The sequence below is a fragment of the Ranitomeya variabilis genome, chromosome 2, assembly GCF_051348905.1.
Source record: "Ranitomeya variabilis isolate aRanVar5 chromosome 2, aRanVar5.hap1, whole genome shotgun sequence".
NCBI classification, from domain to species: domain Eukaryota; kingdom Metazoa; phylum Chordata; class Amphibia; order Anura; family Dendrobatidae; genus Ranitomeya; species Ranitomeya variabilis.
The window spans coordinates 838,605,999-838,666,946 of NC_135233.1; the positions used below are offsets into that span (position 1 = coordinate 838,605,999).

General features: G+C 44.0%; 1 protein-coding gene across 1 annotated transcript; it reads left to right on the forward strand.

Moving 5' to 3' along the window:
• Positions 1–8,226: 8,226 nt before the first annotated feature.
• CHRD (chordin) lies at positions 8,227–55,000 on the forward strand. Its single transcript, XM_077290098.1, has 23 exons — positions 8,227–8,597; positions 10,323–10,426; positions 11,030–11,165; positions 11,343–11,483; positions 14,592–14,709; positions 15,100–15,196; positions 15,709–15,850; positions 15,990–16,127; positions 16,462–16,538; positions 36,582–36,729; positions 37,895–38,001; positions 38,133–38,249; positions 40,535–40,691; positions 40,983–41,224; positions 41,553–41,666; positions 44,282–44,488; positions 47,629–47,722; positions 48,752–48,802; positions 52,484–52,581; positions 52,662–52,764; positions 53,012–53,166; positions 53,300–53,393; positions 53,895–55,000. Exons 1-23 carry the CDS (start codon positions 8,468–8,470, stop codon positions 53,957–53,959), a joined length of 2,835 nt encoding a protein of 944 aa, XP_077146213.1. The 5' UTR covers positions 8,227–8,467; the 3' UTR covers positions 53,960–55,000.
• The last annotated feature ends 5,948 nt before the right edge of the window (positions 55,001–60,948 follow it).

Sequence of the window (60,948 nt, forward strand, 5' to 3'; positions counted from 1 at the left end):
AGGTGTACATCATTGACTGTGTGATTAGAAAAGTTTCTTCTATTAGATGAGTGAATGATGGGGTGTCTATTGGTCAATGTGTTTTGGTCCAGTCTTCAAATGTACGAGAAAGTAATTGTCACTGTCCTAAGTCGCAGCAATTTGTGGTAACACTTGCATTATTGTGTTGTAATCAAAGTGATAATCAGCAATCAATTAGCAATCAACAAATGTCCCTAATGGCTGCTTAAGGTCTTATTTGTTTCTTTGAGAACTTTAGGTCCCAACAATCTACTTAGAAAAATGATGTAGAACATTGAGAAATTGATCACATGCCCTGTGACTTTAAAGTTCCGAACACATATTTGGCATATATATTTGTCAGTTTCGTATATTGCTGATTTTAACTGTTAAGTTATTATGGTTTGTTCTGATGAAGAAGTTTTGAATGCTTCGAAGCGCGTTGACAAATAAAACCCTCAGTTATAATATATTTTATTGTTTTCTCATCACCTGGTGGATAATTGGTAGCGCGGTATCACAGCCATTTTTCCAACTAGTTTGCATTTTAACTATTAAGTGGCACTTGCAGTCCAGCCAGTTGCATACAACTCAAAATATTGCTTTGGACTGCAACTGTAACTAAATAGTTAAAATCAATCAGTAGTGCTACAAGAAGTCACAGTGTAGGTCAGGCCTAAATGCCTTTGTGAAATGTGATAACTGCTACCCATTTTGTTGTTTGCACTCCAGATGTATAGCTACTGTATTAATACTAATAGTCCATCACAAAATAAATTGCCCAAAAGGACACTCAACATAGGATTAATCAAAAATATCCATATGGGTGCAATTACCCAGGATAATGAGTGATATAGGCCAAAACAATTATATTAAAATTTTATCTTTATTAGAAGAATTATGTATAACAAATATATTTGTTAAACAGGGCTAAAAAGACCTCCTTAGAGAGGGAAATGGATGCAGACACAAATAGTACATATGCAAAAAATATATTGTATAGTATAAATGCACTAATTAATGGTGGCAAGGCTATAATGTTAACGAATGATGTACATAAGAATACTGCTGTGATAATACCATTTATATCAAGACAAGAATATCGTCTGCAATATGTATAGGGGTCCAGCAGGATACTAATATATGTACAAATATATGCACAAATTATGCACAAATATATTGGCAACAGTAGATGACACACCAAATGTGCGGATAATAATTAATAAATACAAACGGTACCGCACAATAAGGCAATCCTAAAAAAGGGGAAGCTGAACCTATTCAAGGGGACCAAAAACGCTATATATATATATACACACATATACATATATATATAGCTACTGTATGTAGTATAGGCCGATTCATTAAGATTTGTGATATAACCGGGTTGTCCAGTGCATGCGCTGGAGGGATTCATAAGTCTGGAGTCACACAGACCCAAATGGAAAATTGGAATAAAACTGTTGCAAATATGATAAGATTTTAGCATGACACATACAGTACAGACCAAAAGTTTGGACACAGCTACTCATTTAAAGATTTTTCTATATTTTCATGACTATGAAAATTATAAATTCACACTAAAGGCATCAAAACTATGAATTAACACATGTGGAATTATATACTTAACATGCAAGTGTGAAACAACTGAAAATATGTCTTATATTCTAGGTTCTTCAAAGTAGCCACCTTTTGCTTTGATGACTGCTTTGCACACTCTTGGCATTCTCTTGATGAGCTTCAAGAGGTAGTCACCAGGAATGGTCTTCCAACAATTTTGAAGGAGTTCCCAGAGATGCTTAGCACTTGTTGGCCCTTTTGCCTTCACTCTGCGGTCCAGCTCACCCCAAACCATCTCGATTGGGTTCAGGTCTGGTGACTGTGGAGGCCAGGTCATCTGGCGTAGCACCCCATCACTCTCCTTCTGGGTCAAATAGCCCTTACACAGCCTGGAGGTGTGTTTGGGGTCATTGTCCTGTTCAAAAATAAAAGATGGTCCAACTAAATGCAAACCGGATGGAATAGCATGCCACTGCAAGATGCTGTGGCAGGCATGCTGGTTCAGTATGCCTTCAATTTTGAATAAATCCCCAACAGTGTCACCAGCAAAGCACCCCCACACCATCACACCTCCTCCTCCACGGTTCACGGTGGGAACCAGGCATGTAGAGTCCATCCGTTCACCTTTTCTGCATCGCAGACACGGTGGTTGGAACCAAAGATCTCAAATTTGGACTCATCAGACCAAAGCACAGATTTCCACTGGTCTACTGTCCATTCCTTGTGTTCTTTAGCCCAAACAAGTCTCTTCTGCTTGTTGCCTGTCCTTAGCAGTGGTTTCCTAGCAGCTATTTTACCATGAAGGCCTGCTGTACAAAGTCTCCTCTTAGCCTCACCCACCCCTTGTAGATTGTGAGCCCTCGCGGGCAGGGTCCTCTCTGCTCCTGTACCAGTTGTGACTTGTATTGTTCAAGGTTATTGTACCTGTTTTTATTATGTATACCCCTCCTCACATGTAAAGCGCCATGGAATAAATGGCGCTATAATAATAAATAATAATAATAACAGTTGTTGTAGAGATGTGTCTGCTGCTAGAACTCTGTGTGGCATTGACCTGGTCTCTAATCTGAGCTGCTGTTAACCTGCTATTTTTGAGGCTGGTGACTCAGATGAACTTATCCTCAGAAGCAGAGGTGACTCTTGGTCTTCCTTTCCTGGGGCTGTCCTCATGTGAGCCAGTTTCTTTGTAGTGCTTGATGGTTTTTGCAACTGCACTTGGGGACACTTTCAAAGTTTTCCCAATTTTTTGGACTGACTGACCTTCATTTCTTAAAGTAATGATGGCCACTCATTTTTCTTTACTTAGCTGCTTTATTATTGCCATAATACAAATTCTAACAGTCTATTCAGTAGGACTATCAGCTGTGTATCCACCAGACTTCTTCAAAACACAACTGATGTTCCCAACCCCATTTATAAGGCAAGAAATCCCACTTGTTAAACCTGACAGGGCACACCTGTGAAATGAAAACCATTTCCGGTGACTACCTCTTGAAGCTCATCAAAAGAATGCCAAGCATGTGCAAAGCAGTCATCAAAGCAAAAGGTGGCTACTTTGAAGAACTTAGAATATAAGACATATTTTCAGTTGTTTCACACTTTTTTGTTAAGTATATAATTCCACATGTGTTAATTCATAGTTTTGATGCCTTCAGTGTGAATGTACAATTTTCATAGTTATGAAAACACAGAAAAATCTTTAAATGAGAAGGTGTGTCCAAACTTTTGGTCTGTACTGTAGTTGGACAAAAATGTACAACTTTTGGTATTTTTATGGTACCTCCACCAACTTTTTGAAAATTGGCATAAATCATGGCAGAAATGTACTCCAGTTCACAACTGGAGTACATTTCTTTCTCTGGCACACAAAAGCTGAAAGGTTCACTAAGTTCATTAGGAAGCACACATCTCTTAATGGATTTGGGACATCTTGTTCTAGCAGGCTTTGCATGAAGCCTGGCATACAAAATGCCTATCTTGATGAATCGGCCTGTATTTCTTAATTACGCTAAAATGTCTTTAATTGGGTTGTCCAACACCTAGAATTCCCTTTTTCAATATCAATCTATAAGTGCTAACCACTTTTATAATTTCTCAAATTAAACATCAGAGGAGCCTGGCTCTGCAGTCTTTTTCTGCAGCCTGGGCTTCTATTACAGCCCGCATCCTCAGTCACCGCCACCACATTTACTCACAGGGTGAGTAACAGCAGCTTTGCCACTGATGATTAGTTGCTGTTGTCACTCACCCTGCTTCTACCACTGCCTCCTGATGACGTCTCATTTCACGGAAAGAGATGGTGGTGACTGAAGCATGGACTGTGTGGCCACTGAAAATGTGGGCAGTGGGCAAAGACGCAGTGTGGCAGCAGCTACTGTAGCTGCGATCACTTCTCTATCACCACTTATCCCCCAAAACAGCACATCATCAGGGAACAAAGCTGTGGTAGGTGACAACAGTGACATCCCCTAATGATGTCCTGTTACCAGGGGGGTGATAGAAACTGTGGGGAAGTGACCAAAGTCTACCCTCCTGTGACGTCCCATTTGGGACCCTTCTCAAACGAAATGTCACAGGGAGTAAAGTGAAAAAACAGATATTGGGATTCGCTGTATAGAGAGAATTGTAGGGAATTGTATAATAAAGATAGATAATTATAAAGGGCATTTTGGTATTGGACTACCCCTTTAAGGATATGTCTGCAATGCGCATAATCACTATGGATTTTCAGCAAAGTCAGCTTTAAATCATTTGCATTATGTTGTTGATGTGCTGTGGAATGGCTGCAGTTGTCACCTTTTGCCTTTAAAAAGGTGTAATCTGCAGTAAAAATCATCAGCGCCACAATGCAGGTCAATTTCCACTGTATATCTTTTATGCAGGAAATTTTATGCCCTCAAATCTGAAACGATTTTCAAAATATAATTAGACAAAATCTGTTATTGTTTTTCTTAGAGAAATCTTCTTGTCCAGTGAAACTCAACTGTATAATGCTAATATAAATTACCATGCTCAGCATAAGACTCAAGTATGCATATTTTTATTTATATATTCCTTAAAATATAAAATTTGAGGCTACAGCCAAAGTAATAGTTCCCAAAGCGAGTGTGATTCCATTGTAACTAGAGGAATTTGAAGATCCTTATTTCATCAGATTTACAATTTAGATTCTGTAATTGGAAACATACAGACATATCAGTGATGTACATGAAGCAGTTCACTCTGTATAGAGGGGTTGCCTTCAATGTATAACTTTTATAGAATACATGTAAATAATATAACTTGGCAAATATCTTCTTTAGCACAATATGACAAAATATTATATATTGGTTGGTTGTTTTAAGCATATTCTTCAATTTAGAATTCCAGAATCAAAAAAGAAAAGAACCCAACAAGCTTTGAAGCATCATATTTTTAAAGAGGCCCTCCCATCAAAGTTTTGCTCAATTGATTATTTTGCCTTTCTATCCAGCTAATTCTCCTTTTATCCATTAGGTCTATGATATGATGTGATTGAAAACAGACTAGCTGAATCCTTCTAAGCTCTATGTAGAAGCAGAACGCCTCTTCCCCATGCATGAGTCATCATTAGAACTACAATTTTACATCACTGCAAAGTCTATAGCAGCTCAGCTCCACCTCCTCTTCAACTCGTGACCCAGCTGCTCCTCTCCTCCACCTGCCAGGGACATTGCAGCAATGTAGAATTGTAGTTCTAATGATGCTTCATGCAAGGAAAAGAGACTTCCTGCTTCTACATAGAGCTTAGAAGGATTCAGCCAGTCTGTTCCTTATCATGTGATGTCATAGACCTAAAGGAAAAGAGAAGAATTAGCTGGGCAGAAAGGCAAAATGAGCAATTGTAAATACACAGTGCTATATAATATGATGACTGAAATATTTTATGGGAGTGCTTCTTTAAGTGCAATGACTATGTGACTTATGAAATTTGTCCATTCCAGTCCTAACATACTGATCATAAATTATAAAAATTTAACCCTAGCTTTGACTGGAGAGACAGGAAAAATATTAAATGTGTATAAACAAATAAAAATAACAATATTAGACAAAACATGTTATAGAAAGATGGGAAATTGTTTAGCTCATCAAAGCATACTAGATATATAGTTAAAGGGGATTTCGAATTTTCAACTTTTAGGACATCTACAGAAGATATGTAAATCTTGACTGTGTGAACATGATCTTATTGGAATGTGCTTTATGCAGAGGTGGAAGGAGGTGATTTGTATGGGAACGGTGCTTTTTCTACCTGGAAGCCACTGCAGCAAATCTAAATTTCTCTAAGACATGTAACTTCCAGACAAGACTGCCATCGCCACAGTACTAATTCTTTATCCAAACACTTCCATATGTTTGTCACTATATAAAAGTCATGTTTTACTGCTTCTAGTTATATGAGATAATGTATAAATTATGCTGCTAGCAATTATTAGTAGAAAACAATAAAATATATGAAAGTAGATGAGAAATACAGAAAGCAGTCAGACGTTAAGGTAGAGAATAATGGGGAAGTTTATGTAGTTTTCTTTATTACTAGACCTGCAGTGATAGTAAAAGTGCAAAGTCTCAAGATATTGGAGGTTGTGTATAGAAGTGATGGTCTTAAAAAGTGGCTTAAAGTAAAAATATATTATATTGTTATGGTATAAAAAGTGTCAAATGCTGAAAGTGGAAAGGGATTGCTTGGTTTACAATTTGATACTTTATCAATGACAGATTGCTGAGGATATAATCACTAGAAGTTAACCCTTTTACAATGTGGAGAAGAGGTGTTCTCTCCTTGTTGAAGGCGATAAGAGATATAGAAACAACCAAGTCAGTTTACTCAGCTGTTTCCACATCTCTTGTAGACAGTTTCTCCTGGAAATACTGTAGGTAATGGATAATCTCCATCCTGAGATCCCATTCTCAAAGGTTTGCCCTACTGATCAGACATTTTTGACATCTCTGATAAGAATTTTCGTGCTTTTTGCCCAGTTGGGATCACTGATCATCTCACCAACTGCTTTACAAGGAAGATGGTGGTCAGGTAATTGGTCTAATACACACCATGCACACTTCTTTTTATCCATACTATGTTTGCCATGTAATTGGCTCACTACCAGAAGTTACAATAGAAAAGAGGATGTAGCGTCCAGAACAGAGTGTATTTATTTGTGAATGATAATGTTTTATTTTTCATAGAACCATATTGTCCTTTAATATGAAGAAAGAAGTTGTGTTTTGGAGCCTCCATGTCTTTAGCTAAAATTGTAGATTTCTGACAATTTCTCACAATTACATGGATATAAATCTAAATAGGACAATAGATGTGTGAGGCTTATGTTCTCCGCCCTATTGATTTAGCGGTCCCCGGTGGTCTCTCATAATTCATTATAGGACAGTCAGGGTATAATTTGAATCTGTAACAGGGTGTTAATTATAGTGTCCTCCATTGGAGGTGATTGTCAGGACTAACCCACCAACTAAACACAACACGTCTATGTCTACTTTTCATTGCAGTCTCAGGTTATATCACCAGCAAGGACTAGTAATTAATATTTTTAACTAACCCTAAAAGTGATAGACACCAGGAGCAATTGATTTGCTCTGAAGTCGGATTCAGATGGGGTAGTTTGTGCTGAGCCTCATGGGCCCAGTTATTGCAACAGAATCTGGACCCCCCAAGAGCATCCTCGGGTGATCTAGTGTAACCCTAGCAGTACTGGGCCTGGACCATAACTACCCTGATGACTGTCTGCAGGATTAAGGTGAGTTTAACCCTACTATAATTTAGGATTACTTAGTATTGACCGAGATGATGTATATTGCTGCAGAGTTATACTTGCGCTATATTAATAAAAAGAATGGATCGGTAACCATTAGTTTCCTATGGAGATGTACTGCATATACTGTATAACGTGTCCATCATTTCAGAGTCTCTTGTCTTTCTTCCTGGCGGGTGTATAATGGGTCGGTATAGTACGATGACCACATTCCATAAGTCTCCCAATACTTGTGGCAGAGTCGCCAACTTGACTTTTTATTTTTTTCTGAACAGCTTACCAAAAAATCATGGACAGACAATATTTTTTACAGATACATTGGAAAACCATAATAAACTACTATGATTATAAGTGATACTGTACATGTCTACAGCCCATAATTCTGCTAAGAAGACATTAGCTGTGCTCACTTTAAACTGTAAAACAATGAAACTACAATCAAAATAATCTGTATATGTTTCTTCAACTTCTAAAAAATTCACAGACGCCTTAAAAAATTTTTTTACAGACAAGGTCATAAACGTGCCCAATTTTTACGGACTGTCCTGGAGTTTCTGGATGGTGGGCACCCTGACTTGTGGTCTCCTCAGTGTCTGTGCTTTCTCTCCCTGTCTGTGTGTATCCATCTCTCCTCTCTGGGCTCATCCTCTTCCCTCACTCCTGGGTGGGTCCAGGCTGAGTCAGGATGCTATGTCTGAGTGTGTCGGCTTGGGGGGGAGCCTGGAGTCCCCGCTGGGCTATTCAATGTTGTTAACAGACACTTTCCTCAGGCTGAGACCCTGCTGAGCGACTCATCAACTCTCAGAGTGAGTGCAATATACTTCAGTAAGATTGCAAAGGGGGCCGGGGCGGGCAGGGGGGCTTTGTTTGCTAGCTGTGTCCTCCCCTATAAATCCAGCTCTTGACCCTCTCGGCTATTAGAAGGTACCTCAGCAACAAGACATAACTGTGCCCTCTGGACAGTGACCTGGTGCAGGGACAGAGACAGGGGGGCTGGCAGAGCTGAAACACAAGTGACAAGGAGAAAACGTGTCCCCCGCATTGGTGACTACACGGAAAAGAAAGGGAACAGGGTACCGAACTTCTTCAAGGGGTATCTCCACTGACTGTAGAGGGTTATCATGGAGGTATTATATGCCCACCTCCTGCGGCTGCTCACTCTATGGATACTGGCTGCTGAGGCTTCACGGCGTAAAGTTATTCTGCCAATCAAACCTGAACAGGATCCTCTTCCTTCAAAGGCACAGCTCGGTGAGTGGCACTACAAATTCTTATCATGTTATGTACTGTATATAGATATATATATAAACTGTGAGTGACGCAACAGGTAATGTCCGGGCACTGAGACATTAACAATCCATCTTCATGCATAGAACAGTCTACGGGCTTACACATGCAGCAGAGCGAAGTTTGTCAACTGCAGAACTGTTCCTATTATTGCAATCTGTTAGGCTACGTTCACATTTGCGGTCAGCGCCGCAGCGTCGGGCGCCGCAGCGGCGCCGCATGCGTCATGCGCCCCTATATTTAACATGGGGGCGCATGGACATGCGTTGTGCTGCGTTTTGCGCCGCATGGCCGCAAGCGTTGGACGCAAGAAACGCTTCAAGTTGCATTTTTTTTGCGTCCAACTTTCGGCCAAAAAGGACGCATGCGGCGCAAAACGCAGCGTTTTAGCGTGCGTTTTGCCACGTTTTTGTTTGCGTTGTGCGCTGCGGCGCCGACGCTGCGGCGCACAACGCAAATGTGAACGTAGCCTTAGATGTGGTTTACATAGGGCTGTAGGTAAACCTACGGGTACCTCAGATGCACAAAGCAGACATCACAAAAGAGTTAAAGGACAAGTTTCACTCAGCTCCATGTGTTAATGTAGTAATTGTGGCGAATGTGGCCCTTGAGCTGTGACCTGTGCTGAGAAGAGGTAGCAGCAGGAGTTTTGCTATTAGGCCGTGTTCACACGTTCAGTGCTTGATTAGTATCTTAAATCAGTATTTGTAAGCCAAAACCAGGAGTGGGTGATAAATACAGAAGTGGTGACGTGTTTTTATTATACTTTTCCTCTGACTTTTTCCAGTCTTGATTTTGTCTTACAAATATAGATGTAAAAAACTGACCAAATACTGAACATGTGAATGTGGCCATATTATCATTATTTTACACTTCTATGGATTCGCTCGGGAATGTTGTGTCACAGTAAATGTAAGGGAATAGCATTGCTTATTAGTTGCTATGAGGGAATGTTTATGTAACTCAGCCCCATTACACAGAGCTCTTCAGCTGCCAGAACTTCATTCAGTCATGTCCCAGTCGTATATTCGGGGTCCTGCACTTTGTGTCACATTTTCCCCTTAAATTCCTCACAATGTTACAGTGCAATATGACTACGGGCAGCGCCTGTATGTCTTCTGTGATCTGCATGATCCAGTTCAGTTCACATCCCAGACATTGTGGAACTACAAGTCTCGTCAGAACCTCCCAGACCCAGCTTATTGGAACCTATGGAATCAATAGATTGTGTATCTACAGGTCTTATGCTTATGAAAACGTCTGTCTGGCATATATTGGTGGCTTTTTGGGATTATTTGATCTCACTAAAACACTGTATTTTTGGTCACATGCTTGTAGTTTTGAGCATCCATACCTTCTGCATCTGCTGGTTGTGCATGTGCGCAGTGACTTGACTGTGGCTCATCAAGGGTTAGCATAAGCTGCTGTGGGTTTGCAGTTGGAGCTGCATTTCGTTTGGTTGCGGACCCTCAGAGGCAGCGCCTGGCTCCGGCATATTCTTCTAAGACACTCGTAACCCCTGCCAGGAATCAGTGCACACAGAGCAGCCAACCAAGTAGTATTCCAGGAGTGAGAGAAGGCAGGCTACATTCGATGTATAATATGTAACAACCATATCTCCTCTTTGTTAGTTATTGGTTTAAATGTTTCCTCACTGTATTTACTTCTTCATGTATTTTATCCATGTAGGTTGTCGTCTTGGAGGTAAAACGTACCCCCTCGAACATACCTGGCACCCAGACCTGGGGAAACCATTTGGGATAGCCCACTGTGTAGTATGCCGTTGTGAAGCGGTAAGAAATGATTTGCTGGGGAGATTTCCTGGAGGATTACAATGGCAAAAACTTTGGGAGCATGGGGACAAATAATGAAAATCGAATAACTTGTAGGTTGAAAGAAGGTGGTACATGCGGCAGATGTAATAGATGAACATATGTGTGCATGTAGCTACCGGTAGTGTAAGAATACAGAGTAAGTAGTCTTTAGGTAAAGTATAAAGGCTATGCAGGCTATGCTGGCTATGCAGAAGTTAGTAAAGAATGGTCAGGCCATGCAGTGATTGATGATTACTAGATGCATAATTAATTAGCAGGACAATAGGAGCAGGCAGAAATGTGTTAAGAGAAAGTCTTTGTACTGTATAGTAGAAGGCTTCCTTTGTGGCAATTAGTGAGAGGTAATAGGAAGAGTTAGTCATTCATTATAATGTTATTATCTCCTTGTTAAAGATGGTGTGCTGGAAGGCTTTCAACAGAGACCTGCTCTAGGGCAAGAAGGCAACTCTACGTCACTTTTCTTTCTTGCAGTACCCTTTTGGTCTCCTCTGTATTTGGGTCTGTGTCTTGAGACTACAATAGTTCCTCCTATGAATCTCTGGCTTTTTGTTTCTTTTCAAGCATCGAAACCGTTGGACAAAAGATTATGGGAAGATCAGCTGTAAGAGCATTAAGAATCAATGCCCTACACCCACCTGTGCTAATCCCATAGAAATCCCTGGGCAGTGCTGTCGGGTTTGCCCGAAAAGTAAAACTTGTAAGACTTTTCAAAAATTTATTTTGTGCTCTTTACAACTACCTAATTCTGTCATAGTCTCCTACATTCCTACATGATCCATGTTTCTCTACTGAACTATGTACTAGTCCTTTTCTTGCCAACTTATGCAACCTTTTTTTTTTTCAGCGTTAACTTTATTTTCCTGTTTTTATGCAGCTTTTCCGCCCTCTCCCCCTCTGAAAAAATCTGAGTTTATGTTTGACGAGTTTGAGTATTTCCAAGAAAAAGAAGATGATCTTTATAATGATCGTTCCTACCTAAGCTCTGATGATGTCGGTGTGGAAGACAGCCGCTCAGGTAATTACAGCATAGATAAAGACATATAGGAACACAAGGTCATGGCTTTTATATATATAACAGCCATCAAAGTGCTGTCGAATACATATTTAATACAGCTTTAGCTTATTAAGAAATGGAGTGTGGCCTCGGGACCAGAGCCAAATGTGCACAATGGTTTGTGAATAGAGATCAGATCCCCAATATTAACTCTTTCTGTGCTCTTTTTGAGCTAAAAATTCTTATTTTAATGGTGTCATTTTTCTATTGGTGTTTTTCTCTTAAAGGGGTTGCCGACTATTAGGAAAACCCCTTCTCAATCTGAATGTTTCCCCACTTTAAAATAACAACACCTATATTCACCGGCCATGCCGGCGCCGTTCCAGTGGAGATGGCACTCGTGCTCCTGGGGCTGACGTGAGGTTATGCCATGTCACGTGAGCCCTGCACCCAAAGAGTGCTGGCATCACTGTCACCGCCTTCAGACGTTTAAGTAATCAAGAGGAAGTCAGAGCAGCGGCTGGTCGTTTACTCCTTCGAGATTACTTGTATGTCTGAATTTGGGGACAGAGACATTGGTGCTGATTGGGCTCAGTGCTCACATAATGTAAAAACCTCTCATGAGCCCCAGGAATATCAGTGCCGACACCGCTGGAACAGTGCTGGCACGGGAGATGAGTATAGATGTTTTTATTTCAATGGGTCAAACATTCAAATTGAGAAGGGGTTTTCCTAGTGGTGAACACCTTTAATACTTTGCATATTTCAATATATACAGAATTAATTCTATTTTGGCAGATCAGTATGCAGCACCTGTATCCACGGACTTCTTCAGATTTCCACTTTCATTGGCATGTACAAGTTTGGGCATTGAGGTCAGAATTACTGTTATTGTGAACAGTTAAGCAAGTTGAAGATGAAATTATCCCTAAAACATATAAAGTTAAAGGGAACCTGTCACCCCCAAAATTGAAGATGAGCTAAGCCCACCGGCATCAGGGGCTTATCTACAGCATTCTGGAATGCTGTAGATAAGTCCCTGATGTATCCTGAAAGATGAGAAAAAGAGGCTAGATTATACTCACCTGGGGGGGCGGTCCGATCCGATGGGTGTTGCGGTCCGGTCCGGCGCCTCCCATCTTCATAGGATGACGTCCTCTTCTGGTCTTCACGCTGCGGCTCCGGCATACTTTGTCTGCCCTGTTGAGGGCAGAGCAAAGTACTGCAGTGCGCAGGTGCTGGGCCTCTCTGACCTTTCTTGGCACCTGCGCACTGCAGTACTTTGCTCTGCCCTCAGACAAAGTATGCCTGCGCCGGAGCCCGCAGCGTGAATACAAGAAGAGGGCATCATTGTAAGAAGAAGGGAGGCCCCGGACCGGACCACGATGCCCATCGGACCGGACCGCAGCGGGACCTTCCCTGGGTGAGTATAATCTAACCTCTTTTTCTCATCTTTCAGGATACATCAGAGGCTTATCTACAGCATTCCAGAATGCTGTAGATAAGCCCCTGATGGCGGTGGGCTTAGCTCATCTTCGATTTTGGGGGTGACAGGTTCCCTTTAAAGATGACACATTTACTTGGTATTTTAAGCAAATATATATATATGTGTTTTCATTTTTAACATTTTAAAAATTACAAAAAGTAAACAGAAATAGTGGAGGCCAAGATATTGTCTGGAAGACCAAGCAAAATTTCAATGAGAGCTGATCGTAGGATTGCTAGAGGGGCAAATCAGAACCCCCACTTGACTGCAAAAGACCTTCAGAGAGATTTAGAGAACTCTGGAGTTGTGGTACATTGTTCTACTGTTCAGAGACACCTGCAGAAATATGACCTTCATGGAAGAGTCATCAGAAGGAAACCTCTCCTGGATCCTCATCACAAAATTCAGCTTCAGAAGAATGCAAAAGAACATCTAAACAAGCCTGATGCATGTTGGAAACAAGTCCTTTGGATGAGTTAAAATAGAGCTCTTTGCCCACAATGATCAAAGGCATGTGTGGAGAAAAAAGGGCACAGAATTTCAGGAAAAGAAAATCTCACCAGCCATTAAGCATAGGGGTGGATCAATCATGCTTTGGGGTTGTGTTGCAGCCAATGGCACGGGGAACATTTCATGGGTAGAGGGAAGAATGGATTCAATGAAATCCTTGATGCAAACATAACACCATCTGTAAAAAAGCTGAAGTTGAAAAGAGGATGGCTTCTACAAATGGATAATGATCCTAAGCACAATTCAAAGTCCACAATAGACTACCTCAAAAGGCACAAGCTTAAGATTTTACAATGGCCCTCAATGTTCCCTGACCTGAACATCATTGAAAATCTGTGGCTAGACCTCAAAATAGCAGTGCATGAAAGACATCCTAAGAATCTCACAGAACTAGAAGAATTTTCCAAGGAAGAATAGATGAAAATCCCTCAAACAAGAATTGAAAGACTCTTGGCTGGCTGCAAAAAGAGTTTACAAGCTGTGCTACTTGCAAAAGGGGGTGCTACTAGGCACTAGCCATATAGGGTGCCCAAAGTTTTGCATCTGTCCATTCTTCTATTTGTAGTTTGTTAAATGTAAAAAATTACAATATTTTTTTTCTTCCTAAAGTACAAAGTAAATGTTTCATCTGTAATAGTGATGAGCGAATATACTCGTTACTCGGGTTTCCCCGAGCATGCTCGGGTAGTCTCCGAGTATTTTGGATGTGCTTGGAGATTTAGTTTTCCTCGCCACAGCTGCATGATTTGCGACTGCTAGACAGCCTGAATACATGTGGGGGTTACCTGTTTGGTAGGGAATTCCCACATGTATTTAGCCTGTCTAGCAGCCGCAAATCATGCAACTGCGACGATGAAAACTAAATCTCCGAGCACATCCAAATACTCTGAGATCACCCGAGCATGCTCAGGGAAACCCGAGTAACGAGTATACTCGCTCATCACTAATCTGTAACTTTAGCCCTTTTAGAGATCATTTCATTTTCAACTTGCTTAACTGTTCACAATAACATTAATTTTGACCAAGGATGTCCAAACTTTTACATACCACTGTATACAATGCCAAGCTATTTTTTCAGTTGTACTCAGCTATTATGGGTTGTGTTGAATTCATGCTTGTGTTTATTTTGACAGAGTATGTGGCATTTTTGACTGCATCCAGTCGTGTGTGGCCCCCAGTTACCAGTGGTCTTGCTAAGGCTAAATTTAATGTACAGCGTTCCAATGTACTCTTTTCTATCAACTATAAAGGGTATGTCTTAGTGTAATTATCTTACATGTTCTCCTATTTTTATATTATTACTTTTCATCACTTTCTTGTCTCATGTCATACATACCAATGTATTCTAGATAAGTTTTCCGCTCTAATTTTTAGAAAGATTGTGTCTGTAAGCAAGAAAGCCATGATACACTGTCTGCATAAAGTAAAGCTAGTTTCTGGGAAGATTCTGTCTGACAGCTCTTTACTGTAAGCAGAAGTGTCAAAATTCGATTGAATCTGTGCTTACAGCAGAAAGTTTTGCTTATCTCCTGTTATATAATTTTGTTCCTAATTAAAATGTACGGTAATTGAAAAATAAAATTTAAGTGAAGAACCCCATTATTTTATTTATTTAATATTTTAAAATTGCTTTGACTGTAGGCTTGATAGTCTTTCTCGTGTTCGTTTCTCTGATTCTGATGGTAATGTGCTGTTTGAGCATCCTGTACACAGAGTAGGATACCCCCAAAGCGACACAGTAAGTAAATAAGCATATATCTAATTTAAAGGGGCTGTCCACTACTTGGACAACCCCTTCTCAATCACTGTTTCCCTCAAGTGAAATAATAACACCTATACACACCTCCAGTGCCAATGCTGTTCCAGCAGTTTCAACGTACGCCTCTCCTGGGGCTCGCGTGACATCCCTCTGGCCAATCAGCTAATTTTTCACTCTCCCTAGGACATAATTGATATCCAGAGCAGGTGAGATCTGTGATTGCTATCTCACTTCCTCCAGATGTCTGATTTGTCTGAAGGAAGGAAAAGTGAAAAGTCCGCTGATTGGCTGGAGAGATGTCACGTGATCCCCAGGAGAGGCGTATGCCGAAACCGCTGGAACAGCGTTGACACTGGAGGTAAATATAAGTGTTATTAATTTACTTGGGGGAAACATAGAGATGGAGAAGGGGTTGTTCGAGCACTGAACAATTCCTTTAATTCTCTGAACCACCTTGTCTCACTTTCAGTAACAAGATTTTTTTTAACTAGATCTGTGGTATATGGAGATCAATTCCTCGTACTTCTCTACAACTTCTGCGCTTGGGACACATCCTTGTTTCCCTAATGACAACAACGCTTTCTGAACCTGAAATTTCTGGCAAGATTATTCGTCACAGGGCTCTGTTTACAGGTAATTGGCTATTATTCATTTTCATAAAAATAGAAAAAGTAAAATACATATTTTAATGTCTGAAATGGATTTTGTGGAACAAAGACGTAAAAGCGGAAAATAATAACATTTAAATTAGCATGACTTTTTTTTCAAACAGAGTCTTTTAATGCCCTTCTGATACCGGATTCCCCAGAGGAATCAGGTGAACGAGGTCTCGCTATGCTAACACTTAGTGATGTGGATGACAATCTGCATTTTATTCTTATGCTCCGAGGACTACAAGGAGGAGAACGAGGTAGGATCCTTAGAAATCAGCACAACTTTAAAATTATTCAATTTTAGTGGAGTTATACTATTATTTATTCTACAAGAGTCAGGAAAATGCACTTGGCATAAAGTGTCGTCGAGTCTTAAAGCTGAAATTCATCTTGTTGATTAGCAGAAGCTCCTAAAAGATAAAGCTGTTCTGTAATAAAATTGATGGGGTTAATGATGACATACTGTAAGATAATATTTTTCATACATTTTGGAATCGTGATTAAACTATTAATGTTAGGTGGGGGAGACTTTGGAAATGAGAAGATGGATTGCTGTTAGGAGTCAGTCATGTTTTTTTTTTTCCATTACAGAAAATATTCCAATAACTATGCAAATTATTCATCAGAATCATGTTATACGAGAGCTCTATGCTAATATCACAGAACAGGTGAGTCATATGCAAGTTCTATGACTGATGGTGTATAATTTAAGTGTGTATCATATATGCATAATATAAATCACAGTTTGCAGGTTTTTGGCATCTATGATTATTATATCTTTGTTTTTATTTGCTGTAGGCCGAGGTCAAACGAGCGCATGAAAAATCATCCGATTTTCATCCAGAAAACTCAGATGATTTTCATGCATGTACCATTCGTATGTCTAAAATTCATGTCCATGTGACATCCACGTGGCATCCATAGTTATATCTCAACAATTTAAACATGCATGGTAAAATTCAGTTTCCTATGTTAATTATGGTATTGTATCCATAAAAATCTGCTCATCCAATGAATCTCATCCACAATACGGAAGTCAATAGTGCATGTTGCGATTTTTTTTTGCACATGGACACTCGGGCAGTGTGAAAAACCTCATCTGGACAGCCCAATTGAATTACTGTACATTGGTTAGTGTATTGGCCTTTTTTTTATCAGCGCATCTATAATATAACGCTGGGAGCGTCACTCTGTCCGAAGCCTCTATAGACTGCGCAAGCGCAAGCGCCGGCGCAGTCTGGACCGCACAGAGCGACGCTCCCAGGAGATCGCGGTATGCGTAAGCACTGAACGCACACCGCGATCTCCACCGGACAAGCAGGGACGAGCCAGGAGGCGGAGGGTGAGTATACTTACCTGACCCGTTCCACCGACGCGCTTCCGGGCCGTGACTGTCCCCCTGCTCCCGGAATCGGCGCCTGCGCAGTCCGCGCTTTCCGGCGCCATTTTCTTGAAGACACATTGCAGTGTCTTCAAGAAAATGGCGCCGGAAAGCGCGGACTGCGCAGGCGCCGACTCCGGGAGCAGGACCAAGAAAATGGCCGCACCCAGCACAGCCGCCGCGCCCAGCACAGCCACGCACAGCCGCCCACAGCAACGCACAGCCGCCGCACCCAGCACAGCCGACCATAGCCGCCCACAGCCACGCACAGGCGCCCACAGCCACGCACAGCCGCCGCACCCAGCACAGCTGCCCACAGCCACGCACAGCCGCCCATAGCCACGCACAGCCGCCGCACCCAGCACAGCCGACCACAGCCACGCACAGCCGCCGCACCCAGCACAGCCACCCACAGCCACGCACAGCCGCCGCACCCAGCACAGCCGACCACAGCCGCCGCACCCAGCACAGCCGCCCACAGCCACGCACAGCCGCCCACAGCCACGCACAGCCGCACCCAGCACAGCTGACCACAGCCACGCACAGCCGCCGCACCCAGCACAGCCGCCCACAGCCACCCATAGCCACGCATAGCCGCCGCACTCAGCACAGCCGACCACAGCCGCCGCACCCAGCACAGCCGCCCACAGCCACGCACAGCCCACAGCCACGCACAGCCGCCGCACCCAGCACAGCCACCCACAGCCGCCGCACCCAGCACAGCCGCCGCACCCAGCACATCCGCCGCACCCAGCACAGCCATGCACAGCCGCCACAGCCACGCACAGCCGCCTACAGCCACGCACAGCCTCCCACAGCCACGCACAGCCGCCCACAGCCACGGACAGCCGCCGCACCCAGCACAACCGCCGCACCCAGCACAGCCGCCCACAGCCACGCACAGCCGCCGCACCCAGCACAGCCACGCACAGCCGCCCACAGCCGCCGCACCCAGCACAGCCGCCCACAGCCACGCACAACCGCTGCACCCAGCACAGCCACCCACATCCGCCGCACCCAGCACATCCGCCGCACCCAGCACAGCCGCCGCACCCAGCACAGCCACGCACAGCCGCCACAGCCATGCACAGCCTCCGCACCCAGCACAGCCACGCACAGCCGCCTACAGCCACGGACAGCCGCCGCACCCAGCACAGCCACCGCACCCAGCACAGCCGCCGCACCCAGCACAGCCGCCCACAGCCACGCACAGCCGCCGCACCCAGCACAGCCTCCCACAGCCACGCGCAGCCGCCTACAGCCACGCACAGCCGCTGCACCCAGCACAGCCACCGCACCCAGCACAGCCGTCCACAGCTGCCGCACCCAGCACAGCCGCCCGCACCCAGCACAGCCACGTCACATACAGCCGCCCGCACTCAGCACAGCCACATACAGCCGCCCGCACTCAGCACAGCCACATACAGCCGCCCGCACTCAGCACAGCCGCCCGCACTGATGGGGGCGCAGGATGGAGCAGCACGTGATAGGATGGGGGCTGTTGTGAAATTGGATTTTGGGCTCCCCCGGTGGCCACTGGTGGAATTGAACTTGTGTGCATCATCCCCTCTGTTCACCTGTTCCCATCAGGATGTGGGAGTCGCTATTTAACCTTGCTCCTCTGTCACTTCCATGCCGGTCAACATTGTAATCAGAAGCCTTTCTGTGCATGTTCCTGCTACCAGACAACTTCCAGCTAAGTCGGACTTTTGTCCTTGTTTGTTTTTTGCATTTTGTTCCAGTTCACAGCTGCAGTTTCGTTTCTGTGTCTGGAAAGCTCTTGTGATCTGAAATTGCCACTCTGATGTTATGAGTTAATACTAGAGTCTTAAAGTAATTTCAGGATGGTGTATTGATAGGGTTTTCAGCTGACCATGAAAGTACCCTTTCTGTCTTCCTGCTATCTAGTAAGCGGACCTCGATTTTGCTAAACCTATTTTCATACTACGTTTGTCATTTTCATCTTAAATCACCGCCAATATATGTGGGGGCCTCTGTCTGCCTTTCGGGGAAATTTCTCTAGAGGTGAGCCAGGACTATATTTTCCTCTGCCAGGATTAGTTAGTCCTCCGGCCGGCGCTGGGCGTCTAGAGATAAAACGCAGGCTACGCTACCCGGCTACTGTTAGTTGTGCGGCAGGTTTAGTTCATGGTCAGTTTAAGTTTCCATCCTTCCAAGAGCTAGTTCCTATGTATGCTGGGCTATGTTCTCTTGCCATTGAGAACCATAACAGTTTGACCGGCCCACAAAGGGTTAAATTAATTGGCAGAGAAAGGAGAGAAAAAAGAAGTCTGCTGAAAAATTTATTTATTTATTTTTTATTTTTTCCTTCAGTTCTGAGTGTGCTTTCAATTGAATCACTTGCAAGTCTGCCTATATTGCAGCCTTCCTCTCTCTCTCTCCTTCTAATCCTGGAATGGCTCTGTGTTCACCTGTTTAAAATGGATATTCAGAGTTTAGCTGCAGGTTTGAATAATCTCACCACGAAAGTTCAAAATTTACAAGATTTTGTTGTTCATGTTCCTATATCTGAACCTAGAATTCCTTTGCCTGAATTTTTCTCGGGGAATAGATCTTGCTTTCAAAATTTCAAAAATAATTGCAAGTTGTTTTTGTCCCTGAAATCTCGCTCTGCTGGAGATCCTGCTCAGCAGGTCAGGATTGTGATTTCCTTGCTCCGGGGCGACCCTCAAACGCTGTGGGTATGATTTAGAGCCTCTTGAAACTCCTATACCTCTGAAGGGGATTGACTCCACCCCATTGGCTAGTAATAAACCACAATACTGGACACAAGTAACTATGCGAATTAATCCGGATCATCAGGAGATTGTTCGCTTTCTTGTGCTGTATAATCTACATGATGTGTTGGTGCTTGGATTGCCATGGCTGCAATCTCATAACCCAGTCCTCGACTGGAACGCTATGTCTGTGTTAAGCTGGGGATGTAAGGGGATGCATGGGGACGTACCTTTGGTTTCCATTTCGTCATCTATTCCCTCTGAGATTCCTGAATTCTTGTCTGACTATCGTGACGTTTTTGAAGAACCTAAGCTTGGTTCATTACCTCCGCACCGGGAGTGCGATTGTGCCATAGATTTGATTCCGGGTAGTAAATACCCTAAGGGTCGTTTATTTAATCTGTCTGTGCCTGAACATGCTGCTATGCGAGAATATATAAAGGAGTCCTTGGAAAAGGGACATATTCGTCCTTCGTCATCTCCCTTAGGAGCCGGTTTTTTCTTTGTGTCTAAGAAAGATGGCTCTTTGAGGCCGTGTATTGATTATCGGCTTTTGAATAAAATCACGGTTAAATATCAATATCCGTTGCCACTGCTGACTGATTTGTTTGCTCGCATAAAGGGGGCCAAGTGGTTCTCTAAGATAGATCTCCGTGGGGCGTATAATTTGGTGCGAATTAAGCAGGGGGATGAGTGGAAAACCGCATTTAATACGCCCGAGGGCCACTTTGAGTATTTGGTGATGCCTTTTGGCCTTTCAAATGCCCCTTCAGTCTTTCAGTCCTTTATGCATGACATTTTCCGTGATTATTTGGATAAATTTATGATCGTGTATCTGGATGATATTCTGATTTTTTCGGATGACTGGGACTCTCATGTCCAGCAGGTCAGGAGGGTTTTTCAGGTTTTGCGGTCTAATTCCTTGTGTGTGAAGGGTTCTAAGTGCGTTTTTGGGGTTCAAAAGATTTCCTTCTTGGGATACATTTTTTCCCCCTCTTCCATCGAGATGGATCCTGTCAAGGTTCGGGCTATTTGTGATTGGACGCAACCCTCTTCTCTTAAGAGTCTTCAGAAATTTTTGGGCTTTGCTAACTTTTATCGTCGATTTATTGCTGGTTTTTCTGATGTTGTTAAACCATTGACTGATTTGACTAAGAAGGGTGCTGATGTTGCTGATTGGTCCCCTGCTGCTGTGGAGGCCTTTCGGGAGCTTAAGCGCCGCTTTTCTTCCGCCCCTGTGTTGCGTCAGCCTGATGTTGCTCTTCCTTTTCAGGTTGAGGTCGACGCTTCTGAAATCGGAGCTGGGGCGGTTTTGTCGCAAAGAAGTTCCGACTGCTCCGTGATGAAACCTTGTGCTTTTTTTTCTCGTAAATTTTCGCCCGCCGAGCGGAATTATGATATTGGGAATCGGGAGCTTTTGGCCATGAAGTGGGCTTTTGAGGAGTGGCGTCATTGGCTTGAGGGGGCTAGACATCAGGTGGTGGTATTGACCGACCACAAAAATTTAATTTATCTTGAGTCCGCCAGACGCCTGAATCCTAGACAGGCGCGCTGGTCGTTGTTTTTCTCTCGGTTTAATTTTGTGGTGTCATACCTACCGGGTTCTAAGAATGTTAAGGCGGATGCCCTTTCTAGGAGTTTTGAGCCTGACTCCCCTGGTAATTCTGAACCTACAGGTATCCTTAAGGATGGAGTGATATTGTCTGCCGTTTCTCCAGACCTGCGGCGGGCCTTGCAGGATTTTCAGGCGGATAGACCTGATCGTTGCCCACCTGGTAGACTGTTTGTTCCTGATGATTGGACCAGTAGAGTCATCTCTGAGGTTCATTCTTCTGCGTTGGCAGGTCATCCTGGAATCTTTGGTACCAGGGATTCGGTGGCAAGGTCCTTCTGGTGGCCTTCCCTGTCACGAGATGTACGAGGCTTTGTGCAGTCTTGTGACGTTTGTGCTCGGGCCAAGCCTTGTTGTTCTCGGGCTAGTGGATTGTTGTTGCCCTTGCCTATCCCGAAGAGGCCTTGGACGCACATCTCGATGGATTTTATTTCGGATCTTCCTGTTTCTCAGAAGATGTCTGTCATCTGGGTGGTGTGTGACCGTTTCTCGAAGATGGTCCATTTGGTTCCCCTGCCTAAGTTGCCTTCTTCTTCCGAGTTGGTTCCTCTGTTTTTTCAAAATGTGGTTCGTTTGCATGGTATTCCGGAGAATATCGTTTCTGACAGAGGAACCCAATTCGTGTCTAGATTTTGGCGGGCATTCTGTGCTAGGATGGGCATAGATTTGTCTTTCTCGTCTGCTTTCCATCCTCAGACTAATGGCCAGACCGAGCGGACGAATCAGACTTTGGAGACATATTTGAGGTGTTTTGTGTCTGCAGATCAGGATGATTGGGTTGCTTTTTTGCCTTTAGCGGAGTTTGCCCTCAATAATCGGGCCAGCTCTGCCACCTTGGTGTCTCCTTTTTTCTGTAATTCGGGGTTTCATCCTCGATTTTCCTCCGGTCAGGTGGAATCTTCGGATTGTCCTGGAGTGGATGCTGTGGTGGAGAGGTTGCATCAGATTTGGGGGCAGGTGGTGGACAATTTGAAGTTGTCCCAGGAGAAGACTCAGCTTTTTGCCAACCGCCGGCGTCGGGTTGGTCCTCGGCTTTGTGTCGGGGACTTGGTGTGGTTGTCTTCTCGTTTTGTCCCTATGAGGGTTTCTTCTCCTAAGTTTAAGCCTCGGTTCATCGGCCCGTACAAGATATTGGAGATTCTTAACCCTGTGTCCTTCCGTTTGGACCTCCCTGCATCTTTTTCTATTCATAATGTTTTTCATCGGTCATTGTTGCGCAGGTATGAGGTACCGGTTGTGCCTTCCGTTGAGCCTCCTGCTCCGGTGTTGGTTGAGGGCGAGTTGGAGTACGTTGTGGAAAAAATCTTGGACTCCCGTGTTTCCAGACGGAAACTCCAGTATCTGGTCAAATGGAAGGGATACGGTCAGGAGGATAATTCTTGGGTGACTGCCTCTGATGTTCATGCCTCCGATCTGGTCCGTGCCTTTCATAGGGCTCATCCTGATCGCCCAGGTGGTTCTGGTGAGGGTTCGGTGCCCCCTCCTTGAGGGGGGGGTACTGTTGTGAAATTGGATTTTGGGCTCCCCCGGTGGCCACTGGTGGAATTGAACTTGTGTGCATCATCCCCTCTGTTCACCTGTTCCCATCAGGATGTGGGAGTCGCTATTTAACCTTGCTCCTCTGTCACTTCCATGCCGGTCAACATTGTAATCAGAAGCCTTTCTGTGCATGTTCCTGCTACCAGACAACTTCCAGCTAAGTCGGACTTTTGTCCTTGTTTGTTTTTTGCATTTTGTTCCAGTTCACAGCTGCAGTTTCGTTTCTGTGTCTGGAAAGCTCTTGTGATCTGAAATTGCCACTCTGATGTTATGAGTTAATACTAGAGTCTTAAAGTAATTTCAGGATGGTGTATTGATAGGGTTTTCAGCTGACCATGAAAGTACCCTTTCTGTCTTCCTGCTATCTAGTAAGCGGACCTCGATTTTGCTAAACCTATTTTCATACTACGTTTGTCATTTTCATCTTAAATCACCGCCAATATATGTGGGGGCCTCTGTCTGCCTTTCAGGGAAATTTCTCTAGAGGTGAGCCAGGACTATATTTTCCTCTGCCAGGATTAGTTAGTCCTCCGGCCGGCGCTGGGCGTCTAGGGATAAAACGCAGGCTACGCTACCCGGCTACTGTTAGTTGTGCGGCAGGTTTAGTTCATGGTCAGTTTAAGTTTCCATCCTTCCAAGAGCTAGTTCCTATGTATGCTGGGCTATGTTCTCTTGCCATTGAGAACCATAACAGGGGGCGCAGGATGGGAGCACATGACAGGATGGGGATGAGGATGGAGCAGCACATGACACGGTGGAGCAGCACATGACAGGATGGGGGCGCAGGATGGAGCAGCACATGACACGGTGAAGCAGCACATGACAGGATGGGGGCACAGGATGGAGCAGCACATGACACGGTGAAGCAGCACATGACAGGATGGGGATGCAGGATGGAGCAGCACATGACACGGTGGAGCAGCACATGACAGGATGGGGGCGCAGGATGGAGCAGCATATGACAGGATAGGAGCAGCACATACCAGGATGGAGACCATATTCCAATATAAATGCTCGCCACCCGGGCGTAGAACGGGTTCAATAGCTAGTGTCCATATAATACCTTTATCTGAACTTAAAGGGAATGTATAACAAATTTCGTTTTCGCTTCCATGGGGGACACAGGTAACTATGGGTGTACACTGCTGTCGCTGGGAGGCTGACAATATGCAAAAAAGGAAAAATAGCTCCTCTTCAACAGTATACACCCACTGACAGGCACCAAGCACCTCAGTTTAAGCTTAGTGTCTGTAGGAGGCTGACCTGGTTCTGATCCCAGATTTGCATTTTCTTTTACAGGTAACCTGTGTGTTTTTATTAATCTTTTCTCTTTGTCTTTCAGGTCTTCTTCCTTAGGGTAAACGGGTGTAATTTCTCACCCTGTTTTCCAGTATTTATGTGACCAAAAGAGCAGTGTGGCGTCACCCACATCGCCCACTCTCGGACCCGCAGGCAGGACCTGATCCCCTGTCACCTTTACGGGTGTTTCAGAGTGATTCCCGGTGGCCGGTCCTAGCCTCTTCTCCTCCCCACCCTTCTCCTCGGAGATAGCTGGGAGGAAGATGGTGGTCACCATTGGTGGCCTTCCCCCTTCTTGTAAGGGGTTGACGCCGTCTTCTGCACCATCTGGAGATGGTGCGGGAAGGAGGATTTATCATACCAGGAAACGAATCCACCTGAGGGCTCCTGAAGGCATCCTCATTGTTGAAGAGGAACTGTGGACCTTGGAACTTGCAGGTAGTGTACGTATGTTTCCTTCCCCACAGCGGCGCATGGCAGAACTTGACAGCATCTCCGTTCCTTAACAGGGGACAGGGCGGCTTTAGTGCAGTGATCCCTGCACAGCTGCAGCCATTTCTTCCTGGCTGGTCCCAGACCTTGGGAACAACCCTCTTTCTTTCCTCACTGGCTTCCCCAGCCACTCACCACCGCACATTTGAATTTTGTGCTCTTTTAGACCAATAGGAGGTCTTGCTGGGTCAGACATTCTCCTGCTCTGACCTAGCCACGCACCCCGCTTCGCGTGCGTCTCCTTAGCGCCCTTTTTTGCTTCTATCGTGGAGCTCCCTCTCCCTGCCAGAACACGACCCCGGCGATACACCAATCGGTGGGGCGTCTTCTGTTTCTCGCCGGCCAGCAGATCTTCCTGGCTGTTCACACCTCCCGGTGTGTCAGCCAATCAGAGGTATACTTTCTTTTTCACCGGCCGGCATTTCAGTCACGCCCTCCGCACTGCATCGTGCTTGGTGTATTCAGCACGGCCGATGCTATTTCAAAACGTGTGCCTCAGCAGATCGTAAATCCTGTCTGATACACTGCCTTTTTCTGCACATTTCCTGCGCCTTCCTCTCCACATCTACCTGCGGACATCTGGCACAGGGGCACACAGCTAATCTCACAGTCATCTGCTGACCGTCGCTGACATCTGGTAAGCTCTGCCCTCTCCCTCTCCTTCCTTTCTCTGTCCCCCTATATAGAAAGTGGTCTTCAGGTCAGCCTTCCCCTTTCTGCCCGTCCTGCCGTCCTTCCACCATGTCTGCTCCATAGGAGCACCTTAACACCCGGGATGAGAGCACACCTCTCCCTCCAGAGTGGGCTGTTGCCATGTCACATTCGGTCTCTGACCCGATATAAGTATCTCAGTCCCTGGTCCAGGTCCTGAAGTGTGTTCCACATTTGTCTGCAGACACCAGTGCTCTGAATGCCTCTCACGGTGATTTGCACGCACCTGACCACAACCTTCTCAGGGATAGATTGGGTACAAAGCAAGGGAAGCAGGCTCTTTCCAGTTCCTCCTCCAGTTCCCCGGGTCCCTCTGCATTCTCTAGGATGCCCTCCTTTTCCCATACCCCCTCCTCGGAGGCAGCTTTTGGGTCGGATGCGAATTCCCAGTCTGAGTATGAGTCTGATTTGGACCAGGTCTCAAAAATGCAGGATATGGTTAATAGAATTATCTTGGCAATTACCCAAACTCTTAACCTAAAGGAGGACAAGGCACCTGCTCAGGAGCACTCTATTTCCTTCAAATGGGTAAAATGTCCTTCCCGGACTTTCCCAATCACAGGGAATTTGAAGCGATTATGGCTAAACACTGGGAACATCCTGAAAAACGCTTCCTGGGAAGCAAGCAGCTAAACATTCTTCCCTTTAGCCCAGACCTCGTCGGTAGATGGGCAGAGTCCCCTAATGTGGACCACCAGTTTCTCGCCTGTCTTCCAAGACAGTCTTGTCTCTGCTGGATGGTGCATCTCTTAAGGATGCTATAATTAGGCAGATTAAGGCCTTGGCTAAATCAGCCCTTGAAGCGTCTGGTGCCTCCCTCAATTCCATTTTTGTCTCCACCTGAGTGGCAAAGTCCATGTCTGTCTGGGCAAGAATGCTTTGACAGGGTATCCTAGCGGCAGCTCCACCGGATGAGATGGCAGATTTGACCGACAAGATTGCCCATGCCGGCAAATATCTTCTGACCGCCTCCTTGGATGAGGCCCGTTGTTCTGCCAGGGCATACAGCAGCATCATTGTTATATGCCGCATTCTCTGGTTGAAAGCGTGGAATGCAGATCCACCCTCAAAAAAGACTCTCACTAACCTTGGCTTTCAAGGTTTTAGGCTTTTCAGGTCCAAACTGGATCAGATAATTTCGGATGCTACTAGCGGGAAAAGTACCTCTCTGCCCCAGTCCAGGCCTAAATGTCCTTTCAATAGGAAAAAGTTGCTTCAATTTCATTCCTTTCGGCCCTTCTCTTCTTCAGGGACTCCCTCCCAGCAGGACCGCTATTCCGCCCAAGGGGAAAGGAAGAAGCCATCCTTTAAACCAGCTCCTCACTGGCGGCCAAAGGGTTGTTCTTCCAAGCCTTTAGGGTCCTTCGCCAACAGGTTCTCTTCGACGTGACGGGTCATCCCCACCTGGGAATCTCTCCATAGTGGCAGGCCGGCTTCTTTTCTTCCGGGACACATGGTTGTTGGTGGTTGACGATGCCTGGGTCAGAGAGATAGTGAAATCCTGTTACAAAATCGACTTTTCTTCCCCCCAGGAAGACGTTTCTTTCTGTCTCGCCCGCCAAGACTCCCGTCTCAAGGCCCAGGGGTTCTTCAGGCCATCTCTTCCTTACTGCGCACAGGAGTAATCGTACCTGTTCCCCAGAGCGAATAGTTTTCAGGGTTCTACTCCAATCTTTTTGTAGTCCTGAAGAAAGAGGGATCGCTCCATCAGATTTTGGACCTCAAGCAACTCAACCGTCATGTTCGGATCCGTCATTTCAGGATGGAGTCCCTACATTCGGTAATCACCTCCATGGAACAGGGAGAATTTCTTTGCTCTGTAGACATTCAGGATGCTTATCTTCACATTCCTGTTTGAGTTCAGCACCAGAGATTCCTACGGTTTGCGATCCAGGACGACAACTATCAGTTCACTACTCTTCCCTTCGGCCTGGCCTCTGCCCCCAGAGTGTTCACGAAGGTCATAGCAGCGGTCATGGCCATCCTTCGTTCCAAGGGGATTCTCATAATCCCTTACTTGGATGATCTTCTGATCAACGGGTCGTCCCACCAAGACTGCAACCTGAGTCTTCAGATCACCTTGGACACTCTGGTCCATCTTGGCTGGATTGTCAACAGAGAAGTCCTCCCTGACCCAGCTCAGCGGCTTGTATTTCTGGGCATGAGGTTCGACACTGCCCAATCCCGTGTCTTCCTTCCAAAGGAAAAGTTTATCTTTCTCTGCCAGGGGATCCGCATTCTAAAGCGACCAACTCCTCTCCCCCATGGTCCTACATGAGAGTTCTGGGGAAGATGATTGCCGCAATGGAAACCTTGCCTTTTGCCCAGTTCTATACTCGTCCTCTTCAGCTGGCCCTCTTGTCTGCTTGGGACAAGAGGACAGTCTCCCTGACTTGGTGGATGCTATCTGCCTCAGTGCTGCACAGAAAGTCCTTCCTTCCTCTCTGGTGACAGGTCTTCACCACCGACACCAGTCTCCTCGGTTGGGGAGCGGTCTTTCTTCATCACACAACGCAGGGTTGCTGGAACACACAAAAAGCCGCTCTCCCCATCAACCTTCTGGAAATCAGGGCAATTTTTCTTGCCCTTTTCCACTTGCAGTCCCTCCTCGCAGGCCAGCCAGTCCGGATACAATTGGACAATGCCACTACCATGGCTTATATAAACCATCAATGCAGGACTCACAGCAAACAGGTGATGGCAGAGGTAACAAGGATTCTGCGATGGGTGGAGCGTCAAATTCTCGCCATATCAGCTGTACACATTCTGGGGGTGGAAAATTGGGCAGCCTATTTCCTGAGTCATCAGGGTCTCACATCACATCTGAATCTCGCCGTTTTCAACCAAATATGCCAGAGATGGGGCTCACCAGACATCGATCTGATGGTGTCTCGAATGAATCACAAGGTTCCTCAGTTCGTAGCCAGGTCCTGGGAACCATTAGCCATCGGTTGTGATGCCCTAGTGATCCCGTGGCCCCAATTCCAGCTTATCTTTTTCCGCCTCTCACCTTAATTCCGAGAGTCATGAAAAAGATAAAGACGGAAGGAATTCTCGTAATCCTGGTAGCTCCAGACTGGCCAAAAAGGGCCTGGTACGCGGAGCTGGTGAACATGCTCATTGATGCTACCTGGAGGCTTCCAGATTGTCCAGATCTTCTCTCACAAGGCCCCCTCTTCCACCAGAGTTCAGCCTCTGAGTTTAACAGCATGGCCGTTGAGGCCGCAGTCCTGAGGGAGGCCGGTTTTTCCCATCAGGTCATTCATGATTAGGGCAAGAAAACCAGCATCCTCGCATATCTACCACAGATACTTCTTTTGATGAAGTGAGGACAACAATTTGGTCTCTATGTCTTTTTCCCTTGCTTGCATCCTGGGGTTTCTACAAGCGGGTCTTGATTCTGGTCTATCTCCCAGTACCATAAAGGGTCAGGTTTCCGCTCTGTCAGTTCTATTCCAACTATATCTGGCTTCTCGCTCCCAGGTAAAGACTTTTCTTCGCCCAATAGATCCATGGGATCTTAACCTTGTCCCTGGTGTACCCCAGCTCGCTCCTTTTGAGCCCATTCAAGACATTCTGTCTTCTCTCCTGTCATGGAAAGTTGCCTTTTTAGTTGCCATTATGTCCATCAGGAGAGTTTCTGAGTTAGCGGCATTATCCTGCCATTCTCCGCTCCCGATTCTACATCGGGACAAGGTAGTTCTCAGACCTATTCCTTCTTTCTTGCCTAAGATGGTCTCTTCATTTCACATTAATGAAGACATTGTCCTTCCTTCTCTATGTCCCTCTCTGGTCTATCCCCTGAAAAAGTCCCTCCACAAGTTGGATCTAGTCAGAGTCTGCCTCTCAAGGACAGCTTCCTTTCGCCTCTCTGATGCCCTATTTGTCATCTCTGAAGGTCGTCTTAAGGGGCTTCCAGCTTACAAATCCACTATTGCCCGTTGCATTATTTTGGCAATATTGGAGGCATACCGCGTTCAGGACAAGCCACTTCCTCCGGGGGTAAAGGCTTATTCCACACGGGCGGTTGGAGCTTCCTGGGCAGTTCGTCACCAGGCTTTGGCTTTATAGCTTTGTAAAGCCACAACTTAGTCATCATTGCACACTTTCACGAGGTTTTATAGGGTTCATACCCATGCCTTGTCTGATGCAGGCCTGGGAAGGAAGGTGCTGCAGGCGTCGGTTACGCACCGGCAACCTAAGTCTGTTTTCTTTGCATTCTTTTTGTTCCCACCCTTGGGACTGCTTTGGGACATCCCATGGTTACCTGTGTCCCCAATGAAGCGATAAAGAAAGAAAGATTTTTGGTACTCACCATAAAATCTTTCTTGGAGCCTTCATTTGGGAGACACAGCACCCTACCTAACTGTTTGTACCGCTTTTGGGCCTGTGTGCCTTTGTTGTTGGGTTGGTACATATGTTGAGTTTTTGGTTGCTTCTCCTACTGCTTTAAAGGGCCACTGTCACCCCCCCCAGCCGTTATAAACTAAAAGAGCCACCTTGTGCGGCAGTAATGCTGCAGTCTAACAAGGTGGCTCCTTTAGTTTTTTATTCATTTATTACCTCAATAAAGCGTTTTAAAAATTGGCCACAAATACCAGATATTGTACTGGGAGGCGGTCCGAATCGTCCTCTATGAATCTCCCAACTGCCGTCACTCTTCTCTTCAGGGGCGATGGTCGCCGCCCCCTTCGCGCTGTTGCTTCTTAAATCCGGCGCCTGCGCTGTGCGTGCCTGCCTGGGGCAGGCGCAGTCTTCATTGTCAGTCACAGCTCAGACGCAGGGTGCCTGACTGCGCCTGTGCGGGCAGTGCGGCCACCCTGTTCCTGAATCCCCTCCCCGCACTGTGTTATTCATTATGCACAGTGCGGGGCTGGGGTTCCTGGGCATGCGCACTGCGCTTGTCAGACGCTCCCCCGGTCCCCCGCCTTCCAGCGTTGTTCTTTGTGGCTGTTCAAAACGTCGGCAATGAAACCTGTATATTCCGGCAATGCTGGAAGGCGGGGGACCGGGGGAGCGTCTGAGAAGCGCAGTGCGCATGCCCAGGAACCCCAGCCCCGCACTGTGCATAATGAATAACACAGTGCGGGCCCCAGGCAGGCACGCACAGCGCAGGCGCCGGATTTAAGAAGCAACAGCGCTCAGGGGGCGGCGACCATCGCCCCTGAAGAGAAGAGTGACGGCAGTTGGGCGATTGATAGAGGACGATTCGGACCGCCTCCCGGTACAATATCTGGTATTTGTGGCCAATTTTTAAAACGCATCATTGAGGTAATAAATGAATCAAAAACTAAAAGAGCCACCTTGTTAGACTGCAGCATTACTGCTGCACAAGGTGGCTCTTTTAGTTTAGAACGGCTGGGGGGGGTGACAGTGGCCCTTTAACACTAACGGAGGTGCTTGGTGCCTGTCAATGGGTTTATACTGCTGAGGAGGAGCTATTTTTAATTTTTTGCCTAGTGTCAGCCTCCTAGTGACAGCAGCATACACACATAGTTACCTGTGTCCCCCCCATGAAGGCTCCAAGAAAGAGATTTTACGGTGAGTACCAAAAATCCCTCTTTTTTATATTTATTAGTGAATAAAATTAAATGGTGTACTGTTTGTTTTTCAAATTTTTAACTGAGCTGCTGGGGGCTGACATTTTTCTTTGTTGGTGTGTATGTGTAAAAGCCCAAGACTTACACACAGCAAATATGGCAGCCCTGACCATATCTCCTATGCTTTGACTATAGAAGCAGTGAACTGGGCGTGCCCTGGTTCACAGCTGTTGGTGGATCCAAGCATTACATTCTTTTGTAGCCTAGCACTATGCATTGGCTAATGACTGATCTGAGCAGAGCCATCATGTGATTGCAGCTGTTCTGCTCAGATCACAGTAATGCGAGGTGAGCATGTATGCTGGCACAAGAGCTGTCAGTGATTTCATCTAGTGACATGTACTTACTGTTGAAGGAAGTCCCTCTTTCAGCCCTGGTGTCCGGACCTGTGCTCACAGTGATTTGAGAAGCACATCTGCAATAAAATAACTGCTTCGCTGAAATATCTGTAATTACCAGTGAGCAAAGTCCAGGCACCAGGGCTGCAGCGGTAACTTCCTCCAGCGGTGAGCACACGTTACCAGATGAAATTACCGCCACAGTCTTGGTGCCCAGACTTGTGCTCACCAGTATTTACTATGATCTGAGCAGAGTGGTTATATTATTGTGGCTGCTACAACTCAGATCACAGTAGTTGTCTGCAGAGCCATGTATCTAATCCTGTCATGTGTGATACAGTCCGTTGAGCCATATATCTAATCCTATCAGGTGTGATACCGACTGCTGAGCCATGTATGATGTTTGAGACAGTCTGCTTAGCCATGGATCTAATTCTGTTATGTTTGATACAGTCTGCTGAAACATGTATCTAATCCTATCATGTGTGATACAGTGTGCTGTGTATCTAATCATATAATGTGTGATACAGACTGCTGAACTGTATCTAATCCTATCGTGTGTGATACTGTCTGCAGAGCCCTGTATCTAATCCTATCATATGTGATACAATAACATAACTGCTCTGCTGATAACACTATAATTACCAGTAAGCACAGGTGCGAGCACCAGGGCTGTGGCAGTGACTTTCTCCTGCAGTGAGTACACAACACTGAAAGACATCACCGCCATATTTCTGTGCACACCAGTATTTATTGTGGTCAGTTCTAATTCTATCATGAGTGATACAGTACTCTGAGCAGTGTATCTAATCATATCATGTGTGATACAGTCTACACAGCCATGTATCTTATCCTATCATGTGTGATACAGTCTGCTGAGACATGCATCTAATCCTGTCATGTGTGATACGGTCTGCACAGCCATGTGTCTAACCCTATCAGGTGTGATACAGACTGCTGAGCTGGGTACCAAATCTAATCATGTGTGATACAGTCTGCTGGGCCATGTATGATGTGTGAGTAGAACAACAAATGGCGGTTTGTAGAAGGAGCGCTAGCGGCCGTCCCAATGAGGAGGAAATAAGTGCGCAGGTCCCCACCGCTCCAGCCGGATACCCCACAACGGGGGAGAAAGACTTGCAACAGGAACAGAATAGCCGGTCTCAGGAGCGCAGAAGGAGAACACAGACACCAGTTAGGGTAAAACCACAACGCGTTTCAACGGCGTGCGCCGTCTTCTTCAGGTGGATATTTATTAACCCCTTTCTGCCAGCTGACGGAATAGTACGTCAGCTGGCAGATCCCCCGCTTTGAGGTGGGCTGCGGCGGTGAGCCCACCTCAAAGCTGCGACATGTCAGCTGTTTTGTACAGCTGACATGTGCGCGCAATGAGCGCGAGCGAAATCGCGATCCGCCCGCGCCCATTAACTAGTTAAATGCCGCCGTCGAGCGCTGACAGCGGCATTTAACTAGCGCTCCCGGCCGCGCGGCCGGTACTGCTCGCTCCGCTGACCCCCATCACATGATCGGGGGTCAGCGGTGCATTGCCATAACAACCAGATGTCTCCTTGAGACCTCTATGGTTGTTGATGGCCGATTGCTTTGAGCGCCACCCTGTGGTCGGCGTTCAAAGTACACCTGGATTACTGCTTCATAGAGGTGATCTGTACTTCATCTCTATGTAGCAGAGCCGATCGAGTTGTGTGTGCTTCTAGCCTCCTATGGAGGCTATTGAAGCATGCCAAAATTAAAAAAAAAAAGTGTTTAAAAACATAAAAAAAATTAAAAATATATAAAAGTTTAAATCACCCCCCTTTCGCCCCAATCAAAATAAAACAATAAAAAAAAAACAAACATACACATATTTGGTATCGCTGCGTTCAGAATCGCCCGATCTATCAATAAAAACAAAGGATTAACCTGACCGCTAAATGCTGTAGCGAGAAAAAAAATCAAAACGCCAAAATTACATTTTTTTTGGTCGCCGCGAAATTGCATTAAAATGCAATAACGGGCGATCAAAAGAACGTATCTACGCCAAAATGGTATCATTAAAACGCCAGCTTGGCACGCAAAAAATAAGCCCTCACCTGACCCCAGATCACGAAAATTGGAGACGCTACGGGTATCGGAAAATCACGCAATTTTTTTTTTATTTCTTTTTGCAAACTTTGGAATTTTTTTCCACCACTTAGATAAAAAATAACCTAGACATGTTAGGTGTCTATGAACTCGTAATGACCTGGAGAATCATAATGGCAGGTTAGTTTTAGCATTTGGTGAACCTAGCAAAAAAGCCAAACAAAAAACAAGTGTGATATTGCACTTTATTTGCAATTTCATCACACTTGGAATTTTTTTCCCGTTTTCTGTTACATGGCATGGTAACACCAATGGTATCTTTCAAAAGTACATCTCGTCTCGCAAAAAATAAGCCCTCACATGGCCATGTTGACGGAAAAATAAAAAAGTTATGGCTCTGGGAAGGAGGGGAGCGAAAAACGAAAACGAAAAAAACGGAAAAAGCTCCGGGGGTGAAGGAGTTAATGATATGCAAGGAAGCAGCATTTAACCTTACAAGGACAAATCACAAAACAGTGGCAATTACATATGCAAATGTAACATACAAAAAGTGGGCATGTATCATTTATTACAACATTTTAGCAGCAACAATTTATTCATATCAAGACCTCGTGCATCTTTGAATTCGGGCTGTTTGCCATGTGGAAGTACCAAATGTTTGTGTAGCATCTCCATTGGGAAAGGTGCATGTAAATTCAAATCCAACACGACGGGCAATATGTTTTTAATCAATTCATCTGTTAGGCTACTTTCACACTGGCGTTTTTTGTCCTCCGTCGCAATGCGTCGTTTTGGTCAAAAACCGCATCCTGCAAAAGTGCTTGCAGGATGCGTTTTTCGTCCATAGACTAACATTAACGACGCATTGCGACGAATTGACACATGTCGCAACCGTCGTGCGACGGTTGCGCTGTGTTGTGGTGGACCGTCGGCTGCAAAAAACGTTACATGTAACGTTTTTTGCTGCCAACGGTCCGCTTTTTCCGACCGCGCATGCGCGGCCGGAACTCCGCCCCCACCTCCCCGCACTTCCCCGCACCTCACAATGGGGCGGCGGATGCGCTGGAAAAATGCATCCACTGCCCCCGTTGTGCGGCGCAGAAAACGCTAGCGTCGGTAACCTCGGCCCGTCACACTGCGATGGGCCGAGCCCAACGCTAGTGTGAAAGTAGCCTTAACTGTCAAACTACTCATGTAGTCTATCTGATTGAATGTGGTTGCGGTCTACAATATGTAGGCCGCACCATACAAACGATGCATGCGAGACTAAATAAACATAGACAGAACATAAAAAATGGCTTCATGTTACACAGCCTATCGAAGCATTTTTCATTGATGCACCAAAAAAATTGGAAAGCAATGCAACTAACAATTATTGACCATATACCTGAGTATGTAACAGACCGTTTAAGTAGTTTAATAAAAAAAAGAAAGCTTCTGGATTTTTAAGCTTGGTACACTGGCCCCTGAGGGTCTGAACCTCATGATTGAGAAAGTTACTAACTAGACGTCTATTTATATATTTTTTTCTCCTTATTTTTTATTATAATTTTTTATGCTGATTTTTTATTATTATTACTTTGGTGATTATTTGTATTTTTTATTCTTATTTTTTTTTTATTGGTTTTTATTAGGCAATTTGTTGCTGCTAAAATCTTGTAACAAATGATACATGCCCACTATCTGTATGTTATATTTGCTGCTTTGCTGCTAAAATGTTGTAATAAATGATACATGCCCACTTTTTTGTATGTTACATTTGCATATGTAATTGCCACTGTTTTGTGATTTGTCCTTGTAAGGTTAAATACTGCTTCCTTGCATATCATTAATAAATATTCACCTGAAGAAGACAGCGCAAGCCGTTGAAACGCTTTGTGGTTTTACCCTAACTGGTGTCTGTGTTCTCCTTCTGCGCTCCTGAGACCGGCTATTTCTTTCCTGTTGCATGTATGATGTGTGAGACAGTCTGCTTAGCCATGTATCTAATCTTGACAAAGGTCTTCGGACCGAAACGTTGCCGCAGGAGGCAGAATAAATATGTGAGCTGCTTTTCACTATCCGGTGTGGCGCTGTCCTTATCTTCAGTTTGGATTTGGATGTATCTAGTCCTATCATGTGTGATACAGTCTGCTGAGACATGCATCTAATCCTATTATGTGTGATACAGTTTGCACAGCCAAGTATCTAATCCTATCATGTGCGATGCTAAGGGTACTGTCACACTCTGCAACTTTCCAACGATCATGACCAGCGATACGACCTGGCCGTGATCGTTGGAAAGTCGTTGTGTGGTCGCTGGGGAGCTGTCACACAGACCGCTCTCCAGCGACCAATGATGCCGAAGGCCCCGGGTAACCAGGGTAAACATCGGGTTACTAAGCGCAGGGCCGCGCTTAGTAACCCGATGTTTACCCTGGTTACCATCGTAAAAGTAAAAAAAACCAAACCGTACATACTCATATTCCGGTGTCCGTCAGGTCCCTTGCCGTCTGCTTCCCACTCTGACTGAGTGCCGCCATAAAGTGAAAGCAGATCACAGCGGTGACGTCACCGCTGTGCTCTGCTCTTACATTCTGGCCGGCAGTCAGTCAGTGCGGGAAGCAGACTGCAAGGGACCTGACGGACACCGGAATGTGAGTATGTACGTTTTTTTTTTTTTTACTTTTACGATGGTAACCAGGGTAAACATACCATCTGGCTTGTCAAGGTAAGGAGGCTTATTCGCCGTGTAATGCTCCTCTGGGAAATTAAATATGCAAATTGCCTCTTCTGAGAAAAATCATTTTTCTTAGCTTATTCCATTAACACTTTTTTAAATATTAAAAAAAAATAAAACATTAATACTTAAATACAATTGTTGAAAGAAAAAAGATTTGGATGACACATTACCTTTAATGTTTGCATTGCCTATTCTAGGAACCGGACTTTGCAGAGGTTTTGCCAGACCTCTCCAGTCGTGAAATGCAATGGCTTGCCCAGGGAGACTTGACGATTGCAATACAGACAGAGGGAAGACACAAGCAACGTATTTCAGGCCCTATAACTGTCAGAAAGTCATGTGACAGTAAGTACTTATGACATATTAGGCTATGTTCACACATGGCGTTTTTGCAGCATTTTTTTTTCTGCTTGTTTTTTCTTGCATTTTTTGCTTCATTTTCACTGCTTTTTTGTCATGCTACATTTGTCTCTTTTGTATACCAATAAAGTTTAGTGACAAAAAAATATTTTACTTCATAAGATTTTGGCCCAAAAATCACAGTCAAATCTGATACCTTCGTGTTTTCAGCTTTTTTTGACCACCCATTACTTTCAATAGGTGAAAACGCTGAAAGAAGTGACATGCTCTATTCTGCAAAAAGCATGCAAAGCACAAAATACTAAGGACAAAAAAACAAGCTGTGTGCGTGAGATTTCTGAAATTTCATAGACTTTGCTGGTATTTTAAAGCCCAACTGAAAATTTGCATATAAAAGAAACAAAGCGCAGCAAAAACATCTCGTGTGAACATACCCATATTGAGATTTTTTTATGCTCTCGCAATTAAAAAACAAAAAAATTGTATAAACATTACAATTGTGAAAGAAATATCTTAATCTTAGCTAGGACTAATGTGTTTGGAGGAAAATCAGTTAACAAGTTAATAAATTAAAAGTTGACTGTTTTTTTTACGAATTAATATTTATATGTACATTGTTTCTGAATGTTAGCTTTAGGCTGGGGTCACACTTGCTAGTACAATGCAAGAAACTCGCACAGGTCTATTGCCTCAATACCCGGCACTGCCGCTGGCACTCGGGACCGGAGCGTTCAGATACATAGAAATACATGCAGCCGCACACTCCGCAGCAGTGCAGAGTATTGATGCGAGAGACTCGTGCAAGTTTCTTGCATTGTACACGCAAGTGTGACCCCGGCCTTAAAGGGCCTATCAATCCTATCATTTAGAATGCATTCTGCATTTATTGTGCACATGATGCGTTTTTTTCCGCAAAAAAACGCATTGCGGGAAAAGAAGCATCATGTTCATTATTTTTGCGGATTCCCTATTGTTTTGAAGTGTCTGGAAAAAAACGCAAAAAATCCACACAAAAAAACGCGCAAAAAACACGGAAAAAACGCATGCAGAATTCCTGCGGAAAACCACAGGTTTATCTCAGGAAAATTCTGCATGCATTCCGGACGTGTGCACATACCCAAGATCTAACACATATCATCTTGTAATGTAGCACTGCAGAGTGTAATAGCAGGAGGCGATGCTTTAAGCCCTACGAAGACTGGATCAGTGGGCTCAGCAACCATCACACTGCATGAAAATGGAACTCTGGAGTATCAGGTATGATTTCTAGTATGTCTCTGGGTATTTCAGTGACTTATATTGGAATCCGATTCTTCACTTTAATACCAATGTCTTTGGTTTCTAATTTCAAGTAGCACTCGTCAAAATGTATAATTGTCTGTTTGCAGCTCCAAGTTGCTGGCATTATGAGCATAGTGACATCAGTGACCTTGGAGACTAAACCTCGAAGGAAGAGTAAGAGAAACATTTTGCATGATCTGACAAACGACTACCATGATGGAAAGGTAATAGTAAGGCTGGAGTCACACACAACGTATAAAAATACTGTCCGTTTTTTACGGACCAAATACGCAGAAATGTTCCTTGAACAGTGATCCATATGTCATCCGTTGGCAAGGTGTGGCTGCGTATTTTGCACATGTAAACCTCCGTATGGCATCCGTACGGCAAGATTTTCTCGCCGGCTTGCAAAATGGACATATAATGGATCCATGGGCTCAAATATTCGTGAAAACATATATACACTCTATATACTGTGTATATATACTGTATATATGTCAGTGAGACACACATATATATATATATATAGATAGATATATACATATATATATATAGTATTTATATTTAATATAATAATATAAATTGCCGGCTTTTGCTATCTCCTTATCAAACCCGAGAGGATATGAGACATGGTTTACTTACAGTAAACCATTTCATATCCCTTATTTTTTCACATATTCCTCACTAATAATGTTAGAAGTGTCTGTGTGTAAAATTAGGGAGCTCTAGGTGTTAAAATAAAGGGTTAAATCACGGAAAAAACTGGCGTGGGCTCCCACACAATTTTCTCCGCCAGAGTGGGAAAGCCAGTGACTGAGGGCAGATATTAATAGCCTAAGAGAGGGACCATGGTTATTGGCCCATTGGCCCTGGCTAAAAACATCTGCCCCCAGCCACCCCAGAAAAGGCACATCTGTAAGATGCGCCTATTCTGGCACTTAGCCTCTCTCATCAGACTCCTGAGTAGCGGTGGGATATGGGGTAATAAGGGGTTAATGTCACCTTGCTAATGTAAGGTGACATTAAGCCAGGTTAATAATGGAGAGATGTCAATAAGACACCTATCCATTATTAATCCAATAGTAATAAAGGGTTAAAAAAAACCACACACATTATAAATACAGTATTTTAATGAGATAAATACACATGGGGTTTTAACATCTTTATTGTACTCTCAATTCAACTGACGACCCTCAATCTTCTGAAAAAAATAAAAAAACACAGTACAGTCATGTCCCACGACGTAAATCCATCTGAAGGGGTTAAATAATTTTACAACCAGGAGCCTGCTAATGCAGCTGCCCCTGGCTGTAAAAACTGGGGAATGAATGGAATGCAGCTTCGTTGACTTGCGGTGCTGCGCTCCCTGGTGGCATAAACTCATATAAACTCTAGCGTGAGAAAATATTCTGAAAAATTCCCACGCTACAGTTCATATGAGTTTATGTCACCAGGGGGCGCAGCACCGCAAGTCACCGAAGCTGCATTCCATTCATTCCCCAGGGTGTGTCTTTAGGCTGCTCTGCATTATTACCCTGTAAGCTCCGCCCCTTTGGACCCATATCTTTGGAACCATATGCAGGATATATAAAAAATAAAAACTGATTACTCAGGAGAGCAGTGAAAATAAAATAAGGGTAAAATTTGCCTATTTATGAACTTATGACAGGTTCTTTTTAATGGGTGCTGTGCAGAAATATGTACTGGTAGCGGTCCCTCATCTATCTATCTTCCTGTCCCCAGTGGGGGGCTCACAATTTGACTTCTCTATCTCATGCACACTCGGTCCAGTTTCATAGGAAAGAAAGTCGTGAGATTAAGGGTATGTGCACACGTTAAGTATTTACCATAGCTGCAGAAAAAGACATGGACAACACATCCTAAAATCTTACACTGATCTAATGCTGCTAGGCAAAAATGTACAACTGAACATGAAGTTCTTATTTGAACATTCTGAACAGATTGTGTAAAACCCATTGCCACATCACGGCAACCCTCTTGGTGGGTCTCGAACCTGAAAGGTGTGACGCCATGTGTCGGCCACCACCAATGTGACAGTACACCAGCAAGGGGAGCAACCCGCTGCACCAGTACCTCGCATGTATTACTGTCCCCATTGGAGCTCACAATATAACTTCTCTATCACATACACACTCCGTCCACTTTCATAGGAAATAAAGTATTGAGATGAAGGGTATTTGCTGCACCAAAATCATTTTCTTGGGAGGAAAAGTGATGCATAAAATATTCCCGTTTTTGCGTGCGGTTTTCATGTGTGTTTTTTCCCCATTCAATTGAAAAATTCTAAAAGAATGGACATGTGGCAGATTTTCAACTGCTTCAAATCTGCAGGAAAAAATAAGCGAACATGTGCAGGAGATTTCATTTTGCTGGGGCAGTAAAACGCTGCGCTTTTTTTCTGGCAACATAATAGCAAAATAATTAATAATTCTATAATGATTAATAATAGTATAATGTTTGACATAAGTCTCTTCTTTCTACAACACAGGCTTGGGGATTCTGGACAGGTGCCAACGGCAGAGATCTGCATATGCTGCTTCAGAGCGAACTATTCCTCAATGTAGCCACAAAGGAATTCCCAGAAGGCGAAATACGGGGGCAAATTACACCTTTGCTGTATAGTGGATTGTGGGCCAGACATGAAGGTGATATGAAAATCTATATATACAGTATATACATACTGTACCATCTCAGTATTACTATGTATAGCTATACTATAGTATATATGGCTTTCTTGGCTTTCCGCTTTCCCTAAGAAGGGACAGCTTTTACCAGCCTCTGCAATATAAATCTCATATACTGAAAGGGAGGTGGGGGTCCCAAGGAATCTGCCTCTTGTAGCCCTTTGCAAGACTGATGATGAGAATCGTAATCTGTGTTCATTGTGACACATTTATTTTCTTGGAATTTCTAATATCTTTTTCTTGCTACTGCAGAGCTTCCAATACCTCTGGCAGGCCAGTTTGTGTCCCCACCTCTGAGGACAGGATCAGCAGGCCATGCATGGGTATCTCTGGATGAGCACTGCCACCTGCACTATCAGATCGTAGTGGCTGGCCTGGGGCGTGCAGAGGATGCCGCCCTAAATGCTCATTTGCATGGATTCGCTGAACTGGGTGAGGTCAGTCAGAGCTCCCACGGACACAAGAGACTTTTGAAAGGCTTCTATGGTTCGGAGGTAAGATTAAGAATATTTAAGTAGTGATACAAAGATGTTGGCCATTTGTGTATTTTTTTTCTTTTTAAATGCAAACATAAGCATTAGATTAGTCAAAATTGCAGCAAGCAGCCCAGTAAGTGATTAATTGCTGTAATCAGTGCCACTGCCGCTACATCATGGTGCTCTCAGATGGAGTAGCAAAATCCTGGTGACAAATTATATTGAAGAGTTAACTTTATTTTTGCAGCATGTAGTATAACAAGGAGAATTCTCAACCTACAAGTTTGATGATTCAATCAAAAAAATTAAAAATTACAAAACGTATTTCAACATTTACTGTTCATAGGCTCAAGGTAGCGTTCAGGACCTTGATCTAGAGTTGTTTAGACACCTAAACGATGGAACAGCCTTCATTCAAGTCAGCACAAAGCTATATCCACGTGGAGAGATTCGGGGTCAGGTGAGTAGCATGCCCAACTGGTTGCATGTCTTTATTTCATATGATCGTTTTCTGTTTAATAAATTAGTACAATTTTGAACTCATCTGGTAAATGTCAATTATTCATATCTGCATAAGGCCACGTTCACACGTTCAGTATTTGGTCAGTATTTTACCTCAGTGTTTGTAAGCCAAAACCAGGAGTGGGTGATAAATACAGAAGTGGTGCATATGTTTCTATTACACTTTTAGGCCGGCCTCACACTAGCGAGTTTTACGGACGTATAAACACATAAACTACGTCCGTAAAATTCGCATTACACACGGCCCAATGATTCCCTATGTCCCAGCTCCTATCTGCCGTATATTACGCATCCGTAATATACGGTCTTGTACGGCCATAGAAAATCGCAGCATGCTGCGTTTGTCACCGTATTGCGCAAAAAAATCACCAATGAAAGTCTATGGGGGCGAGAAAAATACGGATTCCACACGGACCAGCAGTGTGACTTGCGAGAAATACGCAGCGGTGTTAGTGAAAAGCCGGTAATTCAATTGCCGGCTTTTCATTTCTCCTTCCCAAACCCGACAGGATATGAGACATGGTTTACATACAGTAAACCATCTCATATCCCCTTTTTTTTGCATATTCCACACTACTAATGTTAGTAGTGTGTATGTGCAAAATTTGGGTGCTGTAGCTGCTAAAATAAAGGGTTAAATGGCGGAAAAAATTGGCGTGGGCTCCCGCGCAATTTTCTCCGCCAGAGTGGTAAAGCCAGTGACTGAGGGCAGATATTAATAGCCTAGAGAGGGTCCATGGTTATTGCCCCCCCCCTGGCTACAAACATCTGCCCCCAGCCACCCCAGAAAAGGCACATCTGGAAGATGCGCCTATTCTGGCACTTGGCCACTCTCTTCCCACTCCCGTGTAGCGGTGGGATATGGGGTAATGAAGGGTTAATGCCACCTTGCTATTGTAAGGTGACATTAAGTCGGGTTAATAATGGAGAGGCGTCAATTATGTCACCTATCCATTATTAATCCAATTGTATGAAAGGGTTAAAAAACACACACACACATTATTAAAAAGTATTTTAATGAAATAAACACACAGGTTGTTTTAATATTTTATTGCTCTCTCAATCCACCGGAAGACCCTCGCTTGGCAAAATAATAAACCCACAATATACATACCCTCTGATGACCTGTCACATCCAACGAGGTAATCCATCTGAAGGGGTTAATTATTTTACAGCCAGGAGCAGTGCTAAAGCACTCGCTCGTGTCTGTAATCCCCAGGGTGCTGAAAGGAAAGCTGAGTGATCTTTACTTACATTGAGTTGCGGTGAGGCGCCCTCTGGTGGATGTTCTCATGAACTGGAGCCTTGGAAAAGTTCCCACGCTCGAGTTCATATGAGTTCATCCACCAGATGGCGCCTCACCACGACTCAATGTAAGTACAGATCACTCAGCTTTCCTTCATTCGCCGGGGATTACAGACACGAGCGAGTGCTTTAGCGCAGCTCCTGCCTGTAAAATGAGTTAAGAAGAGAGTGGCCAAGTGCCAGAATAGGCGCATCTTCCAGATGTGCCTTTTCTGGGGTGGCTGGGGGCAGATGTTTTGACCCTCTCTAGGCTATTAATATCTGCCCTCAGTCACTGGCTTTACCACTCTGGCGGAGAAAATTGCGCGGGAGCCCACGCCAATTTGTTCCGCCATTTAACCCTTTATTTTAGCAGCTACAGCGCCCAAATTTTGCACATACACACTACTAACATTAGTAGTGTGGAATATGCAAAAAAAAAGGGGATATGAGATGGTTTACTGTATGTAAACCATGTCTCATATCCTGTCGGGTTTGGGAAGGAGAAATGAAAAGCCGGCAATTGAATTACCGGCTTTTCACATATATCGCGCAGAATTAAATATAAATACAGAATATATATATATGTGTCTCAATGAGATATATATACTGTATATATGTTTTTCCGAACATTTGAGCACATAAATCCATTAGATGTCGGTTTTGCAAGCCTGCGAGAAAAACTCGCAGTACGGATGCCATACGGATTACATACGGAGGATGCCATGCGCAAAATACGCTGACACACCCTGCCTACGGATGACATACGGATCACTATTTTGGGGACTTTTCTGCGTATTACGGCCGTAAAAAACGGACCGTATTTTTATACGCTGAGTGTGAGGCCGGCCTTACTCTGACTGTTCCTCTCCTGGTTTTGGCTTACAAATACTGAGGTAAAATACTGACCAAATACTGGAATTGTGAACGTGGCCGCACTGGGAAGACAATGTATAATGTACATCTGTGAAAATAGCAGTAGACATTACTTAAAGCAGCACTCCCAGCAAACCTTTATGGAGCATCAAAATGATGCTCCATAGACTTAGAAGTGACTTTTGGTCCACAAATAAACCCCTGTGTGATCTGGTGAGTCGAAATTGAAGTCACATGAGTCAGAAGAGGATTGGGCCGACACTGGAAACTGGGGGAGACAGTGATCAGTAAGCCATTTTTTTTGCTCCTACACTTAGTTAGACAGCATTAAGGCATATTTTTGTTGAGAGTGCTTCTTTAATACTGTTTTCTCCTTTACTTTTCTTCTCACAGGTGCATATTCCAAACATTTGTGAATCAGGAAGCGCAACACAATCTCCTGGGGACATTGAGCGTGAGCCAAGTGAGAAGGAAAATGCTCATCAGCTTGAAGATCTCCAGAAAGATCCAAGATCCTGCTATTTTGAAGGAAAACTGAAAGCTCATGGAACTCGATTTGCCCCTGACTATGACAAAAAGTGCTCAGTATGCTTCTGTCAGGTGAGGATTATCATGGATGCTATGACATATGGCTTTGTACTTTCTAGTACTTTTGGTATACATCTGTTTTATACCGCTCTGATTTATAGCGAACTGCATTACAAGCCATATTTGGTGCAGCAAAAGAGAAGGTATCCTGAGGGAACCTGTCAGATGGATGCAAAATGGGCACATTACAGTGTACGCCTGACTGACAGGCCAAACATGGTGTTAATCACAGTAGGGATTTCAGGACAGACATCTGGCTGTGATGTCCATATGATTATAGATTTCATCCACTTGCAGTCATTTAACCACTGCAATACTGGAGCAGCCTTATGTACAGAGATTCTTCTTTAGCTTACAGTTGCCATAACAAAGTACTGCCATAAGCTAATATATGGATTAATGTATGTCCATTTTGGAAAGGTAACTTAGTGCCTCCTTTCATTGCATACCGTTATTAGTAATGAGCCGTGTGATTTGTAACAGCTTTGCTTCTCTGTACTAACTTGTAAAAGCACGATCATTCAAGTCAACAGAGGCATCTGGCATACATTAAACTTGCTGTAATGCAATTACTGAATATGTCTCAATATGAATGGGACCAGCCCCAAATGGATAGAAGAAGATGAGTAATATGCAGTATATTTGGTTCTATGGTCAGGGAGGTTCTTTGCGTGTGCACACAATTGTTAGCTTTGCACAACTGATTAAGCTATTAACTTCAACTGAAGCATCATTCTGTTCACATTTTAGTTACCTATCACAGCTTTACTAACACCTTCCCGCAGTTGGACAAGTGATTTACTGCAAGTTGGCGTCCAGCTACATCTCATTTCATGAGCACAGGAACCAGGTCGTAGACACAAGCTCTTGCTGCATGTGCTGGGGCCGGGCACCAGCATATCCAGCATCTTGACCCCTCAGATGATGCTGTCAATAGTGACAGCAGCATGTGAGGAGTTGGAAAAGGGAGATTGCTTCCTTTGTTATCCCATTAATCACCCCTGCAGCATGATCATGAGGATGCTAATAGATTGCAATGGCAACCGGAGGCCTGACACCGACCTCTGTGTCTGCCATATAACTTACCTAATGAAATCCCACCGTTTGTAAGGCTTAGGCCGGGATCACACACTGCGAGATACGGCCGAGTCTCGCAGGTGAAAACCAAGCTCTGGCACCGGCACTCCATAGCAGAGCGTGCGGCCGCATAGCAATACCGCGAAACCGCTAAGTCATCTGGGTAATTTCGTAATGCATCTCTGGGAATGGAAGCTGGCGGCAGCCTCTCACGCATTGGGACAACTTCGGTGGACGCCGGAGGGTGAGTATATAACTATTTTTTATTTGAATTATTTTTTTTATCAGAGGAATGGTGCCCACACTGCTGTATACTACGTGGGCTGTGTTATATACTGCGTGACTGATATATAACATGTGGGCAGTGTTATAAACTGTGTGTGCTGTGTTATTTACTGCGTGGGCTGTGTTATATACTACATGGCTGCTATATACTACGTGGCTCCTATATATTACGTGGCTGCTATATACCATGTGGCTTTGCTATATACTATGTGGCTGCTATATACTATGTGGCTGCTGCATACTATGTGGCTGCTATATACTACGTGGCTGTGCTATATACTACGTGGCTCTGCTATATACTACGTGGCTGTCTGTGTTATATAGTACGTGGGCTGTGTTATATACTACGTGGCTGTTCTATGTACTACGTGGCTGTGCAATATACTACGTGGCTGTGCTATATACTACGTGGCTGTGCTATATACTACATGGCTGCTATATACTACGTGGCTCCTATATACTACGTGGCTGTGCTATATACTACGTGGCTGCTATATACTACGTGGCTGTGCTATATACTATGTGCTGTACTATATCCTGCACCCCGGACCCCCGACATCCAGCACCCCGAACCCCCGACATCCTGCGACCAATCAGCGACAGATGCAGTCCAGCCGCGAATTGATGCGGGATTTAATCCACACTTCGCTGATTGGTCGCGCCCGGCTGGCCGTGACAAATCAGCAATATTGGCACGGTATTTAAACACCGCTTCGGTAATTGGTTGTGCCCGGCTGGTCGCGACCAATCAACAACAGGCGCAGTCCGGCCGCAAATTGGCACCAGATTTGAACCACGCTTCGCTGATCGGCCAGCCGGGAGCGACCAATCAGCGATATTGGCGCAGAATTTAACCCCCACTCACAGTGCGATGTACATACATACATACATACATATTCTAGAATACCTGATGCGTTAGAATCGGGCCACCATCTAGAAAGTCATAAACATTCTGTTGATGATCAAGTTTTTGAGCAGCACCAACGACAGTCTCCCAGATACTGCTCAGAGAGGTCACTGTTTTCCTTAAATTTCCCATTTAAGAAGGGTCCACAAGTTCTCCATGGAGTTTAGGTCATGTGAGGAAGGGGTCATTATTCTTTTATCTTTCATCTTAACTGGCTCGCCAAGCAGTAGAGACTTCGATGCATACTATAGACCACTGCTTGATGACAGTGCCTTCAAAAAATGGCAGTAGGTTTAGAAGTTTATTTTGAGTCCATCTTCAACCTGTTTTTTTTTTTGTTATTTCTACCTCCCAGTTATTAGAAATTGATCAGAAAGTCACAAATACCAAAAAATGGCACAAAAAAATGTCTTCATACAGTTCCACTGATGGAAAATTGTAAAACTTATGGCTCTGAGTATGGTGACCCCAAAATAATTTTTATTTTTCAAAAAGCGTATTAAGAGTGTACGAAAGTAATAAAAACTAAATAATAATATATAAATTTGGTTTCACTATATTCATACTCATCCACAGAATAAAGTTAACACTTTAGGAAAATATCGTAACATTTGAAATGCAAAAAAACAGTGCCATAATTGTTGTTTTTATGTATATTCCTTTCTATGAAGAGCTAATAAAAGTGGGATAATAAGTCATATGTATCCTAAAATGATGCCACTGTCAAACGACTCATACTGAAAAAACAAGCCCTTATATTACACAGAAATAATCAAAAAGCTAAGGATCATAGAATGTGACAATAGAAAAAAGAAAAAAAAGATCTATCCTAAAGGACAAAACTGGCTGTAACACCAACAGTCTCTCATCTCCTATTTTTCAGAGACGCACAGTTATCTGTGACCCCGTTGTTTGTCCACCCTCAAACTGCACCCAGCCTATTCGAGTGCCTGGTCATTGCTGTCCAGTGTGCGAAGGTAAGTGATCACATTAATTTAACACCACAAACAAATTAGGATATTTTCATGATAATTGGTAAATTTCAGATTTTAGAAGGCTCACACCTGTAATACAGCAATAATAATTGCAGAATAACAAAAAGGTGTGAAATGAAAAGAATGTTATAAAGTTTGCTCATGTCCTAATGTTCTTCTCACCACAATGAAGAAGAAGAGCAGCACTCCAACTGTACTGGATTAACTGGATTTTTAGTCACCCATGCTACATTTTGGCTTGTATAATAGACCATTTATTAATTGGGGCTTGAATTATTCTTTTGGTTGCGTAGAGATCCAGTTTATTGGCATTGTTGTCTACTTTGGATCTTTAAGGAGAAGATTTTATGAAGACGGGCACACTTACTTCCTCCCTTATGGAGGGCATTGTCAAGTTATTAAATTGTTTTATTTAAGACAAAATGAAAATAAGCAAGTTTGCAATTTACAGTTCAGCCATGTGTGCCTGTCCAGTCCCTGACTGAGTGTGCGCAATAGCTATATTCCATTAGGGCCTAACATTCCAGACACCTCTCTAGCCCATTAATTTCTATACAGCAGTTATCTGCTTGAAACCCTCCCCCTCCCTCTCAGCTCCTGACAAACTGCTGTTATAATTCTTACAAAATCACCAGCTTTCAGCATCAGCTACTCCAACAGCAGTTCTCCAAGTTAGGGCTCTCACTGTTCCGAGCTCTGTGCTTGTTCAAATGCCCTGTTATCTCTATGTGGAAATATAGTGATAGCAGGGTACACCCCAAGACAAACCAACGATAGTTGAATGTGTTACAGCAGAACTTGTGCTGAGCTTAATTTTTCTACAAATACTTCAGTTCTACTTTCACTCAAGAAGGAATCCCCACCCTACTAGAAGCCAGGAAGTGAAAGAGACTGGAATGCTGTGAGCTGCTCAAGAGACAACATAAGAATAACCAATTAATTTTTCTCTTACTTTATGTCACAGTTTATTTAGTGATACATCAACATCATTCACATGTCATTTTTTTACAGAGAAAAAAGAAAACAAAGATGTCAAAAAAACTGGAAGACCTCAAAATGAAGGTGGGACTGTTCTATGTCCTCTTTTTATTTTTATTTAACATTTCTGACTCACATATTCATTTAAAGGGAACATGTCAGCTAATATATGCTTCTCAATCCAATGGCAACATGTATCAGGCACAGGTTTTATCTCAGCCATGTATGTTTGACTCTGAAATGCTGCGGTATTTCAGAGAAAACCATATTTTAAATGCCACTGGGGACTGAGACTGTATTGTACACTAGTCGGACAGGCAGTCTCCTGCAGCTTCTCCCCTCCCACTGATCTAGAGTGACAGGTCTCTGCCTACATGTGCGTATAGGCAGAGACCTATCAGTCACTGGCAGTAAGTGGAGAGAAGCCGCAGGGGACCACCAGTCCAACTAGTCTACAGCTATTAAAGACTACATTAAAGCTATTAACCCCTTCACCCCCGGAGCTTTTTCCGTTTTTCCATTTTCGTTTTTCGCTACCCTCCTTCCCAGAGCCATAACTTTTTTATTTTTCCGTCAATTTGGCCATGTGAGGGCTTATTTTTTGCGGGACGAGTTGTACTTTTGAACGACATCATTGGTTTTAGCATGTCGTGTACTAGAAAACGGGAAAAAAATTCCAAGTGCAGTGAAATTGCAAAAAAAGTGCAATCCCACACTTGTTTTTTGCTTGCCTATTTTGCTAGGTTCACTAAATGCTAAAACTGACCTGCCATTATGATTCTCCAGGTCACTACGAGTTTATAGACACCTAACATGACTAGGTTATTTTTTACCTAAGTGGTGAAAAAAAATTCCAAACTTTGCAAAAAACAAAACAAAACAAAATTGCGCCATTTTCCGATACTCGTAGCGTCTCCATTTTTCGTGATCTGGGGTCAGGTGAGGGCTTATTTTTTGCGTGCCGAGCTGGCGTTTTTAATGATAGCATTTTGGTGTAGATACGTTCTTTTGATCGCCCGTTATTGCATTTTAATGCAATGTCGTGGCGACCAAAAAAACGTAAATCTGGCGTTTCGAATTTTTTTCTCATTACGCCATTTAGCGATCAGGTTAATGCTTTTTTTTTATTGATAGATCGGGCGATTCTGAACGCGGCGATACCAAATATGTGTAGGTTGGGTTTTTTTTTTATTGATTTATTTTGATTGGGGCGAAAGGGGGGTGATTTAAACTTTTATATTTTTTTTATTTTTTTCACATTTTTAAAAACTTTTTTTTTTTACTTTTGCCATGCTTCTATAGCCTCCATGGGAGGCTAGAAGCAGGCACAGCCCGATCGGCTCTGCTATGCAGCAGTGATCATAAGATCGCTGCTACACAGCAGATTTGCAGGTGTGCTGTGAGCGCCGACCACAGGGGGGCGCTCACAGCCACCGGCAATCAGTAACCATAGAGGTCTCAAGGACCTCTATGGTTACCTTCCTGACACATCGCCGACCCCCGATCATGTGACGGGGGTCGGCGATGCGCTCATATCCGGCCGCACGGCCGGATGCGGTAGTTAAATGCCGCTGTCTGAGTTTGACAGCGGCATTTAACTAGTTAATAGCGGCGGGTGATCGCGATTTCACCCGCCGCTATTGCGCGCACATGTCAGCTGTAAAAAACAGCTGACATGTCGCGACTTTGATGTGCGCTCACCGCCGGAGCGCACATCAAAGCGGGGGTCCCGACATGTGACGTACTATACCGTCACATGTCGGGAAGGGGTTAAAGAGAATCTATCAGCAGTTTTTTGCTATGTAATCAGAGGAAAGCATGAGTTAGGGGTTAAAACAAAGATTTCAATGATGTGTCACATGTGAGGTTGTGTGCTGTTGTTTACTTAGAATGAAAATTGTATCATTTCATGATTATCATTGTCTGGACTACAGCAGCACATGCATGCTTGTCCGTCTCTCTGCCCTCTCTTGTGATAAGCAGCTCATTGTCATTAGACTATGTTCATAGAGAGCCTGGTGTGGGCAGGGCAGTTTTCCTAGGTCTGCTACACTGCTAAATCTAAAAACTCTGTGACAAAACCTCTAAAAACTCTGATTGTGCTTACATTTTGCTGCTCTCAGATGAGGTACCAAACCTGCCAATGGATTCCCTTTAACCACTTCACAACATGCAAACCGCCCTATATATACTGCGCGACGATCGCGCAGTCTGACGCTGAGCGCCACCATGATCAAATGTGGGTGTCAGCTGACACCCTTCAGCAATGCCCACGATCTGTGTTAGCACCAATCACAGGCGTTTAACCCCTCTGATGCCACTGTCAGTCATGACAGTGACATTGATGGGCATCGCAGAGGGAAGGAGCTACCTCTCTGCTCCCATAGGCACAACGTGATTGCGATCGCGTTGTGCCAGTGATGTCCATGGTGACCCTGGGGTCACCCAGGGACGGTAGCCTGTAAGCTCCTGCTCAGAGCAAGAGCGGACACGCCTCCTCCCTGCCTGTGAGACGCTGTTCTGATGCCCTGTAGTGCAGAAGCATTACAGAGTGTTACATCAGCGCTCAGAGTAGGGAACGTTGATGTCCTATCCTGGGCAAGATAAAATAGGAAAAAAAGTTATTAAAAATTATAAAACTATTGAAAAAAATCACTAAATAAAGAACAGAAAAAAGATAAAATATTAATCCAAAAAATACAATTATTTATATTAAAACAAAAATAAACAACAAAAAAGTCTACATATTTGGTATCGCTGCGTCCGGAACAACCCAACCTATAAAACTGTTCCACTAGTTAACCCCTTCAGAGAACACTGTAAAAAAAACAAACAAAAAAAGCAAGGAAAACAACTTGTTCTCATCATACCACAGAACAAAAAGTGGAATAAAATGCGATCAAAAGCAAAAATGTAAATAAAAATGGTATCTCTGAAAACGTCATCTTGTCCCGCAAAAACCAAGCCACAGCTCAGTCAGAAGAAAAATTTAAAAAGTTATAGCTCTCAGAATAAAACGATGCAACAATAATTATTATGTCTGTAAAAGCACCAAAACATAAGAAAATATATAAATGTGATATCGATCGCTGTAGTCATACTGACCTGAAGAATAAAGCTGTCTTATCAAATTTACCACACACAGAACGGCATTAAAAAAAACTCAAAAAACAATTCCTGAATTGCTAGTTTTTGTTCATTCTAGCCCTCACATGACTCTATCAGCTGAAATATGGAAAAATTATAGCTATCTAAATATGGAGATGCAGAAACATGTTTTTGCAATAAAAAGCATCTTTTAGTGTGTGACAGCTGCCAAACATAAAAAAACAATATAAATCTAGTATCGCTGTAATCCCACTAATCCGGAGAATAAAGTTGCCTAATCACTGATACCACACGAGGAAAGGCATAAAAAATAATTAAATCCAATTCTTTGCCTGCTGTTGATTTGTTCATTCTGCCTCCCAAAGTTTCAGTGTAAATCTCTGAAATAGTGATTCAGACCGAACCCCGGAGGAATATTCCCTATAATGAGGCAAATGGAGGCTCTGTGGATGCTGCCTGGCCTGTTACCTGGCAGTGTCCATCTTTTTAGGTGTGCATAAAAGCGAAGTTTTGTGCACTTCTTGATGCCACATCGTTTAAGTGTCAAACATACCTAGCTAAGATAATACAGCCAGTGCCTGCTACATGATGCCTATGCATTGGGCAGCATGTATTAGCTAACTTGTTCCCTTTAATAACTCATATATTCTCCTTTAGGTTGTTATTTTAATGGCTTATGGAGGCCAGCTGGCACACGTTGGCATCCTGTCGTTGAACCTTTTGGACTAGTATTATGCGCAACTTGTTCATGCAAAGTAAGATTCATACAATGTTCTCTCTTTTTCCCAGCAACCTCTGCTATATCTTCACTAACTACTTTGCTACTTTATTATAGAGTTCCTCACAAGACTTGCACTGTGTAAGAGAAACATGTCCACGTCTGACTTGTGCCAACCCTATACGTGCTAACCCAATGGACTGCTGCAAAAAATGCCCAGGTAAGAATAAAATAAGAATAGATGTTTTTTGCATCCACGCACGTCCCTTACAAACAGCAGTGCCAAGCAAAAAAAAAATTGCAGCACCAGTACCAGAAGTAAAGAAAGAAGTATATACTAATTTTCTAATATTTCAGCATTTTCATGTTATTATCCTTAGAGATTTATTTATGTGCTACAAGTATGTGGAGATCACCAATGCATGCATAATATAAATATCAGATTGCCATACTGTTCCCTCACATAGATGAAGAGAAAAATCCCTTGGAATTGACAGACAGAATGCAATCTGATGAACCCCGACAATGCACAGTTAGGGGTCAACGCTATCCAAACAATAAGGAGTGGAATCCTGTACTGGCAACCCATGGTGTGGTGAAATGTGTCACCTGTGTTTGTGTGGTAAGTGGGCAACACATAGTTAAAACATTGGTGAGAAAATAGTGAAATTTATAAAAGCAACTAAAAGAAGAGAAATAAAAATTATGATAAGAAATATCATACAGAGTGCATAAACTTCTATTTATCTTTGTAGAATGGGACTCCAAAATGTGCAAAACAGAAATGGAAATGCAGTGATCCCGAATGTATTGGAAAGCCAGACAACATTTGCTGCAGTGACTGCCAGAGTAAGTCGTTCTACAACTGCAATTGCCAGTACTGTTAGGCTACGTCCCCACGGCCAATATTAGGCAGTGCTTTGGACGCAGCACATGTCCGCTCCGTCCAAAATGCTGCCGGCTGCCGAACGCAGGTGAATCCGCATGTGTTCATTGAACCGTGTGGAATCACCGCACCCAATACATTGAATGGGTGATATTTATCTTGCGGAGACTGAGCGTCTCTGCTAGATAAATAGACATGCTGCGGTCTGGAAAGACGTGCCACGTGTCCGTCTCCGCAGTGAAGCCAGCATCCAACCCTCAGCGTTTACTGACCATGGTAACATACCCTAACTTGCATTTATTTCACCAGTAAAAACAATGAGGGAGATGTCTTAAAATTAGTGGAAGAAAAAATGTTGATTTTATCTATTTGAAAATGACCGTTCATTATATATTGCAACTCTTCAAACAAACTGCCTTGATCTGATTAAATAAAATAAATAAATCACTATGTTTCTTATACAGGTGACAACGTTTATCAAGAAAAGAAATTAAAATCTGAAGAGCCTGTTAGTACGTGGAGCTACTAGAAGTTTTGGAGGAGTACCGTTGGATGAGAATATTCCTACAAAAAGATGTAATTCAACATAATGGCTGGACTTTGATACTCAACCCTGGCAAAGCAATCTAAAGTAACTGCTGCGATCTATGAGGCCATATCTACTCCACTTTTAAAGAGCTTTGAGATTATAACAAATCCATTCCATGACATATGAAGGACTTAAGTCCCTTTTGCAAGCCTCAAGACAATTTCCAGACTTTGGCTTCTGCATGTCATGGCAACTACATGGAAGATGTGAAATAACTTATTTTGGCTCATTTTGTGACTACTGCATGGCAGATGTAATATCGTCTTGTTGCAACCTTCTTCAGATATACAAACCCAATGAAAATATCTGACGATCATCTCAAGAAAACTGCAGACTTTGTGGGATTCTATAAGACTCTCTGGTTCCAAAAACTTGGTGCCAAAAACAGACAATTCCGTTTTTAGACATCTGCAGGACTCTAATGTTATACCAATAACCAAGGCTTCCCATGGTAAATATGTGTTTTCATAATTGCAAAACTAGAGGCCTTCTTTACCCTCAGTCCTGGGTTACGCTTATCCCTTTGAGGACTGCAGGACACCTCTCGAGCCATCTTTTTACATAACAGCTTTTGTGTTGTATAGAAGCATATCTACGTTCTACTACATCTACGACCTACACAGGTCAATTCCAAAAACGAACACTTTTGCTAGATGATCTGAATAGAGACTGCTAATGTGCAATGCTTGACAAGCATAGATTCGGAGACAATGACCATTTAGCACACTTGGATGAGACAGTTGTGTGACAAAGATTACAATGGGGATGTGGGATTAACTAACTGTACATATGTACATGCATGTGGGTATATACGGTGAATGGGTGAACATATACACATCAGTTATGTTTTTCCCCACAAACGCTTTTAAGAAATGTGTATTATTTATAGTGCCTCTGGTGGATGCATCGACTGTGCAATTTAATTATTAATGTTGAATGTATTTATTAAATTTAAATAAACTGCTGAAAATGTTCCAACTACTTAGAGACTTCTTTTTAAGTGTATCGAAAGCATGAAAGGATCAGAAGATACTTAAGAGAAGTTTTCCGGGATTGCCAACATTTTTATTCTATGTAGGAACATGCAATTTTGTTGGAAATTATAACTGACACACTGTGGTTAAAGAGTGACAGTCGTTTTATTATATTTTTGTGCTTAAATTAATAGTATGAAAATAAAAACCTTGTAATATATCGTATTGGACAAATTTGCTTCTTTCCTCTTCGGGATTGACCATTCATTCTCCAAATTCTCAATTCGCAGTCTGTCATTGAATACACATTTTAGCATTACTGAGATAGGAGATGGTAGTTGGTGCTCATAAAGTTCTACGGAACTTGCAGTGGAACGTGTATGTCTGCCTCTAGTTCCTTCCTTCTTTTTTCCTTCTCCCATCTCCATAGAATTTTAGAAGCACCACCTGTTATCTCCTAAGTAATGCGAAGATCTGTCTTTAATTAATACAGATTTTGCCAATGAATTGAGTGAATGAGCAGTTCAGGAGGATAAAGAAGAACTTTTCTCTGATAAGATATATTACAAAATTGCTTTACATGTGATTTATTAAATAAAAATCAACGGTTACTTGTTAAGCATTTCCCCCATAGCAGGATGCAAGCAAGGACACTGGAGGTAACATGTCGTGTAGAGATAAGCAGATCGCTTTGCACAACCCCGGTTCACAGTCCAGGTCAGTGCACTCTTGCCATGCACAAGAGCTGCACAAATTTTCTGACCTTTCAGGTTCCTTGGGGTTGTATTTAATTTGCCACCCAGGTGTAACATCATCTGAGTCCCGGGTGTTCACATGACATAACAATGTTGCATCACTGCCGGGAGCAGGGGCGTAGCTAGAGCTTTTGCCGCCCGGGGCTGTTCCCGAGTTTGGCGTCAGCTGCCAGCCTCAGATTGGCTGGCGGCTGTTAACTATTGACGTGTGGGCGCAGGCCTGCACATCAATAGCGTTAAACAGCTGCAGCCTGCAGCGCCGGCTGCGGCCCGGTGACCCACCGCCGCATTGTGCCGCCCGGGGCGGCCCGCCCCCCCCCGCACCCCCCTTCCTACGCCACTGGCCGGGAGACATAGAGCCATCATTGGAACAACGACATTGGTCCAATAGCTGAGTATGTTTTTTTTATTATTATTTTATTTGGGGAAATAGTAAACAACACGGATAACTGAATGAGGATCATCCAACATCTTTAGAAATGGCGCCAATCCACATATAACTCTGCAGAGATGTTTCTGAACATCTGTCAATCTACAGCTGCTTGAAAATCATGGAGCTGCAGAAGAGGAGAGCTGACAGGGACAGACAAATTTTCCATGTAGAAGGTAGGTGGCGCTAGAGTTCAAGTCATCTATTTCCATGTAGAAAGTAGGAATAGTTTATTATAATCTTTGCATTATTGATCATTTCATGCACAAAACCATCTGTGCCTAGGGACAATGTAATATGTTACAATTTGTTCTAATTGCCTAATGTTAATTTATCTTATGCCTGTAAATTGTGAGAAAGTGACCTCTAATTATATACACTGCTCAAAAAAATAAAGGGAACACTAAAATCCCACATCCCTGATATCACAGAATTAAATATTCCAGTTGCAAATCTTTATTCATTACATAGCGGAATACGTTGAGAAGAATAAAACATAAAAATTATCAATGTAAATCAAAATTAATATCCCATAGAGGTCTGAATTTGGAATGATACTCAAAGTGGAAAATTAAATTACAGGTTGATCCAACTTCAGTGGAAATGCCTCAAGACAAAGAAATGATGCTCAGTAGTGTGTGTGGCCTCCACGTACCTGTATGATCTCCCTACCAATGCCTGGGCATGCTCCTGATGGTCTCCTGAGGGATCTCCTCCCAGACCTGGACTAAAGCATCGCCCAACTCCTGGACAGTCTGTGGTACGTGACGTTGGTGGATGGTGCGAGACATGATGTCCCAGATGTGTTCAATCGGATTCAGGTCTGGGGAACGGGCGGGTCAGTCCATAGCTTCAATGCCTTCATCTTGCAGGAACTGCTGACACACTCCAGCCACATGAGGTCTGGCATTGTCCTGCATTAGGAGGAACCCAGGGCCAACCACACCAGCATATGGTCTCACAAGGGATCTTAGGATCTCATCTCGGTACCTAATGGCAGTCAGGCTACCTCTGGCGAGCACATGGAGAGCTGTGCGGTCCTCCAAAGAAGTGCCACCCCACACCATTACTGACCCACTGCCAAACCCGTCATGCTGAAGGATGTTGCAGGCAGATCGCTCTCCACGGCGTGTCCAGACTCTGTCACATCTGTCACATGTGCTCAGCGTGAACCTGCTTTCATCTGTTCATCTGTGAAGAGCACAGGTGTCATGTTTCCCAATGGCAGGGAATTTGTCAACATAACACGGGCAAAAACAGGACGAGCTCTAGGGTGATGGAACCTGAGCTGACCGCGATCCTGAACCTCAACACTCAACTAACAGTAGCCGGGGGACGTTCCTGGGGGGCCCCTAGACGTCTCGCGCCAGCCGGAGATCTAGCTTCCCCTATCAGAAGAATAACAGACCTCACTTGCCTCCAGAGAAATATTCCCACAGAGATAGCAGCCTCCCACATACAATGACGGTGAAATGAGAGGAAGGCACAAACGTAGTTATGAAAACAGATTCAGCAAAATGAGGCCCGCTTAAGCTAGATAGCAGAGGATACAAAAGGGGAACTGCGCGGTCAGCTGAAAAACCCTTCAAAATACCATCCTGAAATTACTTGAACTCATGTGCCAACTCATGGTACATGAGTGGTAATTTCAGCCCACTAGAGCGACCAGCAGCAGAGAATTACATATCTGCAAGCTGGACTAAAAAAAACATGAAAGCAATCATGAAACAGGGAAATACAGACTTAGCTTGTCTTGAAGGCCTAGGAGCAGGTAACAGAGACACACACTGATACATTGATAGCCGGCAAGGGAATGACAGGAAAGCCAGGTTAAAAAGGAAACACCCAGCCACTGATGGACAGGTGGAAACCAGAGACCGCAACCCACCAAAGTCACCCAGTACCAGTTGTAACCACCAGAGGGAGCCCAAAAACAGAATCCACAACAGTACCCCCCCCCTTGAGGAGGGGTCACCGAACCCTCACGAGAACCCCTAGGGCGATCAGGATGAGCTCTATGGAAGGCGCGGACCAAATCAGTCGCATGAACATCAGAGGCGACCACCCAGGAATTATCCTCCTGACCATAACCCTTCCACTTAACCAAATACTGGAGTTTACGTCTGGAAACACGAGAATCCAAGATCTTCTCAACAACATACTCCAATTCTCCCTCCACCAGCACCGGAGCAGGAGGCTCAACCGAAGGAACAACGGGCACCTCATACCTCCGCAATAACGACCGATGGAACACATTATGAATAGCAAACGATGCTGGGAGATCCAAACGAAAAGATAAAGGGTTAAGAATCTCCAAGATCTTATAAGGACCGATGAACCGAGGCTTAAACTTGGGAGAAGAGACATTCATAGGGACAAAACGAGAAGACAACCACACCAAGTCCCCAACACGAAGTCGGGGACCCACGCGGCGACGACGATTAGCAAACTGCTGAGCCTTCTGCTGAGACAACTTCAAATTGTCCACCACCTGATTCCAAATCTGATGTAGCCTATCCACCACCACGTCCACTCCAGGACAATCCGAAGGCTCCACCTGACCAGAGGAAAAACGAGGATGAAACCCCGAATTACAAAAGAAAGGAGAAACCAAAGTAGCAGAACTAGCCCGATTATTAAGGGCAAATTCGGCCAGTGGCAAAAAGGCAACCCAGTCATCTTGATCAGCAGAAACAAAACACCTTAAATAAGTTTCCAAGGTCTGATTAGTTTGCTCCGTCTGTCCATTCGTCTGAGGATGGAATGCAGACGAGAAAGACAAATTAATGCCCATCTTAGCACAAAACGTCCGCCAAAATCTAGACACAAACTGGGATCCCCTGTCCGAAACGATATTCTCCGGAATCCCATGCAAACGAACCACGTTCTGAAAAAACAAAGGGACCAACTCAGAGGAGGAAGGCAACTTAGGCAAGGGTACCAAATGAACCATCTTAGAAAAGCGGTCACACACAACCCAGATAACGGACATTTTCTGTGAGACAGGGAGATCTGAAATAAAATCCATGGAAATGTGCGTCCAAGGCCTCTTCGGGATAGGCAAGGATAACAACAACCCACTGGCCCGAGAACAGCAAGGCTTAGCCCGAGCACACACTTCACAAGACTGCACAAAGGTACGCACATCCCTTGACAAGGAAGGCCACCAAAAAGACCTGGCCACCAAGTCTCTAGTACCAAATATTCCAGGATGACCAGCCAACACAGAAGAATGGACCTCGGAGATGACTCTACTGGTCCAATCATCCGGAACAAACAGTCTTTCTGGTGGACACCGATCAGGTTTATCCGCCTGAAACTCCTGCAATGCACGTCGCAAGTCTGGGGAGACGGCGGACAATATTACCCCATCCCTAAGGATGCCAGTAGGCCCAGAGTCTCCAGGAGAGTCAGGCACAAAACTCCTGGAAAGAGCATCTGCCTTCACATTCTTTGAACCTGGCAGGTATGAAACTACAAAATTGAAACGAGAAAAAAACAACGACCAACGAGCCTGTCTAGGATTCAAACGCCTGGCAGACTCAAGGTAAATCAGATTTTTGTGATCAGTCAAGACCACCACACGATGTCTAGCACCCTCAAGCCAATGACGCCACTCCTCAAATGCCCACTTCAAGGCCAAAAGCTCCCGATTACCCACATCATAATTGTGCTCGGCGGGCGAGAATTTTCTAGAAAAGAACGCACATGGCTTCATCACCGAGCCATCGGAACTTCTCTGTGACAAAACCGCCCCCGCTCCAATCTCGGAAGCATCAACCTCAACCTGAAAAGGAAGTGAAACATCTGGTTGACATAACACAGGAGCAGAAGAAAACCGGCGCTTAAGTTCCTGAAAGGCCTCCACAGCCGCAGGAGACCAATTAGCAACATCAGCACCCTTTTTAGTCAAATCAGTCAAAGGTTTAACAACACTGGAAAAATTAGAAATGAACCGACGATAAAAATTAGCAAAACCCAAGAACTTCTGAAGACTCTTAACAGATGTAGGTTGTGTCCAGTCACAAATCGCCTGAACCTTGACGGGATCCATCTCAATAGTAGAAGGAGAAAAAATGTACCCCAAAAAAGAAATCTTCTGGACTCCGAAGAGACACTTTGAGCCCTTCACAAACAGAGAATTGGCCCGCAGGATTTGAAACACCTTCCTGACCTGTAGAACATGAGACTCCCAGTCATCAGAAAACACCAAAATATCATCCAAATACACAATCATAAACTTATCCAGATATTCACGGAAAATATTGTGCATAAAGGACTGAAAGACTGAAGGAGGATTAGAAAGTCCAAAAGGCATTACCAAATACTCAAAATGGCCCTCAGGCGTATTAAATGCGGTTTTCCACTCATCACCCTGCTTTATCCGCACAAGATTATACGCACCGCGAAGATCTATCTTAGTGAACCACCTAGCCCCCTTAATGCGAGCAAACAAATCAGTCAATAATGGCAATGGATACTGATATTTGACTGTAATCTTATTCAGAAGGCGATAATCTATACAAGGCCTCAGGGAACCATCTTTTTTAGCCACGAAAAAAAAACCTGCTCCCAGAGGGGACGAAGATGGACGAATATGTCCCTTTTCCAAGGACTCCTTAATATAATTCCGCATAGCAGTATGCTCTGGCACTGACAGATTAAATAAACGACCCTTAGGGAACTTACTGCCAGGAATTAATTCTATAGCACAGTCACAATCCCTATGAGGAGGGAGCGAATTGAGCTTAGGCTCCTCAAAAACATCCC

Coding starts and splice junctions, on each gene's coding strand:
- CHRD (XM_077290098.1), top strand. CDS start 8,468: ATGGAGGTATTATATGCCCACCTCCTGCGGCTGCTCACTCTATGGATA. Junction 36,730..37,894: donor TGTCAGAAAGTCATGTGACA/GTAAGTACTTAT, acceptor CTTGTAATGTAG/CACTGCAGAGTGTAATAGCA. Junction 53,167..53,299: donor GTGTCACCTGTGTTTGTGTG/GTAAGTGGGCAA, acceptor TTATCTTTGTAG/AATGGGACTCCAAAATGTGC.